Source organism: Cryptomeria japonica, chromosome 11, assembly GCF_030272615.1.
Source record: "Cryptomeria japonica chromosome 11, Sugi_1.0, whole genome shotgun sequence".
NCBI lineage: Eukaryota > Viridiplantae > Streptophyta > Pinopsida > Cupressales > Cupressaceae > Cryptomeria > Cryptomeria japonica.
This window is the reverse complement of record NC_081415.1, coordinates 656,074,825-656,146,913: the sequence shown is the minus strand read 5'-3', so window position 1 is coordinate 656,146,913 and position 72,089 is coordinate 656,074,825. Positions and strand designations below refer to the sequence as shown.

At 35.0% G+C, this 72,089-nt stretch overlaps 1 protein-coding gene across 2 annotated transcripts; it reads right to left on the bottom strand.

Annotated features, from left to right (window-relative positions):
• Positions 1-23,194: 23,194 nt before the first annotated feature.
• LOC131041188 (ubiquitin-ribosomal protein eL40 fusion protein) lies at positions 23,195-47,651 on the bottom strand. 2 transcript variants are annotated; one of them, XM_057974189.2, is made up of 6 exons: positions 47,379-47,651; positions 44,920-45,055; positions 44,706-44,792; positions 44,425-44,527; positions 23,768-23,834; positions 23,195-23,645 (listed from the first exon to the last, which is right to left on the bottom strand). In XM_057974189.2, the coding sequence occupies exons 2-6, from the start codon at positions 45,020-45,022 to the stop codon at positions 23,619-23,621; spliced, it is 387 nt and encodes a 128-aa protein (XP_057830172.1). In that variant the 5' UTR covers positions 45,023-45,055; positions 47,379-47,651; the 3' UTR covers positions 23,195-23,618. The 2 variants fall into 2 exon arrangements, with proteins under 2 accessions (XP_057830172.1, XP_057830170.1); XM_057974187.2 differs by having other exon boundaries at positions 44,920-45,047; positions 47,379-47,595.
• Between the last annotated feature and the right edge of the window lie 24,438 nt (positions 47,652-72,089).

Genomic DNA, 72,089 nt, shown 5'->3' with positions numbered 1-72,089 from the left:
AATTTTTATGTATTTGTTAGTCAATCTAGATTCACATTTTTGTCTTGGATCAATCTAATGACATTCAATTTCAATCTCTATCACAAAAGAGAAAATTAATAGCTTGATTTTTTCAGACCTAATAATGAAGGGGAATGGATTAAAAAGTGTTTTTTCAAGTCCAATTTATGCTATAATGGATGTTGGGTATTCCTAGAGGACATTTTAATCTATTCCAAAAATGAACAAGAAAACTTAGCACACCTTCAACTAGTTTTGCAAGGTTGAGAGAACATAAGTTATATGCAAGATTACTGAAGTGAGTAATCTTTGAAAATAAAATTCATTATCTTGGGCATATCATATCAAAAGGAATTGCAGTTGGTCTGAATAAGATAAAAGCAATAGTAGAATGGCCAATTCTCAAAAATGTTTCAGAAGGAGCTTGATGGGGCTAGCAAGGTACTATATAATATCTATTAAAGGGTTTTTTATATTGCAAATCATATCATCTCATTTTAAAGGAAAGGAAAGAAATTCATGTGGATTGAGTAGTGTGATAAGGCTTTCTAAATTTTGAAGGAAAAATTAACAACAACTCCTATATTAAGGGTTCTTGATCCAAATGGGCATTTCATTATTGTAACAAATGCTTTTACTGAAGGTATTCAAGGAGTGCTTATGCAAGATGAAAAGAGTACATTAAGGGCAAGGAGATTAGGATGTGGCAAACACTTTAAGTAGGAGGAGACACTTGATAGCCATATCAACTTTCAAAACCAATTTCAAGGAGCAAGTGTTAGAGAAACAAAAACATGATCCATCATATAACCAAGTCAAATCAACTTTAGAAAATGATCTAATCGATCCAAGTGTAAAAGAGTACACTCTTGATGAGGATAGGTTACGTCAATACAATAATGTAATGTATGTTCTTGCATGCGGTGAATTGAGGAAGTTGTTTTAAATTTAATATCATAATACCCCTTATTTGGGACAAGTAGGAATATGCAAACTATACTCAAGCCTTAAGAAGCTGTATTTTTTGCAAAGGATAAAAAGTGATATACTAATTTATGTGGCTAAATTTTTGGAATGTTGAAGGGTAAATGTGGAACATAATCATCCAACGGGACTATTATATCCTCATGACATACCACATCACAAATTGTAGGTCATTAGTATGGACTTTGCGCAAGGGTTAACTATGACACCATATAGACATAATGCGATAATGGTGGTGGTTGATAAGATCATCAAGTTGGCTCACTTCATTCCAACAAATGTAATTGATGAGCTCATTTTTTATAATTTAATCTCCCTCCTAGGGAGGGAGAAGGAATGGTAGGTTAGTTGGAGAACTACGCAAATTAAAATTATCACCCACACGATGTGATGGATGATGGTAGATGGATTACTAGAGATGATTCTATATGTAACATGCTTGCTTCAAAAACTATTGATAGAGCTATTTGTCCCCACTTTAAAGTAAGGTAATCTTCAAAAATTCAAATCTTATAGATATACTAGACTCACTTCAAGGTGTTGGACAATCCTAAAATCAAACTTGGGAGCACAACTGAAACAAAACAAAAAGAACAAATTAGTTAGTTAAGTCCACCTTTGCATGTATGTATGGACCGATAACCAAAATGAGAACAATAGCTTCCATTGGTGGAGTTTGCGTATAGCAACTCCTTTCAATCTTCTTTGGGAATGGATCCATTTGAAGCTTTATATGGTAGGGTATGTCAAACACTTTTAAGTTGGGAAAACCTTGAGTATAGAGTAATAATTAGTATTTGACCAAAGCATATACATGTTCTTTATGGATGGATCCTACTCTGTTTATGTAGATACCTATCTCAAATTATTATATTATTTCATGTTACATATGGACATATTTAAGGATGGATGCCTACCTTGTTTGGGTAGATGCCTATCACAAATTATTAGATGATTTCATGTTACACATGGATAGATGCTTGTCCTAAATTAGATGAATGTAGATATCTAATATGGATAGAAATACCCGAATATATAAAATAAAATAAAAATGGGTGATATTTTGAGGTATAATGGTTGTCTTGCTACAAATTTCAACATGTTCAATTATTCAATATTCCTTGCATCCAAGAGAGCTTGTATAGAAATACAAAGATTGGATATTTCAGCTTCTTAAATTGCTCGACATTATCAATAATGGTTATTTCTAAGACACCAAGCGTAGTTATGATGCCTTCAAGGAAGTCAATAATGATCACCTCGCTACATTCCTTCAATGCTATATCTTTGAACCATTTGGTGCAATTGGTGGTTATCAATATTAATTTATGACCTATTCTAAATGGTGTATTATTGACTCCTGAGAAATGGGCTTCAAAAGGAGTAATGCTTTATTGTTTTCTCCAATATAAAAATGAATAGTTTTTATTCCATCCACGGGAATCTAAGAACATTTAGGTCCAATAACATCCTACCTTCACGATTTAAGTTAAAATTTGGGATCGATAATTTCCACCTAAAAGACCTTGTTGGAACTATTTGAGTAAGGGGAACTCTCTTCCCCTACACATAATACCAATACCCCATAAAGATAAAGATCACAAATTACATAAAGAAGTATTCTTAATATATTTGTTATTTTGATTAAGAATTTATAATAGAGATCAAATATTTACTAGCATAACTATCTTTAGAGGAATATAGATGAAGTATGCCAAATGATAGCAGAGTTGTCTTGGACCATGGGTTTGCTCCCTATTGATCTTGGGTTTGACTTTGAGGCCTGGGATCAACGTACTTTATCTATACTCTTGTAAAGGTAGGTATGCTAGTTGTCGAAGGCATACCAACTCACATATGAATGTAAAAAAATTTGTCGATAAATACTCAAAGCATTTGATTTGGCATGATTGTCACACTTAAATGCATGAAAACTAAAAAAATCATAAATCAAAGAATGAGGAAGTATTTTTGGAATGGGAAACATGAGCAAGATAAGATCCCTTTGTTGGCTTGGGACAAAATATGCAAACCTAAATCTGCAGGAGGCATTGGTTTGAGGAGATGGAACATCATGAATGAAGCAATGGGGGCCAAGTTGCTATGCAGCATGTACTCTAATCCAAATTAGAAATGGACTAAAATATTGAGACATAAATACCTTTACTCCCCTGCGAGGGAACGTAATCTTACTATCCAAACCCTATCGAACGGCGATATGGAATTTCATGTTGTCTTGTCGGATGCTCATAAAAAATCACATCACTTGGCAATTGGGGAATGGAGAGTAAACAGATTTTTGGGAGGATTCATGTGAAGGTCATTGTAAGGACCCGCTTGTCCTAACCCTAGTTAAACCAAACTTAAACTCACTGTTTTAATTAAAAATTAAATTAACCATTATTGCACATGCAAAAGCAATGATTATCAACATGCAAGTAATAGATATGTAACTGAACAACCATGCAACTCATAAATAACATGTAGAAATTAAATGTACATGCGAAAAATAACAAACTAAAATTACGCATGAGGACCGAATAGAATGCAAATTGTAATTAGTTACGATGTCGAGTTATGTGTGCACATTTGTAGCATAAATCGTATGCATGAAATTATTATGAATTAAATTAACATTCAAAAACTCATAATTAAATAATCTACCAGATAATTAAATATGACCACGCATGTGTTAGGTCCCGGAGACAACTGAGAGGGAGGGGGGGGGTGAATCAGTTGTCAAATAAATTCAAACCAAAAATAACTTAACCAACCTTAATGCTTAATACCGATAAACCAAACTTTATGTCGATAGATAGTTTATCAGTTAATTGCAGTACCGGTAAAGATTAATGCATAAACAGAAAGACAATAACATCCACAACACATAACACCAATATTTGTACGTGGAAACCCTGTAAGGGGAAAAACCACGGTGGGAAACCTTACCCACAATCAAATGATACTATTGTATATAGTATGTGTATAAAAATGGGGTCTGCACATGCAGAAAGGCCAAGCGCCTAGAGCTCACTGCTCAATCACAAATAGGAGTCACACTGACTTCAATTGGATGGTTAAATCCAATAATGATGTACTGCTCAAAATAGCATCTTCATATGTTGGATTCAGTACCGGTGTAGTTCTGATATGCCTTTACAAAAACCTTGCTTCACCTTCAAATGATGTCTGTGTGTATAGCTCTACTTATTCTCGCATATACCTTCTTACAATTCCGTTTCCCAATCGCATACCGATCTTACAAATAAGATCTTACATATATACCATAACCTAAGACCAATTTTAGTAGGTCGGCTCTAAAAGATATTACAATAAAATCAATTACAATTAAATCAATAACCAATGCAATATCTGATTCAACATGTCATCTTAATGCATTTACAATAACAACAAAATCATTTCCAAAGCGTGTCATGCTGATTTGGAATAGATAAGCATGTCGGTGCTTATTCTGGACCTATTTGCCGGTAACACCAAATATGCAAACACGAATATACCAATGATCAAATCTCCAAGACAAAGTGTCCAAACGATTTCTTCGACATAACCAAGTGTTTTCCATGTCATTCCAAGTGCCGATGAACAATATATCCTGTCAGTGAATCAGATACCGATGATTGTGCATAAGTCACTTGCTTGCCGGTAAACATTGCCAATTCTCCAAAGTACCAGAGTTGATAAGTGTTAATAGGTGTTGACATCAATGACAAAACCATATCAACATATCTAAAATACCAACAATCTCCCCCTTTGGCATTGATGGCAACACAATATGGAAAACCCATCAAAGTGCCAAAACAGAAATGCCAAATACCAAAAACCAACAATCTCCCAAAAGATATCATAACCATAAATCAAAATTCAGATACACAAAGTAATCAATCTCTCCCAAAGTAAAAATCTCTCCCCCTGAGAGTAACATGTGTTTTCCTTGTGTTTTTCCATATCAATCTCTCCCCCTTTGACATCAAATGCCAAAGTTACTACAAAAACCAGGTTCAAATACAAAATACCAACCAATTCAGTATACCAACTACTCCCCCTGAGAAGTAGCTCTCATCATCAAGGCCGGAGTAAAATATTTCTTTGTTAATTATGTCGGTTGATGACAAACATCAACAATCTAAGTCTCTACCGGTTGGGGTATGACCCCAAGCTAATCTCTGAGATATTCAAAAGTCTCTTTAGGCAAAGGCTTAGTGAAAATATCTGCAATCTACTCTTTAATATTCACATAAACCAGTTTTACTTCTTTTGCTTCAACATTCTCTTTCAGAAAATTCAGTTTGATAGAAACATGTTTAGTTTTAGAATGTAGTATCGGATTCTCAAATATATCAATTGTTGTAGTGTTATCACAATAAATAGTTATAGGTTCCTTGCATTTGTTCTTTATGTCCTTCAACATTTGCTTAAGACATAATACTTGTGTACAGTTATTTGTTGCTGCAACATATTCTGATTCTGTTGTTGATAAAGATGTGCAACTTTGTTTCTTACTCAAACAAGAAATTAATCTGCTTCCAAGAAAAAATGCTCCACCGGTGGTGCTTTTTCTGTCATCCACATCTCCTGCCCAATTTGCATCTGTATATGCACATAATTCAAAGTTTTCATCTCTAGGATACCATAAACCAAGATTTGTAGTACCTTGTAAGTACCGGAAAATCCTTTTTACTATTGATTCATGATTTTCTCTAGGATTACTCTAAAATCTTGAAACAATACATACTGCATTCAGAATATCAGGTCTTGTTTGTGTCAAATACAGTAGGCCTCCTATCATAGATTTGTACCTAGTCGGATTAACAGGTGTAGATTCATCCCTTAGTGATAATTTGTCATTTGTAGTCATAGGTGTGCTTACCGGTTTAGAGTTTTCCATCCCAAATTTCTTTAGTAATTCCTTCAAGTACTTGGATTGACTCAAGAATATACCTTTATCAATTGTGAAATCTGCAATCCTAAAAAGAATTTTATCTCTCCAATCATAGACATTTCAAATTCTTGCTGCATTTCAATAGAAAAGTCTTTACATAATCCATCTTCTCCTCCAAAGATTATATCATCAACAAAAACTTCTATAACCAAGATGTCATCATTAGTCACTTTATAGTATAAGTTGTTGTCAGCATTACCTTTAGAAAAACCAATCTTCAAAAGATATTTATCCAATCTAGCATACCAAGCTCTTGGAGCTTGCTTCAACCCATACAAAGCTTTCCTTAACCTGTAAACCATATCTTTGTTATCTGTCAAAGAAAATCCATCAATTTGCTCAATGTAAACTTCTTCTTCAAGATCTCCATTCAAAAATGCACATTTAATATCCATTTGATATACTTTGTAGTTTTTGTGTGCTGCAAAAGCCAAGAATAATCTAACTGCCTCAATTCTAGCTACCGGTACAAAGGTTTCATTATAATCAATTCCTTCTTTCTAAGAATATCCCTTACACACTATTCTTGCTTTATTTATAATTACCTTACCATCTTCATTAAGTTTGTTTCTGAATACCCATTTTGTTCCAATCACATTTTTGTCTTTAGGTCGGGGAACTAATGTCCATGTGTTGTTCTTCTCAATTTGTTCAAGTTCCTCTTCCATAGCTTTAATCTAGTGCTTATCTTCACGTGCCTCATTAATTGATGATGGTCAAATTTTAGAAATAAGACATACCTCTTCATTTGACAGTCTTCCTCTTGTCATAACTCCTTGATACTTGTTCCCAATTATTTGATTTTCAGAGTGATTCGGTCTTATATACCGGGGTGTCTTTGTTTGTTGTTGTTTCTCAATTATAGTGGAATTTTCAAATGATATCGGTGTAACTAAATCTTCATTCTGTACCGGCGCATTCAATGTAGGTTCATTTGTCAGTATTTCTGATACCTTGAAGTTCCTCTAAACTGTTCATCAATCTTCACATTTGTACTCTCAACAATTTTCTGCAATCTCTTGTTAAAACATCTATATGCCTTGCTCTTAGATGAATAACCAAGAAATATTCCTTCATCACTTCTAGGATCAAATTTGTCAATATACTCATCTCTTCTAATATAGCATTTACTTCCAAATATTCTAAAATATTTAAGAGTAGGAGTAATACCAAACCATAGTTCATGAGGGGTCTTACCGGTTTCACCTTTGATATGAACTTTGTTGAATGTATAGACCGTTGTACTCACTGCTTCTTTCCAATATACATGTGGTAGATTTGCTTCAGATAACATACTTCTAGCTGCATCCAAGATAGTTTTGTTTTTCCTTTCTACAACTCCATTCTGTTGTGGTGTCTGGGGTGCTGATAACTGTCTTTTGATTCACTTCACAGAATGCATTAAATTCCTTAGATGTGAATTCACCTCCTTGATCTGATCTCAGACATTTGATTTTCTTACCGGTTTCATTTTCTACCATTACCTTGAATAGTTTGAACTTCCCAAGTGCTTCTGATTTTTCTCTGAGAAAAGTAACCCAACACATTCTAGAATAGTCATCAATGATTAGCATGAAATATCTATCACCTTGTAAGCTTTTAGTTCTGGCTGGACCACATAAACCAGTGTGAATTAAAACGAGCATTATTGGATTTTTCTGGAATACTTTTAAAAGATACTCTAACTTGTTTTCCAAATTGACATTCCTTACATACCGGATTGTGAGGTTTGACAATCTTAGGTAAGTCTCTAACTGCCTTAGTAGTACTGATTTTTACCATGCAATCAAAATTTACATGACAGAGTCTCTTATGCCATAGCCAACTTTTATTAATATGTGCAATCAAGCATGTCTTTCATTGTTATTCAAATGAAAGATGTTACCTCTAGTTTGATTACCGGTTGCAATTTCCAAACCAATTATGTTCATAATTTTGTATTTTCCATTCTTGAATTGTAATTGAAATCCTTTTTCAACAAATTGACCAACACTCAAAAGATTATGCTTTAAACCTTCAACATAGTAAACATTGTCAGTATTATGCTTACCATCAAGAGATATAGTACCTTTTCCTTTGATCAAACAAGCTTTATCATCTCCAAATCTTACTAGACCTCCATTATACTCCTGAAAGTTCAAGAATTTATTTTTGTCACCAGTCATATGATGTGAACATCCTGAATCAATGATCCATTCATCCTTAACTTCAGCTTTAGCTACCAGGGTCTGCTCTACCGGTTGAACAGTAGGTGTTGGTTGATCTTCTGTTATAGCAACAAAGACCCATCCATTGTCTGTCGGATCCTCGTCAGAATCATCGGTGACTCCTTCATCAACAAGATAACAAGATTTATCTTTATTCTTCTTAAATCTGTATCTCTGATATTCAGGGTTAGGTTTGTATGTTCTTCTAGCTTCTTCTCTTAGTCTAGCATGTCTATCAGGGCATCTTGAAGCCATATGACCAATCTTATTACAGTTAAAACATTTAAAGGGTGCGTTGCCTTCATACTTACTTCCAATTGGACCTTTAGGCATTTTCCTTGCAAAGAGTGCTTCAAGTTCTTCAAGTTCTTCATTTTCTCTCCTGCTTTCCTGAAGTTCTCTTGCATAAAAGGATTTCCAATCATATTTTTCAAATGATGGTGCAGACGATGTTGATGCCTTAAAAGCTAAATCTGTCTTTATAGTAGCAACAAGACCAAATTCCTCAATTTCAAAAGCTGAAATTTTTCCAATCAATGTGTCCCTAGTTACTGATGTATAAGGCACTGTTCTTAACTCATTTATAGCAGTAACTTTCATTTTGTATGCCAGTGGGAATCCTCTTAAAACTTTTGAAATAATTTCATCTTCACTTAAGGTTCCTCCACAACATTTAATACCCAAAACAATTTCATTAACTCTTTCCATAAAAGCAGAAATCCTTTCATCTTCTTCCATTTTCAGATTTTCATACCTGACCTGGAAGCTTTCAAGTTTTGCAATTTTGACTGTGGAATCTCCTTCATTCAATATTTCCAAATAATCCCAAATAGCTTTAGCAGTAGACCTATCTGATAATCCCATGATTTGTTGATCTGATAATGCGCTCAAAAGTGCTTCTCTTGCTTTGCAATCATTTTCTTCATCTTTTCCTAAGGTAGGTGGATTAGGCTGACTTTGAGTAGGAGCAGTATAGTCATTCTTTGTAACATCCCAGATGTCTTTTCCAATGCAATTTAGATGTGTCTCCATCTTGATCTTCCATATGCCATAGTTGGTTCCATCAAGTTTAGGACTGTCCTTCCTGAAATAGTTAGTAGACATTGGATCTCCTCAAGCTGTTAAACTTCTGCAAAAAGAGGACTAGGCTTTGATACCAATTGTTAGGTCCCAGAGACAACTGGGAGGAGGGGTGTGAATCAGTTGTCATATAAATTCAAACCAAAAACAACTTAACCAACCTTAATGATTAATACCGGTAAACCAAACTTTATGTCGGTAGACAGTTTATCAATTAATTGCAGTACCGGTAAAGATTAATGCATGAAACAGAAAGACAATAACATCCACAACACATAACACCAATATCTGTACGTGGAAACCCTATAAGGGGAAAAGCCACGGTGGGAAACCTTACCCACAATCAGATGATACTACTGCAGATAGTATGTGTATACAAATGGGGTCTGCACATGCAAAAAGGCCAAGCGCTTAGAGCTCACTGCTCAATCACAAATAGGAGTCACACTGACTACAATTGGATGGTTAAATCCAATAATGATGTACTGCTCAAAATATCATTTTCATATGTTGGATTCAGTACCAGTGTAGTTCTAATATGCCTTTACAAAAACCTTGCTTCACCTTTAAATGATGTCTATGTGTATAGCTCTGCTTATTCTCGCATATACCTTCTTACAATTCCTTTTCCCAATCGCATATCGATCTTACAAATAAGATCTTACATATAGACCATAACCTAAGACCAATTTTAGTAGGTTGGCTCTAAAAGATATTACAAGTAAATCAATAACCGATGCAATATCCAATTCAACATGTCGGCTTAATGCATTTACAGTAACAACAAAATCATTTCCAAAGCGTGTCGTGCTGATCTGGAATAGATAAGCCTGTCAGTGCTTATTCTGGACCTATTTGTCGGTAACAACAAATATGCAAACACGAATATACCAATGAACAAATCTCCAAGAAAAAGTGTCCAAATGATGTCTTCAACATAACCAAGTGTTTTCCATGTCATTCCAAGTGCCGGTGAACAATATATTTTGTCGGTGAATCAGATATCGGTGACTGTGCATAAGTCACTTGCTTGCCGGTGAACATTGCCAATTCTCCAAAGTACCAGAGTTGATAAGTGTTAATAGGTGTTGACATCAATGACAAAACCATATCAACATATCCAAAATACCAACAGCATGCATGCGTAAATGAAAACTAATCTAAGAAAGTAAATCATGCATGTTAGTTAGTTAGTATGTTAGTAGCATTTTTTCTTCTTTTCTTTTGTTAGTTGCATTGCATGGTGACTTCATGTCGCTTTACATCAGGTTACCTTATAGGTCCTTTTTCATAACTTCTACATGCGACCATTCTGGTCTTTACATTGAAATAAAATATACATCTTTAATTATTACATAAAATTTTATCTGGAATCTCTGACTTTCTCTGTCTCTGGATGTGTCACCTCCGTTTGACCTGGATAACCTCCTCTCACAAATCGGATGACAGACATATGACCCAGGCGTTTTATCTACCCAACCAAATGAAGCATAAGCTTCCCAATGCTCTTAATAAGCTCCCGTCCCTCACGACGGAGTAGCCTAGCAAGTCGGTACCAACTGGTAGTAAAGGAATCTTGTGCAATCATGTATAACTAACAACCCATCCTGGTTGAACTATCTACATGTGTTATGGCAAGGAGAAAAATAAATAAATAAATATGATAGCCATCATTACCCTATTGGGGAGGTGAAAAAAATCACCCTTCCCTGGTTAGCCCATAAACAAGCACTCTCGTTCCATAATCATCCCTCATAGACAGAAAAATAATTAAACCTCCACAGATTAATGTCAGAATAATATTATTTAATGAATGTTCTTTATAAATTTTATCAATTTTCCCTTTATAATATAATTTCCTCAAAATCAAAGTTAAATTTTAATATTATCAATAATTCCAATTAAAGAATCTCTATCAATTCCTATTTTATCCTTGTTAGTATACTTTAACAATATATCAATGTGTGTGTGTGTGTGTGTGTGTGTGTGTGTGTGTGTGTGTGTGTGTGTGTGTGTGTGTGTGTGTGTGTGTGTGTGTGTCCTCTTTTTCCAAATTAAAATATTTCCTTAAATCAATTAGAATATTTCTATATAAATAAAATAATCTTTATTTAGTATATTCTCCCCCTTTCAAATTATTTAACTTACCTTCATCTAAAAACTCATTTAATTATAATATTTATAAACCTATATTTTAATAGGAAAGGAAGAAAAGTCAAAAAGAAAAGTATAACAGAGTGTTGCTCATGGTGGGATTTGAACCCTTGACCTGGCTATCCCAAAAATAAACTACTACCACTACACCACTGACAAATATAGAATGCATCTCCAGATTATTCTATAACTATACGTTTTGATTTTCTAACCAAATATCAACACTGAGAAAACTATTTTAATGACAGGCAAACCAAATGAGAGGGGGCTTTTTTTTGCTGCTGAAAAGAAGGAAGGAAAGATGTTGGCATGGAGTTATGGTAAACAGAGGAGGACATGGGAAAAGAACAAGTTATTCTACCCCATTTTCCTCCACGTATCCTGCCAAACTACACAACCCCCCTTCTCTTACCTACGACGTTGTTGGGACGATGGGGAGGGTGGCGTGGGGTGTGACCTGGACATGCTCGCACTCCATTACCCTGCTACGCTATGTAGAACTATCGTGGTAAATGGGAGGTGAGAAAGAGGGAGGTGGAGGGATTTATCGCCTGCCCCAAAACAATAAATTTGCAGACAAAGAAATTCTGAAAGCGATTTCCCATTCCTAGAGCAGACATAATACATGATTAAAGAGGCTGAAAGAAAACGTGAAAAAATGAGAGGATATTTTGACAGGAGAGAAAGATGTGGAGGAGAGGGAAAACAAGTATACACATTATCTACTGGTCAAATAATTAGATCAAACCAAGCTTTTAATCAAAAATTTCAATAATAGCCAAATCTAAAAGAAACCAATTACAATACAATTACCAGTCGAATAGAGAGAAAAAGTCAGGAATAGAGCTTGTTTATTTGTTGTAGCTGATCGCTATCCTCTCAATTCCCCTGTTGAAAACTCCTAAATTGAGATCAATCTCAGCAAGAAAGTAATAACAAAGCTCAAAAGAAATTGGATGATGAATTTGGATAGGGAGCTCTATATTTATAAACATTAAGACTAAGTCCCAAAATAAGGTATGCAAAATCTTAATTGGAATATATTTTTAGTAAATGAGTTCTCCAAATTGCATGATATTGTTTTTATAGAGGAGAATTAAGTTCAAAAATTACAAGTTGGTTGCATGTGTTTATAATTTTAAATTTTAGAAAAACTCAACAAATGCATGTTTTCATAATATTAAGTTCTAAAAATAAAACTAAATTTTAATTATCAAATGCAGATTAGAACTCGCAAAATAATTCTTAAATTAAATTACAAATTTGTTAGCATGATTTTAAAGATTTAGTTTTAAAGAAAATAATCTACTAATTTAATTATTTAGTTTTCATCATGCCTTGCATGTCATCTATATTTGTTTTTGCACAAAATTTTCCCATTATTTATTACCTTACTATTTACTCATGCATTGTATCTCGCATGTCGAAAATATAATTAATAATCTTGATTATATATATATATATATATATATATATTATTAATTTATATTTTAATAAATTCCCCTTTTTTTCATATTAGTCCTTTAATTATTTACAAGATGTTATATCTTTAAATAGTTTTTATTTATTTTATAATTTAATTATCAAATAACTTTTTTTTTTAATTACTCACTTTTAAATAATTATATTATAATTAATTTCTAGCTTGATTGTAATATTAAATTCTTGTATATTTAATAATTTATCCTTATTATTATTTTATTTTTATTTTAATTGTTTTATTTTATCATTTTATATTAAACTCCCTAATTTAATTTACTAATTGCTTATCTAATTGGGTACTTTGCACAAGGTTCAAATACTTAGGTTGCTACTGGCGAGCTAGAAAAACCCCTCCTCGGTCATATGTCTGCCTTCGACGATTAACCTGCAACTTACTCCAACTCAACAAAAGGTCGTCAAATCATGATAATAAAATGCATTATTCATATTATCAGGTTTAAAATCTAATTAAAGCATTAATGGCATTAATGATCATAATTGAAAATAATAATTCATCATCATTAAATAACGATATTATAAAATAACTGACCATCATTAATGTCATTAAACCACAAAATACCATCTAACATCATTAAAAAGCTAATCAAATAATTACGTGTAAAATATCAACAGTATAAGTATCTGGTATAGTAAAGTAAATCTAACTAGGGTCGTGACATCCTTCCCCACCAGGAAGAGACATCGTCCCAATGTCATAATACACATCTGAAAAATATAACTCTCTAGTAAGGTCACAATGTGCAACCAGTAATCATCTATACACTAATGTTTTAAGATAGATAAGAAGAATAATAACAGAACGAGTATCATATATCACTCTTAAACTCATAACTATATCATCCTTCATCCAATTAGATTTCATTAATCAATTTATACTTATTTATAATTTAGGCAACTTCATATTTTCTATCTATAAAAGGTTATGCCCAAACTGATTGAAAATATTATGTTAACTTTATAGCTTAGAAGATGATCACATAGTGATCACAAAATGATAGTCTAAGGCTATGATTGCCTTCGCATCAAAAACATTACTTAAGAGCTAATTATTAACAAGTTACAATCAAACTATGTCTTCATTTTGTTTAATGTTTTCATCTTTCTGAGTGCCTTAGGTGACCTAGGCATCCTGCCCATCTCATCACCATTAATTATGCGACCTAGGCATTACGCCCATCCTGTCACATTCCATATTAAATTTCCAATATATCTCAAAGTTTATCATTTACATAAAACAAGGATGTCCACTTACTTTGTTCTATGTCATTTATGTAGGTGGTCATATTCTCAATATCCAACAAGCCAAGCTATATCGGGATTCCTTACAAGGCTTAATTTCAATCCTCTTATTTCTAAAATTCTAGAATTTGAATAAATTCAATATGGTAATTCAAGTGAAACTATGTACTCACTTCATTACACAAGAAGTCATATGAGGGAAAACTCTGCCATATCTACATATAATCTCTCTTAATTGCAAAAAGTATAAGGTATAATACATGATATTAGTTATAATGTTTCTCATAACAAATTCAACAAATAGGTCATGATACACAACCTTAATTACTTTGACTCAAAGAGAATGTTTTTCTTTAGCTAATGTTCCAATACATGATCAACATATCGTAATTGAATACCCCAGGCCAAAGTATCTTATGAGAAGGAATTTATCTTTATTACTTATGTAAAGTAGGAACATCACAACCATAATTCACGAATATGAGAAATTGACTCTCCATATTGCCCTAAGGTAATAAATATCCCAAGGAGAAAAATAATTTAGCAATGAAATTTGTTAACCATTTAATCTTAGAAAGATACCTTATGTATCTTTTTAAATGCTTACTTTTTTTTCTTATTTTGAAAATATTTCAATGAGGTACCTCATGTACCTAGCAAATAGAGCAATATTTAATAATTCAGTCTTCTAGTGCACAAGATCCATCTCGGATTTATTTCACCCTTTAGTCCAACTCTTATGCTTTATAGTTTATATTACTCCATATAAGATATTGATAAACAACCATTAAACACGAAGTATGGAAGGAAATTCAAGTCCATTCAAGGGTATCATCCCTTATACTAACCAAGGTTCAATACTCATTCAAATTTGGCACGTTCTCCGCTATTTACCCCCTTAAATAACCTATCTATAAATATTTGAATATGATATCGAAATCACATCAAAGGACTAGTAAAATAAACACAAATCTAGTCACCACAAGAAAGTAAGAGAAATCTCAAATTGAAAGTAACAAAATTCCTTCATTAAACCATAAAATGCAAAAACAAAAAGTGTGTTAAAGAATCATGAGAAGAATAATGAATAAAGCTTTGGTGACTAGTTTCTAAAAATTTACAGCTAGTCCTTACAATAATTTAAAATTATCAATCAATAATAGAAAAAAAAGAAGCTTCAAGCACAATAACCAATTTCACATAAACTATGTGGCTAATTGTAGTCACATCGAGGGAGTAAAAGTTACACAACACCTTGCGTCCAAGGTGTGTTAGAGAATATGACCAACAATTAAGTCGTATTTCTCATACATCTATTAATCATTCTAGGATTTAGAGGTAATCACATCCTTTGTATAGCCTTAGTGCATTCTATATAAGAATCATTCAATCATGCATCCTTAACCTTGATAACCCTGTCAATTTTCATTTACTATCCTTTACAATTTCATGCAAAATATACATGATTACTTAAAGTCACACATATCTACTAATCAATACAAATTTATTTCCATATCAAATAGTCAAGGAATGTATGTGAAAGAAAATAATATCTAGCATTTTTTATACTTAGTAATTCCATTACTCTTAGATGGTTTCTAGTAGTTTCAAAAATGATTCCCTCTACTCTTTAAAGATGGCATGCACAATATATATTGATTTTCATAACGAGATTAGTAGTATCATGCTTCTGAATGAGACCGAAAATTGAGAACCTAAGGCTTCTGTGCTTTTTTTTTTTTTTTTTTTAATTTTAAGAATCAATGCTAAGGTACCAATACTTCATTTTGAAATTTAAGCAAAGACCCATGTCTCTTAACCACTAATTAAATTTAGTAGGGTATTTCATATTATTACTATAAAATATTATAGTAAGGCTAAGTAGAGAATGTGGTGTTACTCAATGATATACAATTTCTTCCTAAAGAAGATGTTTATTTAGGAATACTATGAGAGATAATCATGAAGCATTAATAATAATATAGGTGATTTATTTACTGATTACAAGTGTGTTTAATCAAGCACCATGCTCTCCCTTGCATTTATACAAAAATAATATAATCATCTTATTTCATACAAGGTGTTATCTAATGCATCACTCAATACAAACATTATCCATGATTTTGTTATGCATGCAGGTGTTACACATGATCATCAAGGGTGATCATCAATCACATATATAAAGTACCAATTTACCTTTTTCTATACCTAAAAGCATCTATTTATGCTTAACTACACTTATTAAAAATAAGTTTTTTTTTTAAATAATCTATTTTATATTTTTTTTAGAAGTACACTTTATGTATATTTTCGTTTCTCATTCTCTATAAGCTTTTGATTATATATGATGCTCTGCAAAAAGGATTAGAAAATCTATTTGATGACAACACACACAAGAGCACAAGAAACAAACGTTAGTGTTAGCAACAAAAGATTATCCTAAACAGGCATATCAAGAGAGATATTAAGCATGAAATAGAAAGCATATAAACATAAAATGAAATAGCTAATCAAGATGCTCATAGTTGCTCCTCCCTTGTTCCTCTCCTCTCCAAGTCCCAAATGAGTGTAGCTCTCAGCTTTTAGCACTAGCCATGGATGCCATATGGAGATTCAAGATGGTTGAATATGATAAGCAAATACTATGCAAGAGTAGATAGTGATGCTATGAAAAAACTCTATGCTAATGCCAGTATAACAACAATACTCTAAAATGCTTCTTCTTGCTTGAGGAGAAGGGTTCTATTTATAGAAAAAATGGGGAAATGAAGGGTTAAGATTGAATTGTTTAATCAAGGGCCAAGTTTGAAAGTTGGGGATCCATGTGCACAATTGGCACCAATAAAATGGTGACAAGTGTCAACATAGGATTGGGTTGAGAGAAGAGGTTGGAGGCATTAAAGGCCTGAGAAGACCTCATGGTTATCTAGAAGGTAAGGGTCAAGTCTAAATTAAGATTACCCATTGGATTAAGAGTTAATCCAAGGATAAACCTTTGTGCAAATGATTAAGAGATAATCATGGTCAAAGCATTAATGGCCTGATGAGACCTTTGGGTTGGGTAGAGGTTGAGTCAAAACAAATGTTTTAACCATGTGGGAGGGTTGAATTAACCATTAATGGTTATTGGAGACTTTGGGGATTAAGTGGTTGAAGGTTGAAAGCTTTCAAAGGTTATCCAAGACTTTGAGCCATTTAGTGGTTGAAGGTTGGAAGCTTTCAAAGGTTATCCAAGACTTTGAGGGTTAATTTGTTGAACACACAAAGCATTAATTGCTTTTCAAAGACTTTGGAGTCTTTGAGAAGTGACTCCAATTTGCTTAGGAATGTGACAATATTTAGGGGATGGATTAGGCTAATTAGGAAGGGTTTAGAAGAATCTAGAAGGGGTTTAGGCATACAAGTGGATTTTGTAGGAAAATGCAAGTGGGAGAAATTTTGGTATTTTCAATTAAAATAAAATCATTTATTTCAATTAAATGGTGTAAGTTGAATTTGGATAAATATTTAAATAAATATTAATTTATTTAAATGAGAAAAAGAAGATAAAGTATTTAAAATGCTTGAAGACTTTGAGGGAAACCATTAAAGGCTTGAAGACTTTAAGGAAAACCATTAAAGTCTTAAGAAGATTATAGAAGGAAGCCATCAAGTTTGAAGACTTTAAAGCCATCAAGTTTGAATACTTTAAGGGAAACCATTAAAGGTTTCAAGTGGGTGAGGATAAAGGTGATTTAAATAAATGATTTATTTATTTAAATGTGAGAGGTGGGATTTTGGGGGATTTAAATAAATATTAATTTATTTAAATGTGAGAGGTGGGATTTTGGGGGATTTAAATAAATATTAATTTATTTAAATGTGAGAGAAGATTTAATTAAACAAATATGATTTATTTATTTAATTAATGGTATGAATTTGGTTAAGTGAATTAAATCAAATAAATTGAATAATTTATTTAATTAATAGGAGAAGAGGGTTAAGATGAATTAATTAAATATTAATTTAATTAATTATTAATTGATGGTTAAATAATCAAATAAATACTAAGTATTCATTTAATTAAGTGGACAGATTTATGTGACTACAATATATATACTAGAAACTTAATAAAGTAATTATATATATAACTATATATTAATAATATTATTATTATCTTACTGTTTTGATAAAATTTAATATTTATGTATAAGATTGTGAAATAGTCTAGTTGGTCTAACTATTAACTCAATTGATAAGTACATACGTGTAAATGCACCGAGACTAGAATATCTTGCGATCAACTATCACATCTAGGAATAATAAACTAAAGGCCCTAGTGTGGAACCTAGACCTTTGATACCAAAATGTAAGGACCCGCTTGTCCTGACCCGCTTGTCCTAACCCTAGTTAAACCAAACTTAAACTCATTGTTTTAATTAAAAATTAAATTAACCATTATTGCACATGCAAAAGCAATGATTATCAACATGCAAGTAATAGATATGTAACTGAACAACCATGCAACTCATAAATAACATGTAGAAATTAAATGTGCATGCGAAAAATAACAAACTAAAATTACGCATGAGGACCGAATAGAATGCAAACTGTAATTAGTTACGATGTCGAGTTACGTGTGCGCATGTGTAGCGTAAATCGTATGCATGAAATTATTACGAATTAAATTAACATTCAAAAACTCATAATTAAATAATCTACCAGACAATTAAATATGATCATGCATGCATGCATAAATGAAAACTAATCTAAGAAAGTAAATCATGCATGTTAGTGGGTTAGTATGTTAGTAGCATTTTTTCTTCTTTTCTTTTGTTAGTTATATTGCATGGCGACTTCATGTCGCTTTACATCAAGTTACCTTATAAGTCATTTTCATAACTTCTACATGCGACCATTCTGGTCTTTACAATGAAATAAAATATACATCTTTAATTATTACATAAAATTTTATCTGGAATCTCTGACTTTCTTTGTCTCCGAATGTGTCGCCTCTGTTTGACCTGGATAACCTCCTCTCGCAAATCGGATGACAGACATATGACCCAGGCGTTTTATCCGCCCAACCAAATGAAGCATAAGCTTCCCAGTACTCTTGATAAGCTGTCGTCCCTCACGACAAAGTATCCTAGCAAGTCGGTACCAACTAGTAGTAAAGGAATCATGTGCAATCATGTAGAACTAACAACTCATCTTGGTTGAACTATCTACATGTGTTATGACAGGGAGAAAAATAAATAAATAAATATGATGGTCATCATTACCCTATTGGGGAGGTGAAGAAAAACACCCTTCCATGTATAGCCCATAAACAAGCACTCTCATTCCATAATTTAATTATTTAGTTTTCATCATGCTTGTATCTCGTATGTCGAAAATATAATTAATAATCTTGATTATATATATATATATATATATATATATATATATATATATATATATATATATATATATATATATATATATATATATATATATATATATATATATATATATTTCATTGATTAATATTTTAATAAATTGTTTATTAGATTGTTTATTAGGCGGCGGCGAGATTGATTATCCGGGGAACAACTAGTTAGGTTCCCGCATGCATGCACACCCGACCCTCTATTCTATTGTTGCGCTTCGAGAGATCGACCCTCTATTCTATTGTTGCGCTTCGAGAGATCGCCTGGCTGGAGTAGCTCAAGAATGTGATATCGATCACCCACAGCAGTTCTTGAATTAATCCCTTTTTTAAAGAAATTAGTCCTCATGTTATATCTTTAAGTAGCTTTTATTTATTTTATAATTTAATTATCAAATCTTTTTTTTTAATTACTCTTTTAAATAATTATATTATAATTAATTTCTAGCTTGGTTGTAATATTAAATACTTGTATATTTAATAACTTATCCTTATTATAATTTTTTTTTTTAAATTATTTGATTTTATCATTTTATATTAAACTCCCTAATTTAATTTACTAATTGCTTATCTAATTGGGTACTTTGCACAAGGTTCCGAGTTAGAAAAACCCCTCCTCGGTCAACAAAAGGTCGTCAGATCACAATAATAAAATGTATTATTCATATTATCAAGTTTAAAATCTAATTAAAGCATTAATATCATTAATAACCATAATTGAAAATAATAATTCATCATCATTAAATAACGATATTATAAAATAATTGACCATCATTAATGTCATTAAACCACAAAGTACCATCTAACATCATTAAAAAGCTAATCAAATAATTACATGTAAAATGTCAACAGTATATAATTACATGTAAAATGTCAACAGTATAAGTATCTGGTATAGTAAAGTAAATCTAGCTAAGGTCTAAGTAGGGTCGTGACAATCATATACCCCCAAGTAAAAAGAAAAATGTTGCATAAATCAGGGTTATTGCAAAAGCAAGGTGGGGGCTCAAAAGTTAGTAACTATGTGGAGAAGAACGGGATGGATGTTGGAGATGGAGAAATGTGCACGAACTAGGCATGAATGTGCATCAGTATTTAACTTTCAAAAACATTTTGAAGACCCAACATTCAATGTTGTTTGAAGGAAATGATGAAATAATCTATTGTGGCCAAGAATGGGAGATATTCAATCAAAGTGGGCTATAAAATCTTGGAAAGGGAGTTGGAAGAAGAGGGTTAGCTGTATAAACTTTGCTAGAACAAAAATTGTCTCCCCAAGGCAAGCACTTTTGCATGGCTAGCTTTGAAAGGGCACATATTTACAAGAGAGAGATTAAGCAAGCTGGGATTTCATGGCTCTTTTACATGCTTGCTATGTAAAGAAGACAATTAGACTCTTTACCATCTCCTTTTAAACTATATTTTTTCTTTATATTGCTATAAGTTCTTGTTGGAAAAATTAAATTGGCATATTCCACTCCCAACCAAACTCGTAGAGTTGTTTCAAAGTTGGAATTTAGTAAGAACGAAATCAATATATTCGCATCTAGAATATTGCTCCTTTCGTCCTTATTTGGGGAGTGTGAAAGGAGTGGACCGAGGGGATCTTTCAAGACAAGGAAGAATCTTGGCAATAAATGTGTGCACGAATTGAATATGCAATTTGAGAAACAGTAAACGCAACAAACTTTTAACCATAATTTTCATAAATACGAGGTCACAAGTAGGTTGGATTAAGATAACTTTAACGAGACCCTCAAGTGCAAGTTGTATCGCAAGAAATGACAATGGGGTTGTATTGGCAATGAGAGCACATAAATTGGATTTTGGGACCAACAATGAAGCAAAGACATAAACAACAGTCCTTGCAACCAATTTGACAAGTAGATTGTTGGTCTCTAAACTTCATTTGGAAGGAGATTCGAAAATTGTAGTTGATGCTATTACAAAAGGGGAAGCTTAGAGTTGGAAGCTTAAAAAAACCATCAACATTATTGTTCAAAAACTTAATACTTACAAAGATTTCAAAGTCTTACATACACAAAGAGGAGGATATTGTGAGGCAAACTCTCTTTCTAATTGGGGGTGCACTTTGAATTAACAAGGTGAGATGGTGTGATGAGGTGGTTGAGGGTAGCAATACAAGATGAGTTGGCAAGTTTTTAATTAAAGGTATGTCAAAAAGTGAAATGATGTTTGTTTGCAAGGCAATCTTGTCAATTGGGGAGTACTAATGAATGGAAAGAGCAAGCACGTCGCCAATGCTGAGGATGTTACATTTTTTGTGCCAATATTGATGGTTGAAGTGTTAAGTAATTAAGTTAGGGTGAGGTAGTTGGCACGACACTCTTGGCAAAATGAAGCCAAGATTTTAAGTGTCGTGTTGCATTTCACCAAAGTTTGCTAGTGTTTGTGCATGTTGGTGGAAAGGTTTCTAGGTCGGAGTTGGTTGTAATAAAGAGAAATTTTTTGCTCGTCAAAAACCAAAAATAAATTGACTTTTTTGGGAGCATCTCTGAAGAAAGAATGTGTAATGTCTTTAAAATTGAGGACCCAAAGTTCATGCAAATGGTTGACGTTCTTTTGGGGAAGGAATACATGGAATCAGAGTTAATATATAGAAAGAAGGCAAGACTTTGCCTCCATGTTTCTTGCTTTGGGACGAGAGCTAGGGATGAAGGAGGATGTCATATGAGTGAAGGGAGAATGTGTAACAAAGGAAAAAAAATCCGGTTGCCAACTTTCATGACCATTGTCAGGTTTGGAGAAGGATTTGTGTCTACAAGTGGCGAATGGCTCCACTTTGCAGATTTAATGACACCATTGAGACCTTTCTTGATTTGAGGTGCGGATATGAACTAAGAGGCACATGAGTGTGATTATATCAAGGACCATTTGAGATGCAGAGCAGATGGAGGAGGTGCCAGACCGTTAAGGAATCAAAGCAAGCGAAGAAAAAGAATGTATTAAAGGACTTGCCTAGCCATAAGAAGCCAGAAAATTGATTTTCAGTAGGATAGTTCATTATCCTTATTTTTATACTAAGATTTAAGTTCTGGTAGGATGGCTCTATTTAGCTTTCAATGGTAGTAGATGCAAGACTTGATTTCAGCTACTGCTCCTTTGGACTGTCATTTTGTTTAGGTGGGGCTTAAAGCTGCATGACTGTTATGCTTCATGGTTGATGATGTGTCTGAAACTGTTAAACAACTGTATCTTTTATTATATTTTAATATAAATATATATAAAATTTTCCGATAAAAATAAAAACGGTTCAAAAATTGTATGAGGGCAACCTGCTTCTGGTGCAAGACATGAATCCAGCAGAAGCCAATCCATATTATAGCCCATCTCCAATTAAAAAGAACAAAAATTCAAATTTACAAGGTTTGCATTCAGAACAAATAAAAGCCTACACTGTAACTGATGAAAATGTGTTAGAGGACAGATCTCGATACTTCTTTTGTCGATTGAACTACACCAATTTGAATTAATCAAAAAATTACAAAATTGAAAAAGAATATATTAATTCAAAATGGGAGTTCAACATACAACATAAAGCATAAGACCACAAATTACATAAAAAAGTATTACTTATATGTTTGTACTTTTGATCACAAATATATTATGGAGATCAGATATCTATAACAGAAACACTTAGAAATGAAACACAAAAGTTAAATTTAATTAAAATGAGATTTCAACATTTAAAAGCCCGCGAAGATAGCTCCTCACTGCTTATGAAATTAGACACATTGAATACTAACAATATTATGTTTGGATTTCACACATCATTTAGATAGAAAAACAGAAAAATAAGTTTCCAACAATGGTAGAAATTGGACTTCCAGTTTCCTACAATTACAAATTGCAAATCATATTGTAGAGTGGATCTCAGAAAACTCTACTACGGTCATATTGTACTAGTAGATCATTTAAATTATGCATTAAATCTCCAAAGTCAGAGAGCTTAACTTCAAAGAGAAAAATTGTGAACAGGCATTCAATTTAAGTCAACATAGATTGAAGGTGAACAACAAAAGTTTGATTTGCCTTCAACAACATACTCCAAGCTTCAAATCTACTTAATTTTCTTCTTTGGTCGCAGCTGTGCAAAAAAAGAAGAAACAGGAGGCATCACAATATGTAACACATAAAATAAAAGAGGATTCCATGTAATGAAGCAAAATAAAAGTAGTCTGATCATCAAAGTGATTTGCTTGATCTAACCTGGTTACTGTGCCCACACTTCTTTTTCCTGCAGTTTACAGCTCTTGGGTGTAGCCGAGCATAGCATCTAAAGATAAATGGTTACATCAATAGATCAGAACACAGACTCATTGAGAACTGAAAATCTTAAACTAAGAAACCTCAGACTAATGTGAGGTTTCAGATAAATGCCCTACTAATCCAGCTTATCAATTTCAGAAACATGGGTACACAAGTACACCCTACAGTTGGACAGCATATTGCTGGAATGTCTAAGTAGAGATGCTTTCAGTGTAGAAACCACAGAGTTCCATTTTCTACATAGAACACTAAACAAATTTACTGCTTAATAAATCACACAATTCATCAATTAATAATGGATCGGTGTTTGTATGCCAGACCCTGAAATTCAGAAGGATCAATTTGATAAGGATGAGATTAATATGGCCACATATTGATACAGAGCATGCATGCCTATGCAAACAGGTTGCATTCACCAAATGGGCAAGTTCTTTGTCTAATCTAACAACCATTGGATCGTATTAAAAAGGTCAACCTTCTTTGTCCAACCTGTAATATTGGATCATATTATGAACAGCCAAAATAAAACTAATGTTCTTAACATTTATGCTCTGAATTATCATCCAATATCCACAATAGTATTTAAACAAAGAACACAGTGAAATTTCTACCAGACAATTGAATTCAGACAAAACAATTTGAAAAGCATAAGATGACAATAGAACCATATTTATTGAGAGCAAGCATGCCTATGCAAACACTTAATTGCAACCTCCATTGTATAATCCAATAGCCATTGGATGATGGCATGAGCAGCAGTAGTAGAACTCGAGCTCTAACCTTAGATTCACATTAAAAACTTATGTAAATCTGGGCAATAAGTACAGTTATATGATAAGCTTTATTTGTAAATTTTGGCACAGTCCTAATTTTTCCTTGGATCGCCAAAAAAATTTAAAAAGTAAAGATATGCTAAAAATAAAAACAGCCATCCATATGAGCTAGCTACGTATACCATTTAAGATAATCTCCAATTCAGTTGCCTAATCAGATTGCAATGACAAACTTCAGATCAGCTCAGTTCAAGAACTACAAAATGACAGTGAGACCCTCAGCCCCCTACAACTATTGAGTTCTGGGAACCCCAAATTTTGAAAGTTCCGAATTTTAGAACACTAAGTTACCAGTTCCGTTTTTGGGAAGGGCAAAAAAAAATGGTTTCATTATGCCGACATCTGTACAATAAAAATTAAATCAGTGATCAAAAATCATTATTAAATGCACATTTGCAGCTTATAAACAGGAATCAAGTTTAGAATACTGCATACCATGTATACAATAATAACAAAACTACCATAGATATTAAAAATTATAAATATTACTTTGATGTCACTTTTTCAAACTCAAAGTCATGTTAGATAATCATTGTTCAATATGCTTCAAATATAGTTGAAAAGATTGTCAATATCCTCACATGACTTGTGAGCTGTAAATGCAGATCGTACTCCTCTCAGATTTGATAGTTGATAGATTGTAATTCATATTTCTGAATATATGTGATTTATGATGCTAATGAAGACTGTGTTTTGCAGGTCCAAACAAGGCTGAGAATGTTCGATTTTAATTTCCAATATTGCCTTATCGGGTCTGCATATATACTTGTATCGGGGGAGCACGCTCAAGATGTGCCTCCTCATCGATGGCACTTGAACAGTATCATGAATACCGTTTTATGAACGGTCACTTACTATTAGTTAAGTAGTCACTAACATATGTTTAATATGCCGATAAGAAAGGTATTCAACGTATATACAATGTAAGCAATGTTGATCAATCATTACTCGATCCATAATGAAATCAATATGATATTGATTCTTTATCTGTCGATGCTATAATTTTAACACTCCCTCCTAACTCAGGAAGATAAAGAGTAAGAATATTATAATGAACTCTGAGAGTACATTACCATACTAATAGCTATCACATAGCTCGTGATAAGAGTTATCACCTAATCTCGTGATAGTATCACCTGTCTCATGATACTAAAGGATATAATATGCTCAAGAATATTACATTCTCCTCATATATCCTCGTTATGCACTGACATTAAGTCACATAATGTCTACCATAACAAATCATGACAAATCAAAGAATAATGATATCAATTCACATGATATCAATCTACTGAACAGTATAAGATCGTCACCTTATAGTGTCAAATACAAGTGCTCATTATCTAAAAGATCTTCACCTTTCAGAAATGTACACAGGGGGTGGGGCCCATAAAGTCATAGAGTCACACATATGACAAAAGAAGTTTACACATTAAACATCTTATATATTAGTACAGATAGATATAATACTTACATTTCAATCATACCAAGACTCTTTCTGAAGTGTTCAACTTTCACTCTCGAGAGAGGTTTGGTAAGTATGTTTGTTGTCTGATCTCCTGTACTGATATACTCCAAGTGGATTACATTCCTTTCTACCATGTCTCTCACATAGTGATAAGTAATCTCGATATGCTTAGATCTATCATGAAATACTGGATTCACTAAAAGCTTAATACAACTTTGATTATCACAGTGGATAATAGTAGGTTTCAGAGGCTCACCAAATAATCCCACAAGCAGTTTTCTGAGCCATACTGCTTCTCTTGCAGCCATAGAAACTGCAATGTATTCGGCTTCTGTAGAACTCTGAGCCACTAAAGATTGTTTTCTGCTTATCCACGATATCATAGCCGATCCTAAACTGAAGCAACATCCTGAGGTGCTTTTCCGATCGGTCACGCTTCCAGCCCAATCTAAATCTGTGAATCCATGAAGATCTAAATCAACCTTTCCATATTTGAGACCATAATTAAGGGTACCTTGAAGGTACCTCATTATATGCTTCACGGCAACAAGATGTATCTCCTTGGGCTCACACATAAACTGACTCAAAGCATTCACAACATAACAAATATCTGGTCTAGTGTTGACCAAGTACATCAAAGATTCAATCATCTGCCTGTAGAAAGTTGGATCTGCTAACTAAGAATCTACTGCTGCTTCCTTCAATTTATGAAGATTTGTTTCCATGGGAGATGACATAGATCTATAATTCATCATTCCAAATCTCTTCAACATATCAAGGGTGTCATTCCCTTGATTTAGAATAATGCCATCTTATTTCTGCCAAACTTCTAATCCAAGGACAATAGACCTTAGTCCTTCATGTCAAACTCTGAGGCTAGATACTTCTTACACTGACCAATAAGGTGATCCACTCCTGTAATCAATAGATCATCAACATATAATATTAATATTAACATATCACCTTTGATTTTCTTGAGTAGAGATTTGGGTCTGCATCATTTTTCGAGAAACCTAATCTCATGAGGTAACTGTCAATTCTTTCATACCAGGCTCTGGGAGCCTGCTTAAGTCCATGCAGGGCTTTCTTCAATTTACACACATGTGACTCTGCATTGTGGATCTCGAATCCTTTAGGTTGCTCTAAGTAGACCTCTTCTTCAATAGTCCCATTTTAAGAATGCAGTTTTTACATCCATTTGATGGACTTTCCATCCTTTGGCTGCTGCAATGGCTAGAACTGCTCTGACTGAGGTATAGCAAGCAACTGGTAAAAAAGTTTCTTCATAATCAATTCCCTCCTTTTGTGAAAACCCTCTAGCTACAAATCTTGCTTTGTGTTTTTCTATACTGACATCTGCAGCATGTTTGATTTTGAATAGCCACTTGGAAGAAACAATAGATTTCTCTTTTGGCCTAGGTACTATCTCCCACACATCATTTTTAAAGACGGATTGATACTCCTCTATCATGGCATCCTTCCATACTTGGTGCTGGAAAGCTCCTGTAACATTAGCAAGCTCTGATTTGATAAATTCACTCATCAAAGCTACATAACTACAAAATCTCTTAGGTCTTTTACTCTCTCTAAAAGTCCCTGACGAAGCTGCATAAGTCTTTGCTTCTTTCATTGTCTTAGTAGCCCAGAGTGGTCTCTTCTTAGGATTTTCCAATGATGTGATTTGTTCATCATTTCTATCTTCCTCAAGGTACTCCCTCTGAATCTCAGGGGCAGGATCCTCTTCTAGGTCTATGAGGGAAGTTTGAATTTCTGACTCAATAGAATTTCTAGCTCTTTTAAAAACCAAATATCCTCAAGTGACATCAATATGGGAGTGAGGACATCTGTTATGTATGTAAACAGCAGTGCTAGGGGCTTCTGCCCAAAGTGATGTTTCTATGTTTTGATCAAGTAACATTGCCCTAGCAGCTTCTACAATGGTTCTATTTTTCCTTTCAGCAACCCCGTTTTGTTGAGGGTTGTAGGGTACAGTGAACTCTCTCTTAATCCTAGCATTTTAACCAAATTCTTTAAAAATATCTGATGTGTATTCTCTCCCATTGTTTGTCCTTAATGTTATAACTTTCCTCCCAAAAGAGTTTTCTAGGAGGGATTAGAATTCCTTAAACCTTCTAAGGATCTCCTCAGATTCTTTACATTTGAGGAAATAGATCCAGGTCTTTCTAGAAAAGTCAACAACAAAAATTACATAATATAGTGTTAAGTTTAATTAAATTTTGTGATCAAGAGGCTAGAACAGATGAAAGGTATAGTCTGGAATTTACTTTGAACTGCAGTAGTGTGAATGAAGGAAGCACAACACTTATAAATTTCGGTATTGTCCTCCTCCCCATTGTATGCTTGTTATATATCTAAGTGAATGAGAGGGTATGTAGGGAAGAGATGTGTCTTCTACTTTGAACTGCAGTAGTGTGAATGAAGGAAGCACAACACTTATAAATTTCGGTATTGTCCTCCTCCCCATTGTATGCTTGTTATATATCTAAGTGAATGAGAGGGTATGTAGGGAAGAGATATGTCTTCCCACGTGGGAAGACACATCTCTCCCTACGTACCACTCAGCACGTTAACAAACACATCGCGACTTATTATAAATCGTCTAACCCAGCCTGTTAACATTGGGAAGACACATCTCTCCCTACGTACCACTCAGCACGTTAACAAACACATCGCGACTTATTATAAATCGTCTAACCCAGCCTGTTAACATTAAGGAGTGTAACCGGTGGCATAAATAATATCCCCAGCCCGATAACATAAAGGGGTGTGACCGGTGGCAAACACCGCAATAAATTCAATTTTTTATTGTTTATTGTTAACGTGTAAACTAATATGTTAACAAGTAAGCATCGGAATTTTGAAGAGTTGTACAACCGACATTACCAGCATTAACATATAGGAAACCCCCTAAAGAAGGTACAGACATGGGTCCACATAAATCTGAGGGAACTAATTCTAATACATCATTTGTTTTACAAGTACTTTGGAAAGACCCTTTTGTGTTTTTCCCTAAGGCACACCCCTCACATGCCTCTAAATGATATTGTTGGAGTTTGGGTAAACCTGTGACTAGTTTTTCCATAGAAGATAGGGCATGGAAATGGAGGTGTCCTAATCTCCTATGCCATATTTCATTAGAGTCTGCAATTTCATATATTAGGGCAAGATTTGGCTTAGTACATAATTTATATAGATATCCTTGTCTATAACCTATGGTTTGAGCCTTCTTAATAGTAGAGTTCTTTGGCCATGCCAACACTTTACTATCCATGAAGGTAACCCTATATCCATTGTCTTCAAGTGCAGATATGGAAACCAAGTTCCTCTTGATACCTGGTACAAACAATACTCCAATGAGTTGAATAGAGATACCGGACTTCAATTTGATGATACATGTTCCAACACCTCTGACTGGATGTGTAAAGTCATCTCCAATTGTCACTTCCTCATCAGTTTCTCCTACCATGGAGCCTAAGAGTTCCCTGAACCCAGTGATGTGTCTTGATGATCCACTATCTATAACCCAAGTGTTGGATTTAGTTGATACTTGGTTTGAAAGTGCAGAGTAGAAAACATATTTCTCGGATGCATGCTCTGTCTTAGACTTTCCTACTTTGGCAAATGATGCTTGTTGCTTTGTTCTATCACGACATCTGACTGCATAGTGCCCATACTGATCGCATTTGAAACATTGGATTTGTGAAACATCTTTCTTGGATGAACCCTTCCCATGGTGGCTTTTCCTCTTCTTGAAGTGCTTCTTCTTTCCTTTCTTGTGAGTATTAGCATTCAAGACATGGAGATCTTCATCTACGTTCTTCTGATTGAATCCTTTCTCTGTCTGTCTCAATTCCTCTTGAAGGCAGTCTGATCTTAGCCGGTCAAACTTTGGAAATTTAGACCTTGCACTAATGCCTTGAACAAATGTCTCCCAGGAATTTGGTAGACCATCTAAGGCAATATTGGAAATTAAATTCGAGCATTTGCAGCCTTGTTTGGACCTCCAAAACACAATCTTCATTAGAATCATAAATCGCATATATTCAGAAATTTTGATTACAATCTATCAACTATCAAATCTGAGAGGAGTACGATCTGCATTTACATAGTATCAGAGCCAAGTTAAGGAGGATCTGTTGTGACATATTCACACATCGCCCCATTGCAAATGGGGACCCCTACTTTTTTTTGCTTTCTGGGGTTTGTTTTCCTAGGTTTTCAAGTTTTGTCTGTTAGCCTTTGTTTTTCGAGTGTCGCTAGGGGGATCACCTGGATAGCAGGCTCTACTTGGGCTAGGTCAAGTCGGTGAGTGATGAAGTCTAGAATGTCCTAATCCTGAAATTTGGCTAAATCTGGAATGTCCTGATCCTGAAAATTTGACTGTCTGGAAAACTGAAGAATCCTCCAAAAACTAGATTTTGCAATATAACTCCTGGAGGTCCGAAACCACTCTCAAACATCCTGACAGTATATATGGAATATAACTTAAAGTATTAGTTTCTTATACTTAAATGTTATATTCCATAAAATGATACTGACGGAGAGACCAAAATGTCAAATTTCAAACCTGACCCTTCCAAAGGGTCCAAAGCGAATTTCGCTCCTGACCCTTCCAAAGGGTCCAAAGCAAATTTCTCCATAAGACATTCTACTTTGACCAAAACCTAGAACTAACGCATTCCCAGGCTTGAATGAAGGTAAAAACGCTTGTTTGAATGAAGAAATGTGAAAATGAAGTCAGGATCTTGGCCAAGAATAGGGATTTCGCTCCTGACCCTTCCAAAGGGTCCAGAGCGAAAATCTTTGTGCACCTCAATTTATCACTTGTCAAGACCAATTTCATAGTTCCTTAGGCATGTTTGGGGATGTCTTGACATGTTCTAACTTTAGGAGGTGAGTAAAAGTGGATGAGGTGAAGATTTTAGCCAAGAATGTGAATTTCGCTCCTGACCCTTCCAAAAATCACTTATCTTCCTTGCAAATCAAGTCAAGCTTTTGGTTTTTATGGCTTAGGGAAGGATGAAGCAAAGTTTCCTTGACCTTGGAGGTGAGTTGAATGGTAGAATTTGTCCTAAAAAGTGATTTTCGCTCCTGACCCTTCCAAAGGGTCCAGAGCGAAATTCCTAAAATCACCTTTTTTCCCTTTGTAATGCCCATACCCTAGTCGGACTTTTAAAACCAGTTTAACCTTGATTGACTTCCTATGTGGCATTCTCGAATGGTAGATTAACCGATATGCAATGTGTAGTTTAGATAATATAAATAAACTGAGCATACTTATTATTGTGTTTTTGCATCGATTCTCGTGTAAATGCAATTGTTCCTAACCCTTGTGATAAATCTTGAGCTAACATCTTCATTGAATATGTATTTGTATATGCATGCTTGTATGAATTCATGGGTGCAGGAGATTGCAGGTACAACACCGCTTAGGGCAAGGTTCACCTCCTTTGGAATTTGCAAGGTTGAGTATGCTCTTTCATCTTTTGAATTCGGAATTAGTGGTCATATAACTCTCGTCTTGCCTTAGCCATGGTTAGGTGAGCATCGTGCGTGGATTCGTGGAGCTTGCGTTTTCATTGGGATGCGTGTCGAGAGATTTGGAGGACTACCTCGATTTGCGTGTCTTGCGCGAGGTAAGTGAGGTTTGTTATCCTAAGTATTAAATTTAAAATTATGATTAAACGTACACATTAGAGATATAGAAATTTAAATGGGTAGTTTCTTTTATACGATTAATCAGTAATTAAGAGATTTGCTTTAAATTATTAATGTAGCTAGCTTAAGGTATTTAACTGGGGTTAGTGTGCTCATTTACGCATTTGTAACATTTATGCATTTGTAGTTGAGAAATTTGAATAAACAAGACCCTTGCATTAGATTAGTCATTTATTTAAAAATGTCGCTTTATTATGTTATAGCGAGTTAAATTGATAGCTTTTTATACGTTTTAGAAAGGAAAAACTTTAAAGTCATTGGAGAGATAGAATTAAATTACTCATTTTCGCATTCTGGAAGAAAAAGGGGTAAATTATTATTATCTAAACGAGATTATTTCTTTTTACTTGTAAAGTCGATATAGTATAAAAGTTTGGCTTTTAGAAAATTAAAATTTAATCAAATGCCTTACCCGGCCAATAGGTTCGAAATAAGAAGTAGGCTTGAAACTTGTAGTGAGAAATTAAAATTTAAAAGAACGCAATAGGAAATGGAAGCTTTTTAATTTTAAGGAAAAAAATGAATAAGAGGGTTCCATTTTTCATCTATTTTATTTTCAAAATAAATGCCTAATTTCGAAATTTAAAATTAGGGCAAAATTAGGGCTTTTGCTTTTTAACCTAGTTTTGGAGACTTTTTGGGGGTTCTGGGCTTGGGAGTTTTTTGGGGAAAAAAAATGGGAGAGATTGGGGAAAACTCTTCATCAAGATTCATGCCTGGAATTGGAACCTTGAAAAAAAATTCTGCTTTTGTTCGAGCTGCTGACAGAAGTTGGCAATGGACAACAGAACTGGTTTTGGTGTTGTGCTTACAATGGTGCGTGTATTTACTGCTCTCCTGAATACTGATGCGGGAAAGACTCATACGGATTTCGTGACGACAACGATCTCCAATAACAAGATTGTCATCTTCTCCAAATCGTATTGCCCGTAAGTCTCCTCTCTTTCTCTTCGATTCGAATCTGCTAATTCCTGCATTCACTTTTTTTTTTAAAAACCCATTTCAGCTATTCGATCGAACCTAGCAATAGTTTTTGGTACAAAGAGTTGCATGAATAATTTTTGGTAAATTTACATCATATAAGATGGTTTCCGAGCTATACTGTAATGAGATGATTAGGTCCATATTTGTAGTTAATTTAGATATATACAGAGCTGAATATCGCTATGTTCCTGCATTTCATTCTCTTTAATAGTCATCTGCATCGATCCAAAATTCTGAAGGTACAATGGCCACGTTTTGTTGTCCAATAAAAGTGTAGTTAGGAATGGGCATTGGAAACACGTGGGGACAACACTGCAGAAGGCCCTTGATTTTTTTTGTGATTAGGGTGTGAAGTTCATCTGGAGTTAGATAAGTGATTAGAGTTGGTAGCTAAATCCTGTCAAGGTACATTAGCAATTTAGCAGCACTACATATGCCTTTTGGTGAACCATGTTCCATTCTTTAATGTAGCTCAAAACTGAACTGAATCTGTTGCGTGGCCAATGGGTACATCAATGCCGTGATTTGAAGAGCAGAAATCCCATGGATTGGTAAATGGGTCCAAAATTACTGGCATTGAATATTAAATGAAATGAGAGGGAACAAACTGTTTGTCTAGCATGTCCTCCGTGCATTTTGACAATAGTCATTCTCATCAGCAATAAGCGAATCTAACAACTGTTGGATTTCCAGCTACTGCTTACTGGGTAGTCGTGCCTGTATGTAGAAAGAGGTTTCCTTTCTGAGATGGTTATGCCCCCTGATCTATAGAATATAAAACTTGGAAGTGACTAGAAATTCATAAACGGTGGTGTTGAAGACGGGACTAATAACATAGTTGGGGTTTTATGTTAGAAATATAATGTTGTTTTTTTTTAAAAAAAAAAAAAAAAAGGATGCTTAGCAATTTCGAGTTATTATAAGCAATATTTCATTTTGAAATTTGAATGGAGGTGTGCATGATAATTAGTTATGATTTTCTATCTTAAATGTCAAAAAAAAAAGGAGACAAATAGATACGTTAAAATATGAGTTAACATAGTAGCATCTACTAGGTATATACATATACTTGACGATTTATACGAACTTTACTTCCTAAGAATATTATGGAAATTGATTTTTATTATTTCACGAACGTTGCGATGTACATTTAAGCTTAAGTTAGCTCGGGAACTGTTGTCCTATTTCTTTATTTACTCTTAATTTATTTTTGTTCCTTTATAGTGATAAGGTATTCCTTGTGAAGTTAAAAAAAAAGGGGCTAGTTTATCTCTGTAAAACCATCTTATCATTAGTGGGCATCTAAGGGTTATCTAATTTGGTTAGACGTTTACGTCAGCTTGGGAAAGTGTTCAATATTACTCGTCAACGCTTGAGCATGACTTATTAATTTGGGAAATTTTGTTGGGTCCCTGTCATCTGATTTCTTTGTTCTGTCCAACGTCGGTCTAGTCTCCATTTAGGGTACTACCTGTTAAGGAATCCTTGTCCGATTTACTTGATGTATTTAGTAGGATCCACTACCAAAAGGATCATTGCGTAATTAACGTCCGAGGTGTCTGTTGCTTATTGTTTGTATTCGCCCAGTGGCAAGATGTAAAAGACTTATCAATTATGTAATTCCTAAAGATATAATACCAAAGGGGTCTTGCAGTTGAGCAGACCCGGAAATGTAGCCCATCCGGGGTGAACTCCGAGATCATACCTGTGTTATGCGATGTTTTTAGCGTACTTTGTTTTTATGTTTAAATTATCTTGAATGGTTGTATTCCTGCAAAGTGGATGGTGGAAATTTAATGAATTCAAATTTAAGGGCATAACCTTATTCATATGGATAGATGTAGTTATTTAAGTTATAAAACGATGTGAATTATGAATATGGAAAGGTAATTTAAGTATTGAAATTTAGGTTGTGGAAAAAGTAATTTGATGATGTAAATTTAAAATGTAATAGTGGAAAGAATCTTGCTAGAATACTTTATTCGATTAACTTGATATTAAGTATATAAATGGAACGAATGTAAAAAGGAAGCAAAGTTAAAATTTATGTCATAATTGCTAGATTTAAAGCTAAAGAATGAACATCTTATAATTATCTATCTGTTTACCTTAGTAAATGAATCACGCCATGTCAATTTTGTTTCATTACATTGAATGAATTTGATAAGTTATTTCACGTTTAAATCTTATCAATAATCCTCATCAGATTAATTTGATAATTCGTGAGGACTCAACTAGGCACCCATGTTGTATATTGGATGGATATACTTAATAATCCATGTTGTAATTATAACCGATAATCCTCACCAGATTACATTTATAATTGGGTGAACTCAATTGGGTATCCATATTTTTAATCCCTTATAAAAGGAATCCCTCATGATTGCTAAAATTAATCTAAAATGGGAGAGTAATTTGATTGGTGGGTTATACATTAAACCTAGTAAAAGAATCTTCCTCACACTATCTTTCAATTAACAAAAAGAAGATATCCAATAAGATAATTGTATTTTAATTCTAAGAGAAGAACGTCATTATGATCTTACTTCTCTAACCTTGAAATGATGAACGTCATCTAGTTAACGATACTTTGAAAGGGAAGATGCTCTCGTGTGTTCTCATGCATATCCACCTCATTGAAATTAGTCCATTTAATTGCATTATTAAAACTTCAGACGAATTCCATGTCTACGCACTTTCATTTAAGGACTGCATCTCAATAGTTGGTTATGTATGAAACCAAACGAAGGGACTTCACTAAATTAATTGTGGTTAATCCTTAAGAAATAAATTTCTCTCATTAACCATGCATTTAATATTAAAAAAAAAGGAGATAACAAATGTGGGTGAATATTTTAAAATCAAATGATGAAACCCTCGCTTTACTAATCATAGTTTAACCTTGAATGAATGAATCTCATTAGGCATATTCTTAAAACATTAAAGGATGAAATCAATGGTGAATGGATACCACAACCCAAGGAATGGAATTCATGAACCCATTTTGGGGGCCTCTTAAAGTAATTATGAATTAAAGTGCGATGAATAAATAATCCCCTCAATGGCCTCCTAACCATCGAAGTAATTGAACGCCTCCTAAAGATATAAGGTGTTCAACCATTGAACACATATTTAATCAAGGGCTATGCATTACCTCGTAATTAGGTTATCCGGTTTAATGGATCTAATGACGCAAGTTGAGTTAGGTGTAAGGTTGTGTAATCGCGTTAGGAAACTCCTTAGGATTGGCTGAGCCTTCCGCTGTGATATCTAAGTTGACAGATAATCTCCATTGTATTTTAATGTCGTGTCTAATAATGAATTGAGTTAACTTCAATTTATCTTAATATTGTAACCTTTTCATTAACACTCTTATTTATTATTAAAAAAAAAAAAATTTACACTCTATTTGAGTGTTTTTAATTTAAACCCTTAGGGGTTTCCTGGCGGGGCATTACACCCTTGCGAAATCAAGTCAAACTTGGGTTGGATGAGGGGAGAAGTGTTTTCTTGCCTTGCGAGGTGGATTCAAGTTGAAATAATGGAGGAATAAGCTCAAAACAAGATTTTCACTCCTGACCCTTCCGAAGGGTCCAAAGCGAAATTCTTGGAAACTAATATTTTCTTCTTGGAGATGGTCAAATTCTTGAGTTTTATGGCATGGTTAGATGGACTTTGATGTGTTCTTGCCTTTGAATATTGGATTGAGGTAATGGAGTAGCCAAAACAAGCTCAAAATAGGAATTCGCTCCTGACCCTTCCAAAGGGTCCAGAGCGAAATTCCTAAGATCCCTTATTTTCCTAGCAAAATCAAGTCAAACTTGGGTTTTTATAGTTTGCATGAGTGTGAGAATTGATGTTCTTGCCCTTTTGAAGTTGGTTGAGGTTAAAAGATGGAAGAATAAGCCTAAAACAAGAATTTCGCTCCTGACCCTTCCAAAGGGTCCAGAGCGAAATTCTAAAATCCATCTATTCCTCTCATATTTATGCCAAGCCAGGCCTAGACAAAGATGGTAGAGGTCCTTGAGATTGCCCTTGAACGGATTTTTGTCTCCAAAAATGATGATTTTGGGCTAGGGGAAGAAATTCGCTCCTGACCCTTCCAAAGGGTCCAAAGCGAAAATCTTAAAATCACCTATTTTCCTTGCAAGTCTAGTCAAACGTTAGGTTTTCATGGCTTGGATGGGTGCGAGGAGACATGTTCTTGCCTTTTGAAGTTAATTGATGTTGAAAAATGATGGAAATTAGCCCAAACCAAGGATTTCGCTTCTAACCCTTCCAAAGGGTCCAGAGCAAAAATCCTAAGATCACCTACTTTCTTTGCAAGACAAGTTAAAATTTTGATTTCTATAGCCTAGACAGGAGTGAGGCAATGTGTCCTTAGTCTTGGAGGTGAATTGAAGTTGAAAGGATGGAGGAACATGCTCAAAACTTGAAAATCGCTCTTGACCCTTCCAAAGGGTCCAAAGCGAAAAACACTAAAACCATCTTTTTCTCCAAATTTTGTGCTAAGTCAGACCTAAGCTAGGGTGAGAAAAACTATTTGGAATGCCTTGGAAAGATGTTTGACCATCAAAAGTGTGAATTTTGAGCTAAAATGAGAATTTCACTCCTGACCCTTCCAAAGGGTCCAAAGCAAAATTTTGGATAGGGCCTGTCCCTGGGGAAAATCTTGAGCGAGCTTCATTTTGATGTCTTCTTGTTGTTGATTTAAGGTATAAAATGCTATGTTAGAATAAATATATTATGTGTCCTTAATCATCTTTTGGTTTGTCTTGCAGATGAAAGAAGACCAGGGCAAGACAAGGACGACCTTCTCCAGTCCGGCATCAACAAGGGCGACCTCCGCCAGTCCAACATCATCAAGGACGACCTCTTCCAGACCAGCATTTGAAGGAAAGGTACACCACTCATCCTGCACATCAAAGACAAAAGAGGATCAAAGCAAGGGTCCGTTGGAGAAGCAGATAGTTTCAGAAGCGTTGATTAAAGTTAGCTTCTCAGCATCACCAAATTGAGCATCAACCAAGTGTCAGACAAGGTGGCATCCCAATCATCACTCCTCCAGTCGGGTTGGTCCACTTCAGCATGTCTAGATTCAATGTACCTGACTCATCAAAAGAAGGCACTAACTTCGATGTACCTACCCCAGCTATCCATTGGTCAAATATTCCAGAAAACACGTGTCTGAATAATGCAATTATTTCATTGGTCAGAATTAAATTTGTTGTAACAAACCCTAATTAGGTTTTTCATTGTAAAATCTCGGCCATTGATCTCAAATTGATCCAAGCCATTGAATTGTATTGTGGGCACTATATAAGCCCTGGCTCCTCATTTGTAAAGGCTAATGGTTAGCTAATAGATAATAGTTAGTCAATAATAGCTAATAGTTAATAGTTAGTAATAGAGGCCAGAATAGTAGAATAGCAATTAGAGTAGATTAAGAAGAGAAGGCAAGACATTGTTGCCTTAATTGTAAAGACTTCTTTTCATTGAAGATATGGTGGAATATGTTGTTTCTTTGCAATGTGCATGGTCTCTTGTTGAATCTTCATTTTTGATGATAGATGATTAGATTGAGAGAAGAAAATTGTTGAATGCACCTGTGTGGAATCTGTCTAGTCCATACCACTAGCCTCTTACTGATTGTAAGTGCGCCCTGCATGGTCAACTGGGATAAAATGAGCTTAATCTCAAGTCGTTACACATCTATTGTTCATGCATTAACTTGAATGATGATTAGTATCTGATGGTGTCCGATTTGAATATATTTGAAGCATCCCTCAGAAGATCACACTGAGTTGGTGTTGAATTGTTCAAGTTGATGGTGAGACCCAACCCAGTAGGACTCCACCTATTCATTCATCCATCTTCTCGCATTCTAGGTAGTAGAGTAGACTTCCTGAACCCTGCATCTTTTGTCATTTGTTTGTCTTCCAGTTAGTTAATAGGACTTGTGATTCTAGCAAATCAAACGTTTAGGTCATTGAGTGTAAGTCCCCTTGTGATTCCAGCAAATCACATCATACCGCGAAGAGCTTATCCACACGTAGAGATCCTACATAACAGAACCTTGGAGTTACTCCGACTGATCCTTTAGCGAGATCTTCAGCAGTCGGGAACTTTGTTCAAGAGAGGATAAGATACTTCAGTATTTTATTCTGTGTTCGCATGTGCATAAAAAACACATCAACAAGATCCAAGCAGCAATCAAACTTGAGATATTCAGATTTAAATCTACGTACATCACATTCCTCTATGGCGAGTGTAATCAGATTCGAAGATAAGCTAGAAGGAAGAAATAACTTCTCATCATGGAAGTTCAGGATTATGATGATATTAAAAGAGAATAGAGTTGAGTCATTTGTGAAAGAAAATAAAGCAGAACCAGAGAATGATCCCAAGAAGAAGACATGGATTGAAGTAAATGAAAAGGCCATAAAAATCATAGTTGGAGTTAGAGATCAAATCGTGCCAATCTTGACAAAACATGAAACCGCATATCATATGTTTAAGTCACTTGAAAACACATACGAAATAAATAATTCCAGCAGGACCTTGGCTATAAAGAGATGAATCAATCATATAAGTATGAACAAAGGAGAATATATCAACGCATACTTTATGAGAATATCTGCACTAAGGGATCAGCTATCAACAATTGGATACCAGATTGAAAGTAAGGAGCTAACACTTATTGCCTTAGATGGTCTACCAAATTCCTGGGATACATTTGTTCAAGGCATTTTTCGGGGTCGAGAACGCGGCACCGCATAAACTTTTGGGGACCCGTTGTTGACCAGACCTACATGGCTCTCTTCTTCTTCTATAGGAAAATTGTTGCCGATGTGGATAATTGCATTTCTAGTGTTGCCATCCATAATCTTTCTTCTTGGCGACTTTCCTATGATGATCGAAAGCTCTTGGGTCTTGGTATCAAGTTCATCCCTCGCCCCCCCCCCCCCAATGTCTGCTTCTCTCATTTTTTAGGAATTCAGATCCTTCTTCTTAGCGACTTTCCTATGATGATCGAAAGCTCTTGGGTCTTGGTATCAAGTGCATCCCTCGGCCTCCCCCCATGTCTACTTCCCTCATTTTTCAAGAATTTAGATCCTTCACTCGACTGTTTCATCTTCGTGCTTTCTTTGGACCTAATTCTGCTATTCTTACTCATGTCTCTCCTTTTGACAAAGCTTCTTTTCCTCCTAAGTTCAAACAGCGAAATCCTTCCTGGAATCCTCCTGAACGTTGCTATCTGCTAGAGGACATTCTCCAACAAGGTGAAGTCATCCTTCATAATCAGCTTGCTTCTGTTTCTTTTTCTGCTCGTCCTATGTTGGCTTCCAGACTTCTTAAGAGTCTCCACTACAAAATTGTTTCCCATGTAAATGATCTCCTAGTCAAAGGAACTGACATGGGAAGCAATTTCGCAGTGGAGACTCTTAAGAAGTCTGGAAGCCAACATAGGACGAGTAGAAAAAGAAAGAGAAGCAAGTTGTTTATGAAGGATGATTTCGCCTTGTTGGAGAATGTCCTCTAACAGATAGCAACGTTCAGGAGGATTCCAGAAAGGATTCTGTTGTTTGAACTTATGAGGAAAAGAAGCTTTGTCAGAAGGAGAGACAGAAGTAGGAATAGCAAAATCAAGTCCAAAGAAAGCACGCAGACGAAACCGTTGAGCAAAGGACCTGAATTCCTGAAAAATGAGAGAAGCAGACATGGGGGGAGGTCGAGGGATGAACTTGATACCAAGACCCAAGAGCTTTCGATCATCATAGGAAAGTCGCCAAGAAGAAAGATTATGGATGGCAGCATCAGAAATGCAATTATCCACATCGACAACAATTTTCCTATAGAAGAAGAGAGCCATGTACGTTTGGTCAACAATGGTCCCCAAAAGTTTAAGCGATGCCACGACTTTGGCGTTGGCCCTGACCTCGGCCCCAAAAAATGCCTTGAACAAATGCCTCCCAAGAATTTGGTAGACCATCTAAGGCAATAAGTGTTAGCTCCTTACTTTCAATCTGGTATCCAAGTGTTGATAGCCGATCCCTTAGTGCAAATATTCTCATAAAGTATGCGTTGATAGATTCTCCTTTGTTCATACTTATATGATTGATTTCTCTCTTTATAGCCAAGGTCCTGCTGGAATTATTTATTTCGTATGTGCTTTCAAGTGACTTAAACATATGATATGCGGTCTCATGTTTTGTCAAGATTGGCACGATATGATCTCTAACTCCATCAACTATGATTTTCATGGCCTTCTCATTTCCTTCAATCCATGTCGTCTTCCGTCTTCTTGGGATCATTCTCCAGTTCTGCTTTATTTTCTCTCACAAATGACTCAACTTTATTCTCTTTTAATATCATCATAATCCAGAACTTCCATGATGAGAAGTTATTTCCTCCTTCTGGCCTATCTTCGAATCTGATTACACTCGCCATAGAGGAATGTTATGTAGTTAGATTTAAATCTGAATATCTCAAGTTCAATCGCTGCTTGCATCCTCCTTAACATGGCTTTGATACCATGTAAATGCAGATCGTACTCCTCTCAAATTTGATAGTTGATAGATTGTAATTAATATTTCTGAATATATGTGATTTATGATTCTAATGAAGACTGTGTTTTGCAGGTCCAAACAAGGCTGAGAATGTTTGATTTTAATTTCCAATATTGCCTTATCGGGTCTGCATATATACTTGTATCGGGGGGCATGTCTTGAGTGGGCATATCTCCATAAAGTGGAGGCATGTCCGCTCAAGATGTGCCTCCTCATCGATGGCACTTAAACAGTATCATGAATACTTTTATGAACGGTCACTTACTATTAGTTAAGTAGTCACTAACATATGTTTAATATGCCGATACAAAAGGTATTCAACGTATATACAATGTAAGCAATGTTGATCGATAATGAAATCAATATGATATTAATTCATGCAGATCGAAAGCATTATTCTTTATTCGATCATGATAATTAATAGTGAGGTGGTAAACTGATATATTCTTTATCTGTCGATGCTATAATTTTAACATGGGCACTCACAAATCAAATAGGCATGGTTAGTAAGTTGCAGAAACTGCTAAAACTTGGTCAGTGGAACATTATAACATTCAGCCTCAAAATCTTTTAGTTTCATCATTTTACAATTCATTTTTTTTGCAATGTTCCATGGAAATGCGTTCCACATCTCCAAGATGGGGAGATGAGGATGTGTGGTGTCTCTCCCACTACCGCCACACGCGGAGATATCTCAACATCTCGAGGGGTGGGGAGACTTTGCAGGACTCCTAACACGTCAAAAAGCGATTGAATATTTTTTTTTAATTTTCAGATATTTTGGGGGGTTGGGGGGTAACCCTAATTTGATGTGGGCCCCACACCTTTTCCCAATGCAATACAAAACCACTAAAACTACAGATTTAAAGTTTTGATAATTTGGCATTGTCTTTTGTAATGTTATTGCTATTTGCTATTCATTGTAATGATGTATTATGTAGTCATCTTTATAGACTTTGTGATATCAGATATTCATATGATATTTTCGATATAATAGAAATCTCCAATTTGACAATTTAATTTATCAAATTTTATTTAGCAATTAGCATTCAAGAAATCTTCATATTTAGATTTAGTATTTCAAATTTTGCTATTTTATAATTTTACTAATTTCCTATAGTTTCATTTGAAATGTCATTCTATTACTGTTATACATCTTTTCACAACTAGTTTTTCAAGTACTATAAGTATATGTATTATACAAGCACCACCACCAACAAAATAACATGGTAGCTATAAGAAAGAAGAGTACACACATGAAAATAAACAAGTGTATGTTGCAAGCTCGAAATTGCGTAAGGCTTGTTGGGCAGAAGCAATGAAATGTACTTCTTATATTGGTAATTGGATTCTAGAAAGGTTGTGAAAGAGTTGGAAAGGTTGTGAAAGAGTTGACTCCACAGGAGAAATGTAATGGCAAGAAGCATCACTTGTCTCACTTCAAAGTCTTTGGAGTGTTGCTTATGCACATATTCTTGATGAGAACAAGAAGAAACTTAATAAGAATACTGACGAAGGGTGGAGTTGTAACCTAATCACTGAGCATAATGAAGAAGGGAAACATCCTCTAGCAGTTTGCAAAAACCTAAATGGGCTAGGTAAACCCTTTGTGATGCTTGACGGTAGATGTGTCAGATATAAGTCAAAACTTAGTTTGCAAACAATGCTTTGATGGCTAAGGTACAATATTTGTATGATCCATGGACATATAAAGAAGCCAAGGACAATCTGCATTTGTTAACACCAAAGCACAAGGACTCTCATGAAACATTTGACTCGGACGATCTGTCAACTACTGAAGGGGAAGAAGGTCATTGGATACAAGTGGATCTACAAGACCAGGTTTACATCAGAAGGTAAAGTTCAGAAATACAAAGCTAGACAAGGTATAGTCATAGACTGAAGGCATTGACTATAATGAGACATTTGCTCCAATCACAAGGTTCGCTACAATAATGACAGTTGTTGCAATTAGAAAATAAACACAAGTGGTTGATGCATCACTTGATTGTGAAAGTGTTTTTTTCTTCACAGTGAAGAGAAGGATGAAATCTCCATACAGCAACCTCCTAGATTCATTTAGTAATGACAATTCTTGCAATTTCAGCAAAATATGAGTGGCCAATACATTACTTAGATGTAAAGTGCTTGTTTCTTGATGGTGATTTGAAGGAAGAGATCTTCATGCAGCAACCTCCTAGAGTCATTAAGAATAGAGAGGAACCTTTCGCTTGTAGACTGAAAAAGTCATTGTGTCTTGAAACGGCCACCTTGTGCATGGCATGACAAGAGTGACCAATATCTTTCAAAAATTGGATTATTTGAACTTTGAAAAATGGCCAAATCTGTGTTAAGAAGACTGGTAAAAAAAATGATTGTTCTCTATCAGTCTGATTATTGTTCTCCATGTGAACGATCTAATTCTGACAAGGAACAAGAATGATTAGATTACTGAAAGGAAAAAGCAGCTATCCATACAACTTGAGATGACAGATACAGGTTTACTTCACTTCTTTATGGATTCACAAGTTCAGCAAGACCAATACACATCTGTTGTCTCATAGTCACGCATCTGTTGTCTCATAGTCAAAGAAAGCTTAACAGTTATTGACAAAATTAACTATGGGGGATATGAAAGTTGGCAAAAACACATGGTCCCAACATCAAGTTAACAAAGGATACAGAGTACTCTTAAGTTTTCATTTGAGCTCAAATGAGGAGGTTAATGAAAGAACCATAGCCAAATTTAGTGCCACATGCAACATAGTTCTAGTAGTAGAGCTTCAGGTTTAAATATTACAAGACATCTAAAAAGAAGAAATTGGGATAATTTACCAACTGCTGGCTAGATGGATGAGTCAATAATGCTAAAAGTTGAGGCTGGGACTGGGTAAATTTAGCTAAAGAGATATTCAGTATTCTTGACCCATAAAATGAGAGTTTTAAAAATAAGAATTGTGACGATGAAATTGCATGTAAGATCACATGAATTGAACTACTTACTTCCGACAAATCATTTTGTCTTGGTTATATTTTCTTGCCAGTGCCATTAGAGAAGGCTCAATAATTCCCCCTCGCAAACGCAACACTAGGTGCAGAGTGGATTCTGCAAAACACATCATACCCATCAGCCCAAATGATAAGTACCCAAAACATAAATAGGACTGCAATACACTCTCAACAAAAAAACAGCAACTTCATAAAAAAGAAAAGATCTAAATTAAAGACCAAATTATCCTGGCAAAAGTTAATTCAAAAACCCTGATGCAAGACAGCATACTAACCTTTCTGGATGTTGTAATCGGCCAGTGTACGGCCATCCTCTAGCTGCTTTCCCGCAAATATTAACCTTTGTTGATCTGGTGGGATGCCTGCAACAATATACATATATATAAAAATCAGAATACAGAACACGTAACCAATTATTATAAGTATGGAGATTTACACTGTAATTTGGTGTCATATTTTGTAGCATGAATAAATGCATTGTTTTTTAACCTTCTTTGTCCTGGATCTTAGCCTTAACATTGTCGATTGTGTCACTGCTTTCAACCTCTAGTGTGATTGTCTTGCCCGTAAGGGTCTTCACAAATATCTGCATCTTCGTTACCTCTCAAACGTCTTCCCTGCAAAACTTCAGATTTGGGGAGACAGAGATAGAAGTTTATAACCATGTTTTTAGGGTTTCAGCACACCATTAAGACCAACTCAGAAAACTATCCATGCATTGATTTGCCATTTTTGAATCTTTTGTTGTCGTCTCTGCACTATGTCCCTGTTTAAAGCTAAATAAAGAGCAGCAGTGTGCAACAATAAAAAAGACATAACTCATGGTTTTTGAAACTCAAATTCATGCAATGATTTTCTGCAGAAACAATAGTGTGACCAGATCATACACAAATTTTGGATGCAAATATAGCCGTCCTTATGGATGTTCATTCACATACACTAATGAGAACAATATAAGGGATCATTCTGAGTTCAAAAAAATCAACGTAACTTGTGATGTGGCAGATCCAATTTGGACAGCAAAATGGGCACACAATCTGAATGCAAATTAAGTCACTTGAAATGCTATGTACATATTAAACCAAATTTTGATATGATTTTTGTAATAATAAAATGCTATGTACAATTCAAATTTACAACGATAATGGGAAATAAAATGAAAATACAATAAAGGTCAAGGATGACATTCTGTCTATGTGCTATAAGAGCATACATAATTAAGGTGTGTTAGAACAATTGATCTTTACCAAATAAGTGGGAAGATGTTAACATTGATTTTATTATCGAATTACAAATATTTGATAGGAAAAACAAAAAATGCTATGTTGGTGTTAATTGAAGGTAATTTTTCAGTCTCTGGCCCAAAGAAAAAAAGTGGGTGACTTAAACTAAATTTGAGATATAAACAACTGATGGAGTACTATCTTTAAAGAGAATAACTGTACTTAATTCGTCAGTCTGCAATTTTCTTGACGAGGATACCATATAGACATTGGCATCATCTATATTGATTGTTGCCATAGATAATAATTAATGCCAGAAAAGTGCACCACACCTAAATGTTCTCTAGAGTATTATTCTCCTCTGAAATGTTGAATAATTTCTGAACAATATAGAAGCATATTCTACCAATAGGGCTCCCATATTTGTGACAGAACAAATTTGGCAAAAGATTGAGTCTGATTGGATGACAATCTGCTGTTTTAAAGAACATTTGGAGCGGTCATTGCGGAGAAGATCCTAATGGAAATTTTATTATTAAAAGAAATTTGACGTTGTGAAGACTGACTTGGAGAGAAATTGTAAGTGGGAAAGCAAAGATATTCACATATGAAGAAATAGACTTGTACCCACCATACAGGGATTAAAGCAATGGGAGGCGAAATTAAAATGAAATAAAACCACAGAACCAACAACTTCAATGAACAAATAACAACAGAATTTGTTTTAGAATGAAACAAAACACAGCAAAAACTGACCATTCACATACAGATTCCAAATTAAAAAATTCACTGAAACCATGGCACTGACTTCTGCACAAATTGTGTTGTGCTGTCAACAGTGTTGATGAAGAAAAATAGGCAGAATTTGCAGGAAAAATATTACCAAACCCTACCAAAGCAGAAATTTTATAAAAATCAGACAAACCAAATCAAATCTCCCTGCAGCTGCTGCTTCAATCTATCTACAACAAACAAAAAGTAAATCCTAAAACATCAGGGTTTAAGGTCTTTCAGGCTCAATTATCTACCACCCATTATAACAAATCCTACTTTTTTGGAATCGACATATCTATCAAGGCCTCAAGCACAATAAATAGTTCGCAGAAACATGTACACTCTTCAGAACTACCTCCTGCTCCCCACATGCCAATGCAAACATAGCTTAGACAATTGAAATGTGATTGCAAAAAATCCTTGTACCAGTACTAATCTAGACCACGAAACAAAAAACCATACGTTTGAAAACTCATTTATGAACATCAAGGTATCTTATCAAGCCCTCAGACTTTGCACCCAGATTATAATACCCGATACCCATTTTAAAAATACCTCCTGATCTCGCATTTTAATGTAAATTTGGAATATCCAAACGAAGGGCTCAAAAACAAATCTTGTTTCAGTACCAATCTTGGCGGAAAATTAGGCCAACTAAATGACAAAGAATCCTACCCTTTGCACATAAGAGTCTCTACCAAGGTCTTCTATCCAATACCCAACTTTTCAAACCATGTACTTCAAAATTACCTCCTCCTCTCACATTTCAAAACAAATCTCATGCTACCCAGATGAAAGGGGTAAAAAGAGAAGAGATCTTGTTTCAGTCCGCTTTCGAGGATAAAGATATCTCATAATCGTGACGAAATATAAAACACAAAAAAAAATGATACGATAGCTTACAGATTAAAAAAAAAATTAAACTAACTGAAATCATGGCAAATGACTTACCTCCAGATTCTGCACAAATTGTGTCCTGCTGTCAACGATGCTTGCAGGAAAAAATTACGAAAACCCTACCCACAGCTGAAATGATTTCAAATAAGACGAACCAAAACCCTACCGTTGCTTAAAATAAAACTGGGTCCGAAGATATTGGGGTTTAGGGTTGCTAAAATCCGATGTTATGAGACAGTAGAGACCGATAGTAGGAATCACTAAGGATGGGGTCCTATGGAGGAGGGGCTTCTCAAAAAAATTTAGTAGGTGTTTTTAAAATTTTTAAGGATTATTTTTAAGTAAGGGTTTGTATATTTTATAGTGTAATTGAGGCTTAAAAGTTTAATCTTGGAAAGTTAAGGAAGTTGGTGGTCTCATTCATTTTGTTATTTAGCACCTATATTTAATTTCAACGAGGAAACAAATATTAAAAATAAAGCAATTAATTGATAAAAATGAAAAATTGAAGATGCTTTACAAGTGGGGAAAAAAGTCTAAGCTAGTGGGGTAATTTCTAGTCCCCCGCCTTTTCCACCCGCTCAAATTTCAGCCCTAATAAGTAGGGGTTGCTAGTTTTTAGGGAAATATTTCATTTAATCTTGTAGCAAAAAAAAATTGACTTCATGGGACCTCTCGCCCCTTAAAAGTATATCTTAAAGCCCCCCTCATGGGACCCCACCCTATGGTGGAGCAACCTCGAGAATTGGCAAGAGTAGTCAAGCAATCTCAAATTACAAGAGAAGAGAGGGGAGGGGCATGTACCTAAGCAATTGAAATAGCTTGAGTAGTTGGTGGTTGTGATTCTTTTTGTTCACAGTTGAGTTTTGGGACCTATAATTTTCTTACTTTCTTTTTTCTTTGAGTGGGCGTGGGGGTTCAAAGCTCTGGCTCAATATATTTTGTGCAACTATCATGGTATGATTAATGAGTGGGTCTATTTGTTATGTGGGCATCGTAGAAGCGGATCCACTTGGATGCTAGACCATTCTTTATGCTTTTTTTTCTTGTTTCTTTTTTCAATGTTGCTTAGGCAACTACAAGTTCTTATTCCAATTGTTCTTTTTTATGACTCCCAAATGTGAAAGTTGATTGAGTTGAAGGGGTGAGATCTCATATGATTTCCAGGGAACGGCATAAAGTGGTGTTATCCAAGGGGTGTATTTTGGAGGTTGCATGGGGATTTCCTCAACTAGTCCACTAGTAGTCTTAATCTCTTGTGAGTTTTTCTTTATTTACCATTCCTTGCCTTTTGGGTCTACATTTGCACCTTTGCATGGGACATTGCTTGTATTGTAGCTTGAACTAGGAGAGTCGTGGTTCACATCATATAGTTTTTGTTGTCTCATCCAAAGGAACTCATTCATACCCTTTTTAATGGCTTTTACCACCTCCAACCTACATTTCCAATAGGCCCTAGTTTTATCTTCTTCTCATTCTTCATCAAGTGCAAGCCATGTGTCATAATTTTGTTGGGTTTGTGAGCTCAAAGGAATGTTAAAAATTGTTCCAAAGGATAGAGCGATCTACCTAGAGTTCATTTAATTCCACATAGGATTCTAAGAATCATTCATTGGATGTGTCTTTCTAGGCATGTTGATACATCTTTCAATTGCAAATTACTTAGCCAATTAGCCATTAAACCCTTTGATTCACAAGTCTAGCAATTATTGATTATTACTAACTCAAGATTAGCTAATTTTGATTACAAGAGGGTGTGAGAAGCTCTATTTCTCATGGTTACTTCTATAAAAGTTAATGGGAGGTCATTAAATGTCTTCTTTTTCTTTCCAACTCCCCAATATGCATCAATAGTGCCCATTTGGCACACAAGCTCTAAGGCTAATACCATGTCGATGACATATTTAGGGAGTTTGAAAACCTCCCTCTAAAAATTGTGCATTCTAATCATAGTGTAGTTTTGGCTAAAGAATTGATCAAAGGGTATTTTTTATAATTGGTTGTTGTCTCTGGCTTAATTAGGTTAGATCATTGTAGCTCTCAAATATGCAAGTTAAGAGGTGATAAAATTATCCACAAACCCATAGTAGTCTAAAGTTTGTGAGACCACATTGGTCCAAATAAACACATGAACGATCCTTTGAGACTAAACTAAGTACTCAATTTTTTCCAAATGCATAAATTATTGAAATAATTATGCATTTTTTTAAAGAATGGGATGTACAAGGAACAAAACAATTCTAAAGACCTATTGGCTGCTAAAATTTGTAAGCTTTGTGAATGGAGTTTGTGATGGTCTCCACAAAATTAAATAATAAAAATTGATTCTATCTTATGGTATTAAGCTTGTGCAAAACCCCCAACTAAAATATATACACTTGACTATCATTATCTAGCTTAGATATAAAGGCTATGATTATGCATGCATCTTGGACATTAGGTTGGAATTTCGGCAAGGTAAGAGGGAGTGGTGGTAATTTAATGTTATAATCCTCCTTACCAAGCTCTGTATTCAATGAATTAAGATAATTATTTATTTGTATCCCATGTATTTCAATGGTTGTCCTAGTTACAATGGAAAGAATTAGTGATATGAGGTAGCTACGATATTGCCCTAATATTATTAGTGATTATGGCTACATGAATAGTCTTTCCTTGAATTACCTCTTGGTTGGTTTTGTAGCATTCTTTACACAATTGAAACAATTGAAAACAAGGGTGAACATTGGGAACCATATATTTATCTGATGTGGATCCATAGCTTGATGTTAAAGATTTGGTTTTCACTTAACTAAATTCTCTTAAGCATTCTTGCATACGTGCCCTCTTTTATATTTTTTGTAGGCTTAGACTAAATGTGATCAAAATCATTTTCATCATTCCCAAATATTAGGGATGGTTCCACGCACCTTCCTTTCTTTCTTTTCTCTCTTTGCTTGTTAGTACCTTAGAGGACTTATACTCTTTACTTGTGTCGGGAAAAAAAGAATAAGACCCGCTACCCTTATATGGGCCCCGTTGGAAAAACTAAGGGGTGTTCCCTTATGGACAAGATAGATGTCGTGTGTCCTTTGGGTCAAGCTCCAAAATTATTTTTTGGACTTGGACCTTATTGTTGTGGATTTGGTAGGATTTTATTTTTCTAAGAAACTTAAAATGAGCCATTTGAATCCTCCAATTCAGAGCTCCATGGTTAGGTTTGGCTTCAAATCTCCTTGATTGTATTGGTTGTTCTTGTGTTGTTTTTTAGTTATTGGTTTTGTAGGGGCCTTTTTTCCAGTTGCTCCTTATTGTTGATCATGTCTATCTCTCCTTTTGTGAGACAAGTTTTGTTTGCCTTTATGGGTGATGTGTAATTGGATTTTGATCATTCCCATGTACTTTGATTCTTAACTCCAATAAACAAACTTGCCTTAATCAAAACAACGTAATACATTTTTATTATTTAAGTGTAAAGCTACATGATAAACGCATAGTTGTTGTTATTGTTAATTAATGTTCATCCTTAATAAATCATGTGGAAGATAGGTACATTGATTGGTCAAAAAAAATTGTACATCATTTGATAGTAATTTATTTGTGTGGTTCATTAGTAATTCCCAATATCGTTTAACTAGTTATACATTATGCATGTTTTTTATTATTCAAAAAAGTCAAATTGAGTTTGAGTGTTACCTTCTTGATGAAAAATTATTTGTAGTGTAACAATTGTAGTGAATTGTTCCCATAGGAATGTGGGATTTGAGTGTGATGCATAGATAGTTTTTTCCATAATAGGTGGTCGTTGCACCAAATCACCACTAGAATGATAGATGTGCCACCAAAGCATTGGTGTTGTTGGTGGGGAAAATATTTACACAATATACTATCTATTTCCACTTGTAACTTTGGTTCTATGAAGCTCATCTCATTGTCAAAGAGGTGTTTCAAGTGCTCTTATGTTCTTGAAACACTATGAGTGATTGTCCCTTGATAAAGGTATTTATTTAGTTGAAATCTTAAGGACTAAATGTACAATTGAGGCATGCAGGTTGAATGTAGCAATTGTCATAGGAGCAAAAATAAAGAACATGTTAATTTTTTGGGATGTGAAACTTTGGAATGCATGCCTGATGCAATGAATTAGATACAATTTTCTTATAACTATTGTAGACACCTAAAAATGTCTCATTGATCGCATACTAATTATTCGTCTACTTAATTAAGTAATTCTTTAATTATTTGATTAGACTAAATATTTCTCCCGATTATCACTTTCAACATTGCTAGTTATTCAATTTCTATTCTCAAATCAATTTAATCAATTAGTCCTCTTCTACATATTAATTAAATATTAATTATTTAATTAATTGTGACATTTTCCTTAGTTCTGATTAATTAAGAAAAATAGGTTTTCAAGACTCGAAACCTTTTATATAGGAGATTAACATAAGACAATAAAAAGTCTAGAGCTTATAAACCGCTAACAAAATGACTGGCAAAAAAGCCAGCAAACCAAAAGGATAGCTAAAGAAAAAACAAACAAAAAAAACTAGGAAAGCACTACACAGCTATAGTCTTCAGAAGGTCCTCCACCTTTTTCACCAACTGGTCATAGGTGGCCCCAATAGCTTTGAGATCTTCCAGGTCCTTGTTAGGTTTCTTTTCTTTCTTTTTGCCTCTGGTTCTGGTTCTGGGTCCTTGAGCGTCTCTTGTGCCTTCAGTGTCAGGGTCAATATCCAGGGTCTCCTTCTCCTCGTCCAATTTGTTGATGAGAGTATTAGTGTTGCTAGCAGAAATCTTCAGGATGCTTAAACTCTGTTCTACAATACTCTCGAGGCAATCCTCAATTTTGTTGACTTTGCTGGCAATGCCCGAAATAGTTTGATCATTAGCATCAGCAAGAATTTTCCTTTCCAGTAGGTCTTTCTCTATTTTCTCAAATCTGGGGTTGAAGGAATCTCTTATGTTTTCAGCTTTTGCAATGGTATTTTTTAGGTCCTCAATGTAATCAGCCATAGTCTTCCCTTCCCCAGAGTTGATGGTTTCCAGAATTTGAATTCTACGGCTGAGTTTTTTGTTGTCATCCACAACTTTCTTGTAACCAGTTATTAGTCACTCCATAGTGTCCATGAAACCTTGCATACCCTCTGGAGGAGGGTTGGGGGGAGGGTCAACCTTACCAAGGATATCCTGTCCCTTTTTTGGAGTGACCCAAATAGTAGTTGTGTCTTCAACCCTAAGAGCCTCGCCAGTGGTCACCTGCTCCAGGTTTTGTTCGGCTTCCGAGGTCCTTTCCTGCTTATAAACCTCCAGCTCCTTCACATTCTCCTCCTTCCTCTTATGTTTGTTTCTAGACTGAGTGTGAAGTTTAGTTTTCTTTTTCGGAGAAGCCTGAGGTTTCTCCTTCTCTGAGTCTTCAGAGAACTCCTCCGAGGAAGAGCGAATCTGGAGGATTTTGCCTTTAGGTTTTTTGCCCTTAGAGGAAGAAGGTCTTGTTTTCATATATTTCCTCTTCTTACTAGTTTCAAAATCCAAAACATCCAAGCTCTCCTCAGAATCACTCGATGGGTCACTATCGGAATCCTCATCCACAGAAAAGACAGAGTCAGACCCATCCTCCTCAGACTCTATAAAGGGTTGCGGGCGGGCAATTTGATTGGCCTTGAGATGGTCATAAATGAGGACCATTAAGCCTTGATGCATGGCAGTGTCCCCCATGGGGTTCTCTTTGTAGGCCTTAATAGTGGCATTCATCGAGCATAACAAAAAATAAGGAAAATTAACCTTCACATCATGCCTAAAATGATTCAACAAGACGAAATGGTAGCCGTAAACTTTGGTAAACCTACCATCTAATGTAATGTAGCCCATTAAAACAAAGAGGACCTCCCGTGAAGGTTTAACAAAAGCCCTAGGGGGATAGTAAGTTTTACTTAAACTTCACCAGGCGTTTTTTCTCCTTCTCGGTTTCCAGATATTTGTCAATGGCCTCCTTACTGACTTTTATGTCTCTATAGAAGTTGCATCCTTCCCTTCTGAGGCTCGTGGCTTGGGCAATAAGGTCTTCATCAATTTCAACAGTCTGGTCTCCCATTTTCAGCATACCCTTTCTCCAGTTTTTGCAGAAAAAATTGGTAACAGTGCCATCCCATCCGTGGAGTCTCTCCATGAATTTCAAAAAACCACCCTTCTGCAGGATGCTCCAGACTGCTTCCTTTTGTTTCTATTCCTTGCAGCTGCTAGGTTCGTATCACCGTCTATTACCGCCCATATTTTCACTGTTCAGAGCAGAGTTTTGAAACTTGGAGAGAGTTTTAGCCAGAAAGCTTATCGGAACTATCAATTTAACCCAAAAAGCATGGGAAGTGATGGAATAAGTATTATAATAAATGAGGCTGACATTATTATTCCATTTAGTCCTTTTCATTATTATTTTGTCCATCAAAAGTCTTTGGAGTGCTTCTATATCGGTCCTTAAAAATGATTAGTCTGACATTCTCAAGGAGTCCTTGTTCTCTTGTCCACGTAATCATTTCATCTTTATTAACCGCCGCGTTGACAACCCAGTCAGTAGAGACATTTTCCTTAGTTAAATAATCTTTATTATTTAATTAAGTTCCATTTCTAATGTTTAAATATTTTTATTTTAATTATTTTAATTAATTATTTATTCCTATAATTCCCCAAATTCTAATTAATTTCATTTCATTTTCCCCAAATTTGAATTTCATATCATTTCACTTAATTTCATTTCTTCCAAATGAACATTTCACCAAATATGAATTTCAGTTAATTTCATGTGCATTTCAGCATTTGAAAGTCCAAATTCAAATCCAAATTGAAAATGAAAATGAAATTCAATTTCAAAATCCTACAACACATGTTGAAATCAAACTGATTGATCAAATCAATTGACTAATCAGTTAACTCAGTTAACTCCTCGATCTCCCATTTTCACTCAAAATCATCTTTTTGTGACTAATCAATCATTTCAATCTTCTAAGCCATCTAATCAATTATCTCTCAATCAATTTAGTCAACTGACTAGTCTATTCAATCTATTGTTAATCAATTGAGTTCACTCTCCAATCAATTCTATTAACAGATCAATCTATTGAGTTCACTGATCAATCAATTTTAGTTATCTATCAATAAACACTTGAGTTCAAATCCTCACCTCATTTGTGTTGAAAATCTATAAATTCAATCTCTTTTCTCATTTTCAAGCTAGATCACAATCTTCAAAATAGCTGCTAATCTATGCAGGAAATTAGTGCAATACCTGAGAGCCATTCAACAACAACTAAGAAGAAGAACAATGGAAGCTACAATGCAATTGAGGGGGTTTTCAATTAGGATAATTGTTTAATTATTTCACTTGTGCACTTCATTTCATTGATTTGTGTTTGGAATTGCTTTGATAGTTAAGGATCTTGTGGTCGTCCTTATTCCCTATTTCAGCATTTACAACATTCAAGCAGGGAAACAACTATTATTCCTTGTATTATCTTATACAAGGTTTTCTTGAAGAAATTATCATTATAGTGTTCTTCAATAATGGTAAGCATTGGTAATTATTGTTTAGGAGATAAGAGATATGGTGGACCATTCAAGTTTAATGTGGATCGATCAACTTGTTTGTGTTTATGAAATATTACGCAACCTCATGTGAATTTGGAGGTATAGCATGTTCCTCCCATTTGTTTATATTATCAAAATCATTTCTACCGAGCATTTCAAGGGCATTTGGACTTCCACCTCTACTAGGTCCATTTGTGATAGCAACTTGTATTTTTTCATTTCTATTGCATTTCTTGTATCTATCTCATTATCGATATCCTCAAATTCTTCGTGGATAACCTCTATATCAAATTTTATGGCTGATGTGCCATACATAGTTTTTCATTTATATTCATTTCCTTTCATTTTGCAAAAAAATCATCTTTCGTGATATCCAAATTTGTGATGATGTCACGAAAATGCTTCTATAGAAGTAGTTCACTCCAACAAAATGTTTCAAAATAAATCCTCATTTGGAATAGTATAGAATTGAGGAAAGACATTGACAGTTCCATTTTGTTTCCTTTCTTTCCACTTGCACTCTTTGTGACAAAAAGAAAAAGAATGGTTGTGAAAATTAAATCAAATTAATCGTTTCCATCTCAATAGAGTGTTGCATAAATGAATGTAGATAGCTCAATCGCAATGTATTGTCATCTAATTTTTTTATAAACAACTTCTGGATTTGATTGTGTGCGAGTTTTTTATCATCTAAATAAAATTCCCTTCCATGAAGGGTATCAATCAATTCTAATAGATTTCCACAATCCATGAGCATGATAAACAACTTGTGGATTTGATTGTGTGCAAGTTTTTTTATCATCAATTCTAATAGAATTGATCTATTTTTTTTCTAATTCAATAAGGTTGTTGTTTAATTGTGAAGATGTTATATTGTTTGACGTGAAATCCATTCTATTGTAAAATCTTGTAACTTCTAGGCTATTATGAAGTCATTGTTGGAATTTGATAAGGTTGTGGTTTGATTGTGAAGATGTTATATTGTTTTATGTGAACTCATTGATGCACATTGGGCATAAGGGGCTTCAAGTTGGGATGTTGTAAATTCATTTGTTACAACATTGCAATGATTTGAATGAATAATGGTTGGTTCATTAGTTATTTGTAGATACATGGCTTGGATTGTTTATTTTTCTATGTATTGCACATGACAATGAATATTTATTTATTCTTTATGATGAGCATAGTAGACTTGATTACTTTACAATATTGTATATTTTAATGCATTTATTTTCCAAATCTTTTATTTTGTAACTTTTCATCCATTTATTTTTCTAAGATTTTTTTTTTATTTTGCATGGGATTGTCAAGATTCTTTTTGAAGTCAATCAAGTTGTCCTAGTAAACAATTTCAAAAACCTTAAAAGATATTTACAAATTGTAACTATTTTAATTTTCTCTACTATAGAAAAATATTAATATAAATTATAAAATATAAGCAAAAATGAAATGCATCTTCTCTCAACTACATTCTTTATGAAATACATAGTACATACTATTAATATTAGTATCGCGATATTTCTCTATAATCCTTCAAATTGTTGTGGAGTAGTCTATTACAACCATTGTGGATTTCTTTGTACATCATGTAGTGTATTTATAAAAAATTCTAGACAACAATGCATTTGGTAGCCACAAAAGCGTGCATTAAAAGCAAATTGGAAGTAAATAAAAATATTTGTGAACATAACAAACAAAATCAAATATTTACCAAGATCGATTTGATTTTACTCAACATAGCTCATAGCATACACATCAACAAGATTGATCTACATCTTGTAATATTTACTCCAATAAAAAATTAATTCCTTCCTCGCAACACTAACAATTGTAGTTAATGTTAAAAAAATCTATAAAATCAATTATTTACCTTTATGTTCGTCGATATTCATGAATATTATTATATATGAAAACAAAATAAAGTACACACCTTCAAAATCCTACCAAAATAATTGAAATTATTTACCTTAACCTTTATTAGCACAGAGCTTCAAAAAAAGGGTCAAAAATTTGTTTGAGGGCAACCTGTTTCTAGCATGAGACATGTTTTTAACCAAAACTTAATCCATGACATAGCCTCTCTCTAATTAATAAGAACAAAAATCTATATTTATTTAGTTGCATTTAAAAAAAAAAAAAATTGTCTCCAACAATGGAAGATTTGTTCTTCTAGTTGCCTACAATTAGAAATTGCAAACCTTATGGTAGAGTGGAATCTCAAAAAAACTCTATTATGGCCATATTCTACTAAGATCATTTAATTTATGCACTAAATCTCCAAAGTCAAAGAACTTAACTTTAAATAACAAAACAATGAACACAAAATTAATTTAAGTCAACACAGATTTAAGGTGAACAATAGAAGTTTGATTTTTCTTTAACCATACTCTAAGCTTGAAGTCTACTTAATTTTTTCTTTGGTCGCAACTGTGCAAACAAGAAGAAATAAATAAATATGTAAAACATAATTAAATACACATAAAATCAAATAAATTATGTGTCCATGTAATGATGACAAATAAAAGTAATATGATCATCTAGTGGTTTGATTGATCTCATCTGGTTGCACTTAAGGGCAGGTGTTAGAGTGAATAATTGTACCTTGTAATTTCATAGTAAGAACATATTCACATAACTTAGACTTACTTATGTCTTAGGTGTCATTTTAGAAGTCTTATTTGTCTAGATAAGAAACATCATATCTTATCTTTATGACGTTTTTTTTTTACTTTTAGTTACATTGGCATTTAATGTTTATGTCATGTTATTTTTTCATACTAAATCACACAATGCCTTTATAAGCAAGGAATCTGTAAGGACCCGCTAGTCCAAACCTTAGAATATCTAACATAATTGAATCCCATTCTAATATAACATACACTTATTGACGAATTCAAATTAACATTAACGAAAATGCAAGATTTAACATGAGATGATTAACATGCAAACATAATGAAGTAAAGTTAGACTAGATATCTAGCTATGTGTGGAAACTAAGGAATCATAACCATAGTTAATGTGCATAAACTTATTAAATTTAATTTAACATCACTAAACCATCTAAGAGTTGAGCAATCATATGGAAAAGATAACTCATCAAAAAAAACACTTAGGCAATGATTTATGCATGAAATTAAAGTAAACTTAGAAAACTTAAAATAAGCATCAACATAACCAAGCATTCAGGAAATGAAGGAAAGCTAAGCATGAAAACATACAATCCACGAGTCATGCACACTTAGGACACATGTTAGTAGGTTAGTGGGTTAGTAGTTTTCTTAATTTTTTGTTAGTTACATTTACATGGCAACTTCTTGTCGCATTTACATCATTAGACCTCAGGTCATTTAGATGGCTTACTTAGCATGAAATCTAAGCATGAAAACATATAATCCACAAGTCATGCACACTTAGGACACATGTTAGTAGGTTAGTGGGTTAGTAGTTTTCTCGCTTTTTTGTTAGTTACATTTACATGATGACTTCTTGTCGCATTTGCATCATTAGACCTCATAGGTCATTTAGATGGCTTACTTAGCCTATAATCATGAGACCCCATTGGTATATTACAACAAAACAATAATACAATATACATCAATGCATAATATTTTACAATGATAATATAAATATGTATCTCTGGATGTGGCATCTCCATTGTCATCAGACTCACCTCCATCTACAACTAGAAGACGGACATATGACAAAGTATTCTAGCAAACCGACATCAACTTTTGGGAATGGAACCTGTGCGTGCATGTAGTACCTAACAACCAAACTGTTGAACTTAGCTACATGTGATTGGCAGGGAAAATTTTAATTAAGTTATTGGCCAGTTAACCCTATTAGGGTAGGTGTACACACCCTTCCCTGGTTTATCCCATAATAAAGCAAACCTTTCCATTAGACATCCATCATGGACAGTAAAATGAGACAAATTACCCCTCCCGGCTAAACTCAATAATTATTAATATTTGAAAGTAAATTCCTAGCTCTACCCAATTATGGATTTCATTTAAACTTCCATAATTAAATTAAGTATATAATCAGATAAATTAAATATCATATTTCACCCTAACTAAGGATTAATGTATACTACAATTCCTAGGGAAAAGGTTAGCATTACCATCCAAATCGATATTTGATCAAAGAAATAAGTTGCATAATTAAATGGAAAAGATAAGTAAGGAGAATAATGAATATAATAAATGAGGGAAGCCCCAATATTTCAGTTTTACGAGCCATAATGGAACGAAGTTTCAATAGTGCCCAACCCAATTTGATATTAACACATCAATAGATGAAGGAATGGTGGAGTGTACTCTTGCCACACAAGAGTCGATTGGTTGAGTCTGCACAATACAAGTCATGCTCATGTCATATCGATATGGTTAAGTCTACAGAAATCACTGCCAATTACCAAACATAAACCAATCCATTACCACACAAAATCTATTAGCAAACATATTGATTTGGTAAATCTGCACAAAACTAAATCAATAACCAATTATATCGATTTGGGGAAAAGTAAACAAAAATATTTATTAAACATAGATCGATTTGGTAAATATGCACAAACAAATCAAATGCCAATCATACCGATTTGGCATGGTTTGCAAAAAAAGAAAAGAAGCCAAAGCCCAACATATAACAAATCAACCCATTCAGCAGTGCAAAGGAAAGAGGAAAATCATTTAATGAAATCTCTAGCAAAAGAAAACAAGGAATTCAAATACATTTCCCACGATTTTCAAGAAGTATAAATCTGTAGGAAAAACAACATATACCAAAATAATTACGTGGTGAGGAGACCAAGAGGATGGCATGGGAAATCTGTAGAAGTTTGACCTCCTTCCAAGTCACCTTGCAGTCAAGTATATCACCCAAGTTGCCCGAGAAGAAGTGGGGAGGGGGCTGCAGTTAAAAAATAAGATTCCAGGATATCAATTTTCCTCCTTATTTCATTGCCAGTCAAAACAAATCAATGCCAGTCCCTTCGTATATGTTTTGGAAATTATCTCAGCTTGGCTTATGCAGTTGAGGCTAAGAAATTCGATCCAAAAAGTGTGGATCTAGATGGATGGAATCAAGGGAGATTTCAGAGTTGAAGTGGAGAAGATAAAATTTAGATTAGCCAGTTAGAATACATAACTTAAGCAACACAAGAATTGAATTGGAGTCTCAGAGAGTTTAACTCTTCAATCTGAATTTTAATTTCAAAACATGCTTAAATTCAAATTTAAATAATTCATTTTTTGAAAATCATAAGTTCAAATTTAATTTAGTATTAAAAAAACTCTTCATTTATTTATAAACTTTTAATTTGGTTTCAATGTTTAAATTAATTTATTACTATTATTTGTGTGTGTTTGTGCACAGGTTGTACATTCCCTAGGTTACTGCTAACGAGCTAGGAGAGTCCTCCTCGATCATACGTCCACCTTCAACAGTCGATCCTGCATCCACCTCACACTCGACAGAAAGCGTCAGATCATCATCATGATACATAAAATTCCATAACAAAATTAACATTACACTATGTTAATAATATCATATAATGTCACTAATAGCATTAATTAGCTTCATAATTAAGATCATATCGAAAAAATATCATTAAACGCATCATAATATCTGTAGTGTCATAAATTGTACACCCTTGCTAGGGTGGTAAAATTTCACACTCAGGTTAGCACCCGCCTTAGTGTGTCTTGCATCTTGCATTTCCAATTCCCCTTTAAGCATTTAATTAATTAGTTTAATTAAATCTAAGGTCATGTTTCATCACTTTACATATTATAAAGTTGGGCCATTTATCATAAGTGTTCCCCTTTTCATCTTATTCCTCCAATAAATCATTTAATCATAAACCCTAATTATGTCTTATTTTGACCATTTGGGCCCAATTTCGCATATCAAAACATCTCAAAATTAGTTGTAACTTTAGGATACACTCTAATATCATCATATCTAACAGCCCCATAAATTTGGTAAAAAGTTGGTCGAACCGTGGCGAGAATGCACATAGTCCGCGACTTTTTTCCTGAAATTTCAGGAGCACAATCCTATGATATAACAATGCTTAACTCCAAAATATCAGCGGGAAATTCAAATCCTAGGTTGGCCTAAACATGAAATTAAGATCTAGAGTTTCATACTTAAGAGCTCTCTTTCTTCATTTGAAGGGGTCTTCTTCTAAGAATCCAAGAATAGGTTTTTGGAGCATTAGAGCCTTCTGTGCAGCGAAAGGGTAGATCTTTGAAGTCTTCAACAACATTCAACATTCATCCATCAAACATCCATCAAGCATCATTTTATCAATTGAGGGCTTCTGAAGATGTAGAAGAATAATAGATCACTGACTGACGATTGGCTTGTACCTCTCCCTTGGGGTTGGTTATGGTTTCATATTGTTTTAATGTCTTTGCATAAGATTCATTTTGATTCATATTCATGCTTTAGATCACTTTGCATTGTGGATTTAGAGCATTTAATTTGTCAATTATAAATAATTAGGGTTTACTCTTTAGGGTTGCTATAGGTTGTTTACTTTCATATTAGGATCTTGCACACACACAAGGTTCTTGCACACACATTTTCAGTACATTATCGGCTATTCATGGAGGTGGAAATCACCAACACGGGGGTTTGACTAAGGTAAAACCCTGTATAGCCACCCCAAACCCTTTTTTTCAGGTACAGGTTCGGATTAGAGTGTCGCTGGAAGTTTCAGGACCAGAAGAGCACACAAGGACAGTTCTGGGTTGCAGATCTTGGAAAAAACCCCAAGGACAGGGGTGTGGTGCCCTGGTCCTGCCTAGGATAGTGGTGTGGCACCATGGTCCTGCCCTTTGTCAGTGGGACCTAGCAGAACAGTACTTTGCAAGCCTCAGAATCCATCTTGCTAGTTGCAGCTCCCGAAGTACAGAATCAAGACAGTGGCGTGGCACCCTGGTCCTGGACATTTCTTCTCAGATTTCAGACACGAGTGCGCCTCTTATTTTTTCTTATGATCTGTACTTTTCAACAATCTATTAGTTATTCTTTGATCTGCATTCTTAGATTAGGGTTTGCTTACTTACTTGCATTCTAGGTTAGATTGCATTTTGCATCATTCCTCCCTCTCATTTATAGAAAAGGAATAAAAAACCTAAGAAGTAATCCATGAATCTCTCTTTCTCATAAGAAGTATTCAATGTGTGTTACCTCCCTGGGCTCTTTCGTATTCCACGAGCATGTATGAGAGTGGGATTAGGGTTTCCATACTTAGTCTCACTTTTTTCCCTACACATCTTTGGTGAACCTGACGTGGATCCAATTTCATTTCCATTTATGCATTGCATTGTTAGATCTAGATCTAGATTATTTCATTTTCTTTCAAAACATAAAAAAAGAGATAGGTTTCTTTTATTTTCCTTGCATTGTGTGTTTGAATTTCATGAAATTTTCATTTCAAAATGTCAGATTTCTATTTGCAAGATGTTCATGCATTTGATGATGTATACAATTTTGTTGATTATGAGTTTAGTAAGGGTGACTTAGATGAAGCTCTAGATGAGTTTTTGAATCCTAAGCCTTCTAAACTCTCATTTTGCTAAAAATTAATCAACCTTGTTCCTATGCCATTCTGTGGTGATGAGAAAGATAAGTTTAATGATTCCTTTCATGGGTACATTCCTATCAACTCCTCCACTAGATATAGCAACATGGTTGACTCTCATGATTCCTTCTATGATGTTATGTCTCCTTTTGAATCCAAAGGTAAGCCTTTCAATCACTATGATCATGCTTTATTGGAAGATGCCCTTGATGACTTTATGTCTTTGCCTAAATTTTCAAACTAGAATAATGCATTTAAAAGGTTAATCAATATAATCTATGTTAATGCACATAGCAAACCAATTTTTGTTGTCCAAGGTGCTTGTCCTTCTCCAACTTCACCTCTTCCTAATCAACCTCTTTTCATTGTTCAAGGTGGATATAGTCATGAACCCTTTAGCACTCCAAACAAACCTATCATTATGGTTCAAGGAAGGAATCCCACTAAGAGTCCTTATAACTATGCTAGACAACTAACTAAGGAGATTTAGAATGCAGTTTCCCATACCTATAACACGAGAAACAATAGGCAACCTAACCCTCCTCATGTTGTTCTGACTCCTCTACCTGATCCTCAACCCATTCTTACTCAAGCCCCTCGCATTTCACAAACCCTTGGTAAGGAATATGATCTTGTTGAACAACTTAAAGCTACTCCTACTAAGATATCCCTTTGGGATTTGCTTCAAACTTCCTTGACTCATCATGGAATGCTACAAGATGCCTTGAAAACATTGAATGTCCCACCCGCAGTGACATCCAATAATATGGCTTCCTTGATTAACTCTATTACAACACCTAAGGCTCAAATTGTGTTTACACAAGATGAGATGCCCTCTAGAGAAGTTCAACAACAACACGATCCCTTGATGATTGTGGTTATTATAAATGATAGTGTGATTAAACGAACACCAATGGACAATGGTTCTGGCCTTAATGTTTGTAGCATTAACTTGTTGCATAAGATCAATGTTGATACTGTAGACACCTAAAATTGTCATGTCTAATTAAATAAATATTTTATTTATTTAATTGATCCCACTTCTTCTATTAATTAAATAAATATTTATTTATTTAATTAATTCATGAGCCCTTTCTACCCATGACACATGTCATTCATCTCTTAATTCATACACTACCTACCCCTTTCATTATTTTATTATTTCCTCTACCTACCCTCTAATCATAGTTGACCTCCTTTTACACCTCTCAATCTTATCCCTCCATTTCTTATGGTGTCTTCTATATAAGGAGATGCTTCCTTCATTATCAAACCCTAACTAACTACCCGACTACTTGACTACACTACGTTTTGCACCTTCATATGCGATCCTACTTGCAACCACATTTCGTTCTTTGTTGAGCTCTTGTGCACATAAAATCTGAGAGCAAATATATCAAGCAAGATCAATGGAGATAGGAAGAATGAAGATTCAAACCCTATTCGACATGTGATGGTATAATCTTTGTGATTTCATTTGATTTGCATTGTCTTAGGTAATCTTCATATGTTATGGTGGATCTTTGTTGTTGTTAGGCTAGGGTTTTTGTGGTTGAATTCATCTAGTCTTTCATCATTGTTGTTATCCATTTTCACCGTATACATTTTGGCATGCCCAGTGGGACTCTTGTCCCTTTTGCATTTAACATCTTTTGTTACAGATTTTGTGTTTTGAAGTTGCAGATCTGACATTTCCAACAACATTTCAATATTTTCACGTTTGCGTACTTTCAGATCGCATTTTTTATTTTCTGTCGCATTTGTGACATCTGGAATCGCATCTGCATCTTCAACATTATTTCACTTTTTTTTGCAGATTGCAGGATCGTGTCTGTGTTGTGGAATCGCGTCTGTGTCGGGGGGAATCGCGTCTATGTAAGGTAAAATCGCATCTGTGCTCTGCAGGATTTTCTGTTTTGCATTTTTTTTTGCAGAAACGCGTCTGTGAGGTGTTAAAATGCGTCCGTGTTGTGGAATCACGTCTGTGTTTTCAAAAAAAAAAAATTAGGCTTTCATTTTTCGCCATTTGGTCTTGCATTTAATGTTTCAGATCTTGTTTATTTTGAGCTAACATCTTCAGATCTAGCTAACGAAATTGGTGCAGCTTGTCTTGAAAGCAAAATCGTTTGGTTGAAGGCCCCTATTTTCACAAAGTCTTTTGGATTTAAAATTTACCTAACTTGTGTGCTTGCAGGAAGGGGTGATTATTTCAAACAATCCAAACTACTAATAAATCTTTGTTGCAGGTCCTTGGCAAGGGTTTTTGATTTTTATTGCGTGCCTTGTTTTCATAGACTAGGAAACACTTCAATTGGTGCACTAAAATTGAATCATTGTCTTTTGTGTCTTGAGCAATAGGCTTTTTTTGTTTAATCTTTAGAGGGCTTGTCTCCCCGTGTGGTCATTAGGACTACTAGTGGAGAGAGAACGACCCAAGTGGTAGCAAAAGAAAAGCCATCCTCTTCCAAACCACTATAAATAACTGTATTCGTGGTGAAAACTATGAATAACGTGTGTTGATTAGTTCATACCGACACTATGTTTCCCCATAAACCCGTTTGATCAAATTTATTTGATTATTTGTAGGGCGTAACCCCTACCGACTGGGAGCCTTCTGTATTTACAGAGCTGAAAGTGCCACATGTATGGCCACACGAGCGGATGCCCTTACTAGCACCTTTTTGTTTTAGAAGCCCAAATCCTTCTAGTTGTTGGGGTAGGAGGTCGGACCTTTGGTAGCGGCCCACACACATACGGTTCTTAGTAGAGATACAAAGTTCGCCACGGGGAGTTTTCGTGGGGACTGATGCTTGGCTGACCCGAGAAGTGAGTGCCAAGGGTGGGCCCAATGAGGTCAAGCATCTAAGTATCCGCTCTAAATAGCGTAGCCTCAGGGGTAAAACCCCATGTGGGATCAACAACTATTGTCTTGGCCAGCCATAAGAATTGTGCTTGACTTATTTTAAACATTCCAAACATTCAAGACCAAACAACAAAACATTGTGTCTTTTATGTCTTCAAGTGTATGCAAAACAATTTTACATCAAACAACACACTTTTCTTTGAGTCATTTTTGTCTAGACACTTGCAAACATTGAGTCCTCATCAACATTGTGTCATCTTGTCATGAAAAAACAGTCAAACATTCAGATTTGGTCACAACAAAGCAACTTCACAGGATTGGAAAAATTGCACAAATTTTGCAGAAACGCGTCTGTGTCTGACATAATAGCGTCTGTGTCGTATAACCGCGTTTGTGAAGGGCAAAAACGTGTCTGTGTTCTCAGAATCAACATTGCATTTACAAAAATCTCAGACTCGTGTCTATGTTTAACAGAACCACGTCTGTGTCAGGAAATTGCGTCTATGCAGTATACAGGCACGTCTATGTTCAGAATTGAAAAACTTTTATAGTCCAGCAAACAAACACAGTTAGTTTCGGAATTCTTGAGCTTCCTAGGTTATTTCTCCAGGGTTTCATCTAGCATTCAACCTGTCTTTGGGTCTCACAAAATTCCATTGCTTTACACCTTACATTACATTCACATTTGTCTAAACTTGAGTCAAAAGGTCACTTGCTTGTCCTCATCTTGCTTTGTCAACACACTACATACAACAACATTTTGCTAAGTGGTCCCTCATCAAGGTCTATCACCTTTGGGTCTCATTTGGTCTTACTTAGAGTCGAGGTCAACTTACCTCATCAAGAGAAACTATCCTCTCTTTGGAAGCCACACCTACTCTACTACATACATACTTAGTCTTACACTTTGGACATTGCAAGTACACCTCAGTTTCATTTACATTCCATCCAACTCTTGGTCTTCCATACTCTTTCCATTTTTCATCTAGTCTCACACATCTTGGTCAATACCCAGTTCATGGTTGAAAATCGTTCCCAAAAATCTAGGAGAGAAACTAAAGAGGTTCAAGAGTCCGCAAACATGAGTTCCTATGAGTATGACAATGATATCTTTTTCAATTCTGATCATACTACATTACTTGACATAGATGCTTATCGAAACATTCCAAATATTGAGAACATGGACACTACAAACAACAATGATACACACAATGACAATATGGACAACTTTTCTGTACATTCAGCAGAAGTGGAAGACACCATTATGAATCCTCATTTTATTGATTGGTGGAGGAAATAATGAGGAGGGATAGACAAAACTTCCTACAAGTGATGGCACAAAGTGGAGCTAAGATACCTCGTGATTTTGACATGTCTCAAACAATGGAAAATCGACCTTTGCAACAAACTCACTCCAACATGGATCGAAGGAGGCCTAATAGTGGAGGCAATAGAGGACCACATGTGGTGCCTGAATCACCATCATCTTTGTTTCAAAAACCAGAGGTCCCATACACACATGGCCAAGCATATGATACTCACCTTCGCAGACCATTATGGAAGTCTTATGCAGAAAAATATGCTCAATCACATATCAATGCTAAGGATCAACCACCAAAGCAATTGGATATTCAAAGGCATGCTCAAAATTTGGACACAAGGAAACCCCGTGTCAAATTTGGGGGCAACACATTAGAACATGACATGCCCGTAGAGTATGGTATACATGGACAAAGCAGATATTTTGTTCCTCAATATGAATCTATTCCAAGTGGTCCATATACATAGCATCATTATAGACCTCCTCCATATGAACATGCGTATGATCAATATCATCCATATATGCAACATGCTCCTCCAATTGGTGCCTCAAGCATGGGGTATGGTCCAAGGAGTCGATCTCCACCTAAGAACAATTTGGAGCAACAAATTAGGGACTTACAAAAGAAAATGGAGAACATAAATACACCAAAGCCAATTTACACAATGAGAGACATATGTCCTTATCCATTTGACAAGAGCATTGCAATGCCTCCATTTCCTACATACTTTGTGAGGCCTGAATTTGATAAGTATAGAGGCAAAGGGGATCCTAAGGCACACATAAGATAGTTTTTCACAGCCTGCATTGAGGTAGCAGCAGAAGAGACATATTTGATGAGATTATTCCCACAGAGCCTAGGCGATCAAGCTATGGAATGGTTCTCCCAACTTCTACTTGGAATTAAGTCATGGGGTGACTTAGCAAAGGCATTTATCCAACATTTATCCTACAACATAGAGATAGACATATCAATCACTACTTTGTGCAACACCAAGCAAAAAGAGGGAGAGTCTTTTGCATCATTTTTACAACGATGGAGAAATCTAGCTAGCAGATGCTCTTGCGAAATTCCACAAAAACAAATGGTAGAAATGTTCACTCAAAATGTTAACAAAGACAATGGCTATGATCTAAGGAAAGCTTGTTTGTCCACCTTCAAGGACGTCATTGAAAAAGGCTTAGCAATAGAGAAGGTCCTAATTGAACAAGGAGTCATTAAGATATTCAAGGAAAACAAAGATGACTTTAAAGGAAAAGATAAGCCAAGATTTTGGAATAAAAACAAGAACACGGTCAATGATGGTGTTGTGGATGCCAATACAGTGCGACCTAAAATTGTTTTTTCTGGATCAAGCTCTACAAACAATCAAGTGAATACTCAAACAACTTCAAAATCACGAAGGAAGTACACTCCATTGGGAGAACCACTTGAGTCAGTTTTCAAGAAACTAGTGGCAAACAAAATAATAACAATTCCAGATCTACCTCCATATGAGCCAAAGGTTAAACCAAATTGGTGGAATGATTATGAGTATTATGAATTTCATAAGAGCAATGGTCATAAAATAGGAAATTGTCATCGACTGAAGAACATCATACAAGATCTTATTGATAGAGGTGACATTGAAATTGAAGGACACTCATCCAACCAAGAACATGAAATGTTTAAGGAACCATTCCCAAAGCATGACAAGGGAAAAGATAAAGCCACAGATGACCAAACTAACTATACCAGAGCATCTTATAACTATGATTCAACTGTTAATCACATTTCAATGGACAATTATGTCTCTACCATTATCATCAAGGACAAAACGCCTTAGACTTCTACCTAAAGACCCAAGATTGTCCTAAAAGGCATTGGATCTTCTTCCGAACCAACCTCTGAATGTAATGTCACAACTCGTCGAGGTAAATTCACTTTGCAAGGTGCTCCAGCTAAAAACACCGCTTCTTCATCAACCAAGCCTGAGTATGACCTTGTAGAATAGTTAGGGAAGACACCCGCATTACCACACATAAGCATTTCATACATACATATAGATATCACAATCGCATCACATCCTGCATGTTGTCTTCAAAATCTGATTCCCTTTAATATCCTTAGAATAATATGATTTAAGCTTGGTGTAGAAGAGACATCAAAGATAAGGAAATTCTCAAGACAACCTATGACAAGGTTTGATTAGACCTTCTACACTTCGGGCTTACTCAGAGCCCAGGTGGGTATACCTTGGTGAATTAAATTCACACTTTCAAACATAAACCCACAGCAAACCAGTCCAGAAAACCAGTGGATCTATTCACCTTGAAATTAACTGAAAACAAAGGATGGAAATTGCACTTAAATTCAACATTTCAATCAACAAAGCATGCAATAAACAACTTCAATTAATACCGGTGCCCTATCCAAGGTCACAGAGTCATCTAAACTCAAATAAAACTCCTCAAACAAGACATCTTTATGCTTCCCGTCAGCTTGGTTTCTATTAATCCTTGTATTTGCCTGACACATACAAGAATTCAAGCATTCCAAACTAAGCTATGGTCCTCAAAATTCAAAATTCCTTCCAAAGAGTTTACTGGTATGAGTGATCCCGCCTCTTTAATTTCCCTCCTAAAGAGAAAAGCTAACGAACACTTATACTAAAATTGCTTTGCAATTCCATTCAAATAGAACAACCCTGGATTATTCAAAATGAAAACAGTAAACAAATTTGTGAACAAACTTGAAGACAACACAAAACTTTACTCAAAATCGATGGTCTGTATATTAATATTTAGTTTAAGAAATATTACAAGAAATTTTGATTCTCCATTAGACTTAGAAAAGCTTAGATAAATTTCTGCAGCGTTTTCTTACAATTTTTTGCGATCTTTTTTCCTCTAGTCCTGGTATCCATTTATAACAACATGGATGCACAAAGCTTCGGACTTCTTGAGGAGAGTTTGTTACAATCATTTCTTTCAAAATAAAGAGGTTACAAGCTTTTTGCAAAAAATAGTTATAAGCTCTTTTCAGCCTCTGCAGTTTCTTCAACAGGCTGTTCGGTTGCAACCTCTTCTATCTTTTCAGGGGCGCTCTCCAACTGTTCTGGATCATGGGTGGCATATTTAATTGTCCACTCACCATATACCCTTTCTGTCGGCCATGAGAAATTAATCACTTTATCTTTAGTCTTAGTCAACATTTTCCAAGAATTTCTCATTTTGTTGACTTCTGAATTGAGAAAACCATAATGTGACTCAATTTTCTCTATCTCTTGTATTGTCACAACAAAGAAAGAAGCATCATCAAGATCAATAATTCCTTTGACTCTTGCTGACAATTTAGCTTCTATCTCCTTAAGCCACATTTGCTTGTCTTTTAACTGATCCGGGTTAGCAAAAACTCCTGGGAGCAACTCAAAAACTTGATCAGTGTACTCCTTGCACAAATTAACCTTCCTATCCACATTATCCACCTCTGCTGCCAATTGTACTAAGACTTTAGCGACATCATAAGTGGATTTGATGATGGGATTGGCTCTTGCTTCATCGCAGGATACACACATAAACTCTAGATCTTGCTCCCTAGGCCTCCATCTGTCAAAAATAGGTGTCAAAATAGCCTTGTCTCTCCTGAGCTCATTCCATATTTCCATAATTTTACCTACATTGTTGTAGAGCAATGAGACATTTATTGTATCTGCAAAACTGGAAATTGTAGCCCTTACTTTCTCCTCATATTTCTTTGCATATAAGGCCTAAGCCTGTTTCAAGTTTTCTAATTCTTGGGGAGTGATTTCAATCATTTGAGAGCTGGAGGGTGCTGGAGATGGTGGAAATTCAATGATAGGGCTAGTAGGTGGAGGTCTTGCAGGAGAAGAGGAAATCATCAGTGTTGAAGACTCACCTTGTTGGTATTGTCCAGTCAACTGACTCTGCAACTTGGCAATGATGCTATCCTTACCTCTTACCTCCTCCTTGGCATTGTTATAAGCCTTTAGAACTGTTTCCAACTTAATTTGGAGGGCCTCCTTCTCTTTGGCTTCCTTCTCTGCTACTGCAACACTAAATTTTGCAGTCTCTAACACAGTGCTAGCAGCCTCTACTACCCCTGTACTCTGCACTCTCTTCACCATCATTCCACCAAGGTAACTTGACCCTGGGGTGTCTTTGCTTTTTTTACTCTCATTTCTCTTGAGAGACCACATGACAAGTGCAACATTATCCTTATTGAAAGTAACCCCCTCCATAGGTTTAGTCTCTTTTCTTACTGCATCTAATACCAGGGCATCTGCAATATCCCATTCGGGTAAGATAAGCACTCCAGCTTGTGCTACCATATCTCTTCCCTGCTTAGGGGTGATGGTTTTGAATTCTTCCATCATCTCTTGCTTTATTTCCTCTTCCACCAGGGCTGGATCTTTATTGGGCTGCTCAGTCTTTCTTGTTTCACATCTAGCATTATATTTATCTATGTGTTGTTTCCATATAAACTGCATAAATGCTTCTGATGTGACAAAATTGTTGTCAGCTAGAAAGGCACTACTTGCCTGCTTTATCTCAGGATCCCACTCCTGGCCTTTAAGTTCAGTGGAGGAGATATCCATTTCAGCAGCAATGGGTTCTTTTGACATCCCTTCCTCCACTTCATCATAAGTGTATGCAATTTCCCCTAGAGGAGTTGTTCAGCTGCTGCTTGCTCATTTCCTATATGGATAGGGGATTGGGATGGGGAATACAAAGGTGTATCTGATTGCACTTCTTTTCCCACCCTTTGCTTCTTTGGGCTCTCTTGGATGTCAATGACATCTTGTATCTTCCTCTTTCCTTTGGAGGTAGAGGGCTCCCCTGTTGTAGGCACCAGCACACTATAACTGGATTTCTTATGCAGTGTGTAATCACCAGGAGGGATTGCTTTGCTGGAAGCTAACCTACTTAGGATTATTCTTGCCTTTTCAGGGTTTCTCTTGATTACAGCTTCCCTCTTCTCCTTCAGTGTCTGCATCACATCTTCAAAGCAAACAATCAAAAACTTTATTTTCTCTTCCAGTGGGAAAAAGCTAGACAATGGGTCATAGCTAGCATCAAACTGATGCACAAAATCCAAGGCTTTCTTATAAGCCACCCACTTTTCTTTCCTTAGCTCATGCTCATCTAAATCAAACTCATTTCTGATGAGGTCTTCAGGAAACTAGAATTGATGAGGCCTACCTCTGCATGCTACCTTCTTCCTAAACATATCATTGAAGAAGTCCTCTGGATCAGCACACTTGGACACTGCAGTGGACAAATGATAAGGTTTGAGGAAATCCTCAAAGCAATTCCAGCCTCCCTTTGTTATTACAAATTGGTGGGCTATGGTAGCTGTAGGGAAAATAGTTCCTTTACCCCTGCCTGTTAACTCTGCCTCTTGTAAGCCACCAATTTGTCTAA

What these genes read in the sequence shown, in the direction of transcription:
- LOC131041188 (XM_057974189.2), bottom strand. Translation starts at nt 45,022, where the DNA reads ATGCAGATATTTGTGAAGACCCTTACGGGCAAGACAATCACACTAGAG. An exon ending in TAAGATCCAGGACAAAGAAG is followed by an intron (nt 44,793 to 44,919) that starts GTTAAAAAACAA and finishes ATATTGTTGCAG; the next exon opens with GCATCCCACCAGATCAACAA. An exon ending in CGATTACAACATCCAGAAAG is followed by an intron (nt 44,528 to 44,705) that starts GTTAGTATGCTG and finishes TGTGTTTTGCAG; the next exon opens with AATCCACTCTGCACCTAGTG.